The sequence below is a fragment of the Coregonus clupeaformis genome, chromosome 21 (assembly GCF_020615455.1).
Source record: "Coregonus clupeaformis isolate EN_2021a chromosome 21, ASM2061545v1, whole genome shotgun sequence".
Taxonomy (NCBI): Eukaryota; Metazoa; Chordata; class Actinopteri; order Salmoniformes; family Salmonidae; genus Coregonus; species Coregonus clupeaformis.
The window spans coordinates 42,622,528-42,694,616 of NC_059212.1; the positions used below are offsets into that span (position 1 = coordinate 42,622,528).

Below are 72,089 nucleotides of genomic sequence, written 5' to 3' on the forward strand. Positions count from 1 at the left end.
TAAGGACAGTGGATCTTACAGTACATGGATCATGTCCATGATCATGTCCGGTTGGTCAGTCAGCAAAATTCATTAAAGTTGGAAATGAAAATCAGTTTATTGTTGGATTGTGATTTGTCAACAATTATGTTTTTTTGGGGAGATCCGTTTAAAGTCACAAAGATGATAGAGGTTGCACTAGGAGAGGTGGAGTGATCAGTTTAAAGTCACAAAGATGGTAGAGGAGGCATTAGGAGAGGTGGAGTGATCAGTTTAAAGTCATGGTAGAGGAGGCATTAGGAGAGGTGGAGTGATCAGTTTAAAGTCATGGTAGAGGAGGCATTAGGAGAGGTGGAGTGATCAGTTTAAAGTCATGGTAGAGGAGGCATTAGGAGAGGTGGAGTGATCAGTTTAAAGTCATGGTAGAGGAGGCATTAGGAGAGGTGGAGTGATCAGTTTAAAGTCATGGTAGAGGAGGCATTAGGAGAGGTGGAGTGATCAGTTTAAAGTCATGGTAGAGGAGGCATTAGGAGAGGTGGAGTGACCAGTTTAAAGTCATGGTAGAGGAGGCATTAGGAGAGGTGGAGTGATCAGTTTAAAGTCATGGTAGAGGGAGGCATTAGGAGAGGTGGAGTGATCAGTTTAAAGTCATGGTAGAGGAGGCATTAGGAGAGGTGGAGTGATCAGTTTAAAGTCATGGTAGAGGAGGCATTAGGAGAGGTGGAGTGATCAGTTTAAAGTCATGGTAGAGGAGGCATTAGGAGAGGTGGAGTGACCAGTTTAAAGTCATGGTAGAGGAGGCATTAGGAGAGGTGGAGTGATCAGTTTAAAGTCATGGTAGAGGAGGCATTAGGAGAGGTGGAGTGATCAGTTTAAAGTCATGGTAGAGGAGGCATTAGGAGAGGTGGAGTGATCAGTTTAAAGTCATGGTAGAGGAGGCATTAGGAGAGGTGGAGTGATCAGTTTAAAGTCATGGTAGAGGAGGCATTAGGAGAGGTGGAGTGATCAGTTTAAAGTCACAAAGATGGTAGAGGAGGCATTAGGAGAGGTGGAGTGATCAGTTTAAAGTCATGGTAGAGGAGGCATTAGGAGAGGTGGAGTGATCAGTTTAAAGTCATGGTAGAGGAGGCATTAGGAGAGGTGGAGTGATCAGTTTAAAGTCATGGTAGAGGAGGCATTAGGAGAGGTGGAGTGACCAGTTTAAAGTCATGGTAGAGGAGACATTAGGAGAGGTGGAGTGTTTCCTGCGTGTCAGAGAACAGAAGTTAACGCTGGAATGACCACGTGAATCAGTGTCATATGAAGTGGAGAGCCTGGATTTTCAGAGCAGAGCACTGGTGAATGGTGTAATCTCTGGCGTCCCATTGGATATTGGGGCTAGATCAATAGGTTGAAGCATTCCAGGAGTGGTGGATATCGATATTACTGATGTTTGAGGAAGAGTTCCCGACACATGTAAAGTTGGGGTATATAAGATACGCTGTTAGAGCATCCATGTACGACAGAGGAGGCTGGTGGGAGGAGCTATAGGAGGACGGGATCATAGTAATGGTTGAAATGGAATAAATGGAACAGAGTCAAACGTGGTTTCCACATGGTTGATGTGTTTGGTACCGTAATACGATGTAGTCCGCCGTAAAACCCCACAGAAGAAGAAGACTTCCTATCGAATGGTTCCCAAAACTCCCATGAAGCTATGCTTAAATATGCAGAACGTATTCCCACAGATAGAACAACGAGACAGATATTTCACCAGATGTATAAATGTGAAGCATCCGCTTGGCGTTTCCACTCACTACCAAACATGGTGATGAGAGGAAGCCCAGTGGGAGAAGATGGAACGACCAAACATGGTGATGAGAGGAAGCCCAGTGGGAGAAGATTAAGCGAGATGGCAAGCTTCCCAAGCTTCCCATGTGGTGTCGTCACTCCAGCTCCATCACGTAATCTAGGCTTGCTAACTCAGCTGAGGTAATGTTAGCTACCTAACAAGTTAGGCAAAGTGACGTGGTGGAGCTATCAAAACAAGTGACAAGTTAGGAATTACAAAAGCAGCAAGTCACAGACATATTTTGGGGGACTTTTTTGTTTGTTAACTATTATTGTTTGAAAATGTCTCTGTGTGTGAGACATACTATCAGGTTTAAGTGATCCACTGGCCTGCTATTGAACTCAACCTGAGAATCTTTTATTTACCAAATTTAACCATTGTTATTTATCTACTACATTTTTTTTCTGTCCAAACAAGAACACAGACCCTGGCCGGCAAAGACCCCTCCACAGCTGACAGATAGGAGTTCATCTTGGACTTCACAAGAACATTAATCAAAGCAGATATACCTCTTGAGAAGGGGCCTAAGCTCTATCTACAATATGAGCAGGACATCAAAGATGCTGTAGAGGGAAAGAACATTTATGTCATCCTTGATGAGATGACTGATGCCTTTGGAAGATGTGCTCTCTCCATCCTACTCCAGCCAGTGGATGAGCGACCTGTTGTAGCAGACCTGGTTTTCTTGGATAAAGGAAACTTCACCACTGTGCCCCAAGCTGTCATTTCCTGTCTCAACAACAATGGGGTTGACTTTAACAATGTGTGGGCTTTTGTAAGTGACTCAGCCAGCTACATGAAGAAGGCTTTCACCAGCATCTTGAAGGGCCTCTTCCCCAACTCCGGACACGTCACCTGCTCTGCCCATCTCCTGAGACTGCTAATGGAGGTGTTTGAGGACGTGAACAGGCTGTGTGCTCTGGTGAAGAAGGGGTTCTGTCAGGCACCCCCAGGGTTGTCTGGAGCGGAGATCATTCGTGCTGGGAAATGGCAATTCTTCTGTGATGCCTGTGTAAGCTGAGCTGACCAGGTGGGGCTCATGATACGCGCTGTGGAGTACCTGGCATAGTACATGGATCTGCTCACCGACATCACTACCACCTTACCAGAAATGGCAAAGTGTGTCCAGGATGAGGGAACACAAGGCCCAGCTGAAAGCCCAGGCAGTGTTCATTGTGGAGCATAGTGTGGAGATAGAGACTAACCTGACAAAGCTGGAGGAGACCTCTGTGCCAACAGCCCACAACATCGCCAGCAAGCTGGAGGACCTGCAAATGCAGTTTGAGTATGGCAGAACAGCTGGGGCTGACGACTGCTGAGGCAGCCTCTAGAGGAAGAAGCTCCATCAAACTGCAGACTGTGCTAGAGAAGCACCCCTGCCTTCACCTGTTCAAGTCACTAACTGTTCTAGATCCAGCCTAAGTGATTAAGGACTATGTCCATGCCATCCCTGCTCTGAGCCAGGTGTCTGCAGAGGAGTGGCACAGATACATTGACATCGACAAGTTAGACGCTATGCAAGTGAGTTCAGTGGACTGGTGGACAGCTAGACAGGACAGGATGTCAGCTAGACAGGACAGGATGTCAGCTAGACAGGACAGGATGTCAGCTAGACAGGACAGGATGTCAGCTAGACAGGACAGGATGTCAGCTAGACAGGACAGGATGTCAGCTAGACAGGACAGGATGTCAGCTAGACAGGACAGGATGTCAGCTAGGCAGGACAGGATGTCAGCTAGACAGGACAGGATGTCAGCTAGGCAGGACAGGATGTCAGCTAGACAGGACAGGATGTCAGCTAGACAGGACAGGATGTCAGCTAGACAGGACAGGATGTCAGCTAGACAGGACAGGATGTCAGCTAGACAGGACAGGATGTCAGTTCATATTGTGACGATTCCTCAGTGGATGTAGAGAGACTTTTCTCACATTATCAGATGCTACTTAGTCAGCGTAGAAGGAGCCTCACAGAGAGAAATGTTAAAAAGTATAATAGCATTGAGCACTAAAAAGCCTGTCAGTCACACACCCCCCAAACTCTACCGCTCTTTCTGTGTTTTGGTTTGAAGCAATTTGATAATAGTTAATGAATAGTTATATGGGGAAAGGAACGAAGAGACAGAATTGTTAATCTAATCTGTTTGGTGTTTATGTATTTATAGATGGATTCATCAGTGTATTATTAGTATTTATCTGCCTTTGCACTTTGTTGATGACGCTCTATTTATTTATCTATCATATTTTTCCAGAAGGAAACGTTAAAGATAAAAGGATTATATAAAGGTAGAGGTAATTTTTGACAGAGCTTTAGTAGAAGGATAACTGTAGATTCTAATACACTAAATTAAGCATTTATTTACATTAAAACCCGATGTTATTAAATAATTTTACTACACTAAAGGCAAAAAAATGCATTCCGCAGATTTTCAGCAGAAATCGCTGCAGAAAATAGAAAAAAATCCCTGCAGATTCCGTTTGGGTTTGATTATCACTTGTGAATGATTCCCATCTTAAGGCAAGAAACAGCATGCTTTTTTTTGCGACTTTTTCAAATCATAGTCCACACCTCATGAAGCCGAGCCCATAGGCCTATATGTTTTGATAAGGTTTGTATCACAACTAAAGTGGCCAAATAACTTCTTAAAACGAAGCACATTCATCTGCTTTACAACGGGTGTAGAGCCTAACTGGCATACATACGCAGTGTGTGAGTTTTAAGTTTGGGGAAGATAATTTACACCATTAAAATGCACCTTTATAATAAAAGCATTACAAGAATAATCGCATTTGTGGACACTTTTGATAATGGTGTTTTGCTGCTAATGGAACATTCCGCTTATACAGTGGGGGAAAAAGTATTTAGTCAGCCACCAATTGTGCAAGTTCTCCCACTTAAAAAGATGAGAGAGGCCTGTAATTTTCATCATAGGTACTATGATGTATTGTATTTTGGATTTATCGCATCCCACAAATCAAATCAAATCAAATTGTATTTGTCACATGCGTAAAATACAACAGGTGTAGACCTTACTGTGAAATGCTTACTTACAAGCCCTTAACCACAATGCAGTTCAAGAAATAGAGTTTAAAACATTTTGACTAAATAAACTAAAGTAAAAAGTAACACAATAAAATAACAATAATGAGGCTATATACAGGTGGTACCTAAAACCCTCACAAACTTTTACAGATGCACAATTGAGAGCATCCTGTCGGGCTGTATCACTGCCTGGGACGGCAACTGCACCGCCTGCGGAACGCATTACCGGGGGCAAACTACCCGCCCTCCAAGACACATACAGCACCCGATGTCACAGGAAGGCCAAAAAGATAATCAAGGACATCAACCACCCGAGCCACTGCCTGTTCAACCCCGCTATCATCCAGAAGGCGAGGTCGGTACAGGTGCATCAAAGCTGGGACAGAGAGAATGAAAAACAGCTTCTATCTCAAGGCCATCAGACTGTTAAATAGCCATCACTAGCACATTAGAGGCCGCTGCTGCCTATTGAAATCACTGGCCACTTTAAGAAATGGAATACTAGTCACTTTAATAATGTTTCCATATCTTGCACTACTCATCTCATATGTATATACTGCATTCTATTCTATAATATTCTACTGTATCTTAGTCCATGCCGCAGGTAGCTTAGTGGTTAAGAGCGTTGTGCCAGTAACCGAAAGGTCGCTGGTTCTAATCCCCGAGCCGACTAGGTGAAAAATCTGTCGATGTGCCCTTGAGCAAGGCACTTAACCCTAATTGCTCCCCGGGCGCCGAAGACGTGGATGTCGATTAAGGCAGCCCCCCGCACCTCTCTGATTCAGAGGGGTTGGGTTAAATGCGGAAGACACATTTCAGTTGAATGCATTCAGTTGTACAACTGACTAGATATCTCCCTTTCCCTTTCCCTATGTATATATTCTTAAATCCCATTCCTTACTTAGATTTGTGTGTATTGGGTATATGTTGTGAAATTGTTAGATATTACTTGTTAGATATTACTGCACTGTCAGAGCTAGAAGCACAAGCATTTTGCTACACCTGCAATAACATCGGCTAAACACATGTATGTGACAAATACAATTTGATTTGATTTGATTTGATTAGAGTTTTCCCAAACTGTGGAAACCTTTTCAGTTGATTTGATTTGATATAGGTCCTGGATGGCAGGAATCTTGGCCCCAGTGAGCGCATCAGCTAGACTTGGGCTCACCTGGACTCCTTCCCTTAGGGTTAGATATATATATCTTCCTGCCATCTGTTCCTCTGTTTGATCCCCGTGTCTGCATTGATGTTGTTTCGTTTCCCCAGACGCTGTCCGTGTTTTGGTCCTGTCTGTTTTTTCCATTAACCTCTACGGGATCGGTGTCCCGTATACGGGACGGTTGAGCTAACGTGCGCTAATGTGATTAGCATGACTGTTGTAAGTAACAGTAAACTTTCCAGGACATAGACATGTCTTATATGGGCAGAAAGCTTACATTCTTGTTAATCTAACTGCACTGTCCAATTTACAGTAGCTATTACAGTGAAAAAATACCATGCTATTGTTTGAGGAGAGTGCACAACAACAGAAAACGTATCACGGCAACTGGTTTGATGCGTTCACCTCTGAAGGTAAATAATGTACTTACATTCAGTAATCTTGCTCTGATTTGTCATCCTAAGGGTCCCAGAGATCAAATGTAGCATAGTTTTGTTTGATAAAATCCATTTTTATATTCAAATGTAGGAACTGGGTTCTACAGTTTGACCCCCTGCTGTCTCTGGCTCCACACCCACCCCGCCCAGCCATCTAGATGTGTGAAAGTTAGTGTATAAGCTAATGATCCATCATGTATGACATTCCTGGGAGTGTGTAAACTTACATTTTGTATTACCATATCATTTTTGTATGTTCTCTATAGTTATGTACTTGAAAATATGTAAATTTACCAATTCGGCACATTTGGGCAGACTTGATACAAAATAGTCCAGTATTGCAATGCTTCACTGGATCAATCTGAAACTTTGCACACCCACTGCTGCCATCTGGTCCTCTGTAGCTCAATTGGTAGAGCATGGCGCTTGTAATGCCAGGGTAGTGGGTTCGATCCCCGGGACCACCCATACGTAAAAATGTATGCACACATGACTGTAAGTCTCTTTGGATAAAAGCGTCTGCTAAATGGCATATTATTATTATTATTTATCTAGTGGCCAAAATCTAAATTGCGCCTAAACTGCAATATTATATTGTGGCCTTTCTCTTGCATTTCAAAGATGATGGAACAGAAAAATAAATAGAAAACGCATGTTTTTATGTTTGTATTATCTTTTACCAGATCTAATGTGTTATATTCTCCTACATTAATTTCACATTTCCACAAACTTCAAAGTGTTTCCTTTCAAATGGTATCAAGAATATGCATATCCTTGCTTCAGGTCCTGAGCTACAGGCAGTTAGATTTGGGTATGTCATTTTAGGCGAAAAGTGAAAAAAAGGGTCTGATCCTTAAAGAGGTTTGTGTTATTAGCTTTATACTTTGAAAATAGAAACGTGAAAATATTCTGGCGATGAGCATGCGCATCTTCAATATGTATCCATTGTTCCTCTTTAGTGCATTTAACTATATGTCCCAAGTAAAAGCCTTGGGTGGCAAGCTGATGCAATTCCATGTCCGGAAGGTTAAAGCCCCCCTCAGACTGAGGACCATGTAAAACCTTCCTTTTTATTCTATGAGTTTTATTCTCCCATTAAGACTGAGTATACTTTTTAAAAGAATGTCTTCGGTGGGGTAATTAGTATGACTGAGAATAAATATACAAACTTTGGGAGCCATGCCATTCTGAAGAGGTTTATTCTACCTGTAAGATGTATGGGAAGATTGTTCCATTTAATTAGATCTGCTTTCATATTGTTGAGTAATGGAATAAAGTTATCTCAGTCTGAATAAAGTTATCTTTATATATTCGTTGTCCGTTGTCACTTATTAAGCGTCCTAAGTATGTAATGTTTGTTGTGGTGGATGTGGCAATGCATGGGGTTGGGGTGGATGTGGCAATGCATGGGGTTGGGGTGGATGTGGCAATGCATGGGGTTGTGGTGGATGTGGCAATGCATGGGGTTGTGGTGGATGTGGCAATGCATGGGGTTGTGGTGGATGTGGCAATGCATGGGGTTGTGGTGGATGTGGCAATGCATGGGGTTGTGGTGGATGTGGCAATGCATGGGGTTGTGGTGGATGTGGCAATGCATGGGGTTGGGGTGGATGTGGCAATGCATGGGGTTGTGGTGGATGTGGCAATGCATGGGGTTGGGGTGGATGTGGCAATGCATGGGGTTGTGGTGGATGTGGCAATGCATGGGGTTGTGGTGGATGTGGCAATGCATGGGGTTGTGGTGGATGTGGCAATGCATGGGGTTGTGGTGGATGTGGCAATGCATGGGGTTGTGGTGGATGTGGCAATGCATCATGTATGACATTCCGGGGAGTGTGTAAACTTACATTTTGTATTACCATATCAGCTCTAGCTCCTAAGTGGCGCAGTGGTTCGAATCGCAGTGCTAACTGTGCCACTAGAGATCCTGGTTTGAATCCAGGCTCTGTTGCAGCCGGCCGCGACCTGGAGACTCATGAGTGGCGCACAATTGTCCAGGGTAGGGGAGGGAATGGCTGGCAGGGATGTAGCTCAGTTGATAGAGCATGGCATTTGCAACGCCAGGGTTGTGGGTTTGATTCCCACGGGGGGCCAGTATAAAAAATATATGTATTCACTAACTGTAAGTTGCTCTGGATAAGAGCGTCTGGTAAAATGACTAAAATAAAAAAATATATGTATCATTTTTGTATGTTCTCTATACCTATGTACTTGCAAATGTTTCAATTGACCAATTCGGCACATTTGGGCAGACTTGATACAAAATAGTCCAGTACTGCAATGCTTCACTGGATCAATCTGAAACTTTACACTCACACTGCTGCCATCTAGTGGCTGAACTCTAAATTGTGCCTAAACTGCAATATTATATTGTGGCCTTTCTCTTGCATTTCAAAGATCATGATTATTTATTTTTTTAAGCATGTTTTTTGGTTTGTATTATCTTTCACCAGATCTAATGTGTTATATTCTCCTACATTAATTTCACATTTCCACAAACTTCAACGTTTTTCCTTTCAAATAGTATCAAGAATATGCATTTTCTTGCTTCACATCCTGAGCTACAGGCAGTTAGATTTGGGTATGTCATTTTAGGCGAACATTTTAAAAAAGGGTCTGATCCTTAAGAGGTAAAATGTTCACTCCCTGTAATTGCTTCCTAATTGCTTCCTGTCTCCCAGCATCTGTCCTCACAGTATCTTAAATAATCATCCTCCTCACCTCGACCCCCCCTTGATCCCCCCCTTTTATCTCTGACTCTACTGACAGCTACGTTATTGAGGAAAAATGTACTTTCTATGCCTGTGATATGTGGTTGTCCCACTTAACTATCTTAAGATGAATGCATTAACTGTAAGTCGCTAAATGACTAAAAAGTCAATGTTATTGCACACACACACTTCACAGAAATATGTTCCCTAGAACGTGCCAATAGGATCTTGTTAGCTCGTGCTTGGCTCTGCCCACCTCCTTGCTTGGCTCTGCCCACCTCCTTGCTTGGCTCTGCCCACCTCCTTGCTTGGCTCCGCCCACCTCCTTGCTTGTTCTGCCCACTATAACTCATTTGCTCCCATTTGAAACGACGGACTATCTTGGTTTAGTTATACAAATATTTTGTATTCCTCTTATCTGTAAATTTTTTGGCTATATCGTAAATATTCATGGAAACCAAAATGTGCTTTTTGTTCTTCATTTAAGGTTAGGCATAAGGTTAGCAGTGTGGTTAAGGTTCGTTTTTATTTATTTTTTATTTCACCTTTATTTAACCAGGTAAGCCAGTTGAGAACAAGTTCTCATTTACAACTGTGACCTGGCCAAGATAAAGCAAAGCAGTGCGATAAAAACAACAACACAGAGTTACATATGGGGTAAAACAAAACATAAAGTCAATAACACAATAGAAAATCTATATACAGTGTGTGCAAATGTAGTACGTTATGGAGGTAAGGCAATAAATAGGCCATAGTGCAAAATAATTACAATTTATTATTAACACTGGAGTGATAGATGTGCAAAAGATGATGTGCAAATAGAGATACTGGGGTGCAAATGAGCTAAATAAATAACAATATAGGGATGAGGTAGTTGGGTGGGCTAATTTCAGATGGGCTGTGTACAGGTGCAGTGATCGGTAAGCTGCTCTGACAACTGATGCTTAAAGTTAGTGAGGGAGATAAGAGTCTCCAGCTTCAGAGATTTTTGCAATTCGTTCATGTCAAAAATGTTATAAATTGATTTGCATTTTAATGAGGGAAATAATTATTTGACCCCCTCTCAATCAGAAAGATTTCTGGCTCCCAGGTGTCTTTTATACAGGTAACGAGCTGAGATTAGGAACACACTCTTAAAGGGAGTGCTCCTAATCTCAGTTTGTTACCTGTATAAAAGACACCTGTCCACAGAAGCAATCAATCAATCAGATTCCAAACTCTCCACCATGGCCAAGACCAAAGAGCTCTCCAAGGATGTCAGGGACAAGATTGTAGACCTACACAAGGCTGGAATGGGCTACAAGACCATCGCCAAGCAGCTTGGTGAGAAGGTGACAACAGTTGGTGCGATTATTCGCAAATGGAAGAAACACAAAATAACTGTCAATCTCCCTCGGCCTGGGGCTCCATGCAAGATCTCACCTCGTGGAGTTGCAATGATCATGAGAACGGTGAGGAATCAGCCCAGAACTACACGGGAGGATCTTGTCAATGATCTCAAGGCAGCTGGGACCATAGTCACCAAGAAAACAATTGGTAACACACTACGCCGTGAAGGACTGAAATCCTGCAGCACCCGCAAGGTCCCCCTGCTCAAAAAAGCATATATACATGCTCGTCTGAAGTTTGCCAATGAACATCTGAATGATTCAGATGAGAACTGGGTGAAAGTGTTGTGGTCAGATGAGACCAAAATGGAGCTCTTTGGCACAACTCAACTCGCCGTGTTTGGAGGAGGAGGAATGCTGCCTATGACCCCAAGAACACCATCCCCACCGTTAAACATGGAGGTGGAAACATTATGCTTTGGTAGTGTTTTTCTGCTAAGGGGACAGGACAACTTCACCGCATCAAAGGGACGATGGACGGGGCAATGTACCGTCAAATTTTGGGTGAGAACCTCCTTCCCTCAGCCAGGGCATTGAAAATGGGTCGTGGATGGGTATTCCAGCATGACAATAACCCAAAACACACGGCAAAGGCAACAAAGGAGTGGCTCAAGAAGAAGCACATCAAGGTCCTGGAGTGGCCTAGCCAGTCTCCAGACCTTAATCCCATAGAAAATCTGTGGAGGGAGCTGAAGGTTCGAGTTGCCAGATGTCAGCATCGAAACCTTAATGACTTGGAGAAGATCTGCAAAGAGGAGTGGGACAAAATCCCTCCTGAGATGTGTGCAAACCTGGTGGCCAACTACAAGAAACGTCTGACCTCTGTGATTGCCAAAAAGGGTTTTGCCACCAAGTACTAAGTCATGTTTTGCAGAGGGGTCAAGTACTTATTTCCCTCATTAAAATGAAAATCAATTTATAACATTTCTGACATGCGTTTTTCTGGATTTCTTTGTTGTTATTCTGTCTCTCACTGTTCAAATAAACCTACCATTAAAATTATAGACTGATCATGTCTTTGTCAGTGGGCAAACGTACAAAATCAGCGGGGGATCAAATACTTTTTTCCCTCACTGTACTACTCCACATTGAACCACAGAGGCATAAGCTACAGACAATGAACACAATTGCATTTTATCAATGGAAATTTGAAATAAAATAAAATAAAATAAAAATGTATTTGTCACATACACGTGTTTAGCAGATGTTATTGCAGGTGTAGCGAAATGCTTGTGCTTCTAGCTCTGATAGTGCAGTAATATCTAACAAGTAATGTCACGGTTTCGGCCGAGGCTGCCTCTCTCCCTTGTTCGGGCAGGCTTCGGCTTTCGTTGTCTCCGGAATACTAGCTGCCACCGTTGTATGTTTCATGTTCGTTTGCTTTTGTCTGTTTGTTGTCACACCTGTTCTCGTTTAGCCTATTAGTGTTCTATAAGTTTCTCGTTGTGTTTGTCTCGTGTTGTGTGGTATTGATTTTGTCAGTCGTGTATTTCGCTCGGTTGAGCTTCCCTCCACTGCGCTGGAGTAATTACGCACCTGTTTTGTGCGCTGTTGTTTTGTTTCGCCTTCGTGCGTATTTCGCCTTCGGGCAAGAGTTGTCCGATTGCCGTGTTTGGCATTACTAAAGTCTGTTGGACTATCCGTCTGTGTCCTGCGTTTGATTCCACCACTGCACCCACCTACAGCACGCGTTGACAAGTAATATCTAACAATTTCACAACATATACCTAAAAACACACAAAACTAGTAAGGAATGGGATTTAAGAATATATATATATATATACATATAAATGGACAAGCAATGACAGAGCGGCATGGACTAAGATATACCCCACATACCCCACATGTGGTCCTCTGTAGCTCAGCTGGTAGAGCACGGCGCTTGTAACGCCAAGGTAGTGGGTTCGATCCCCGGGACCACCCATACACAAAAAAATGTATGCACGCATGACTGTAAGTCGCTTTGGATAAAAGCGTCTGCTAAATGGCATATTATTATTATTATATAGTAGAATATTATAGAATACAGTATATACATATGAGATGAGTAGTGCAAGATATGGAAACATTATTAAAGTGACTAGTGTTCCATTTCTTAAAGTGGCCAGTGATTTCAATAGGCAGCAGCGGCCTCTAATGTGCTAGTGATGGCTATTTAACAGTCTGATGGCCTTGAGATAGAAGCTGTTTTTCATTCTCTCGGTCCCAGCTTTGATGCACCTGTACTGACCTCTCCTTCTGGATGATAGTGGGGTGAGCAGGAAGTGGCTCGGGTGGTTGATGTCCTTGTTGTCTTTTTGGCCTTCCTGTGCACACAATGTAGCTGGTTCGCCCCGTCCTGTCCCTGGGTCCACCACCCTCCACCACCCTGATGTCCTTGATGATCTTTTTGGCCTTCCTGTGACATCGGGTGTCTTGGAGGGCGGGTAGTTTGCCCCCGGTAATGCGTTCGGTAATGCCAAGAGTGTGCAAAGCTGCCATCAAGGCAAAGGGAGGCTATTTGAAGAATTTCAAATGTAAAATGTATTTTGATTTGTTTAACACTTTTTTGGTTACTACATGATTCCATATGTGTTATTTCATAGTTTGGGTGTCTTCACTACTTTTCTACAATGTAAAAAATAGTAAAAATAAAGAAAAACCCTTGAATGAGTAGGTGTGTCCAAACCTTTGACTGTTAGTGTATTATCAAGCATTTCACACATGTTATCCAGATACTGACTGTTAGTACTTGGTGGTCTATAGCAGCTTCCCACCAGAATGGGCTTTAGGTGAGGCAGATGAACCTGTAGCCATATTACTTCAACAGTATTTAACATGAGATCCTCTCTAAGCTTTACAGGGATGTGGTTCTGAATATAAACAGCAACACCGCCCCCATTGGCATTTCTGTATTTTCTGTAAATGTTATAACCTTGTATTGCTTCCACTGTATCATCAAAGGTATCATCTAAGTGAGTTTCAGAGATTGTCAGAATATGAATGTCATCTGTTACTAGCAAGTTATTGATTTCATGAACCTTGTTTCTTAAGCTACATATGTTAACGTGGGCTATTTTATTTCTGAGATGCTTGATAATGTTTCTTGCTTTACTGGGAAGCTCAGCAGAGGTAAACATACTCTGGTTATTTTTATTAGTGCAGGGTGAGCTGCACATAGTGGACTTCCTACTAGGGCACACCACCTCAGTGCTAACAGTATTACTCTGGTTCATAGGCATATGATTACTGCATACAATATCTGTGGGATCAGCAGAGGCATTCGGGGCAGTAAGAGGGACATAAATTAGGTTACTTACATTGTGTCTTCCAACGCCCCTAGGATAATGTACATTTGCTGAAGCGTTATGACAACTCAGCGACACAGTGGTAGGGATTAAATGAGCTGGACTTAGGTAATTGATAAGTCATTGTCTCAACGCAGCCTTATAATGCTGTGAAAGGATCCAGGTACCTAAATTATTTGAGTGGATCCCATCCTCTTTATAATACAAGCTTAGTTTCCAGAAGATATCAAAATTGTCAATAAATGTTACACCCACAGAGCTGCAATAGTCTCGTAGCCAGTTATGGAGGGCTAAAAGTCTGCTGAACCGTTCAATGCCACGCTTTAGGGAGGGCAGAGGGCCAGATATTATGGGGTGTTTGTTGGTGTCAAGTAGAGACCCAATCAGTTCTTTGAAATCCATCTTCAGCTGTTCTGCCTTTCATAATGTCATTTGACCCCACATGAACCTTGACAGTATCAGCCCCCGGTGACTGACTCACAGCCTCGGGAAGCAACCTGGTGATATCCTGAACTTTTGCCCCAGGAAAACACAAAGTCTTTGCCCCAGGCACAGATATATGCCTCACCATCGAACTCCTTATCACATTCGCCGGAATGATCCAGCCTCTGCCGTGTCTCGAAGCAGATTGCGAAGCCAGAGCCATAGAACTCATCTGAGAAGAGGGCTGCTGAGACACCGGCCACAGCCGCCAAAGGGACAGAGCTCTGATCCAGAGAGCATTGCCAAAGGGACAGAGCTCTGATCCAGAGAGCAATGCCAAAGGGACAGAGCTCTGATCCAGAGAGCAATGCCAAAGGGACAGAGCTCTGATCCAGAGAGCAATGCCAAAGGGACAGAGCTCTGATCCAGAGAGCATTGCCAAAGGGACAGAGCTCTGATCCAGAGAGCATTGCCAAAGGGACAGAGCTCTGATCCAGAGAGCAATACCAAAGGGACAGAGCTCTGATCCAGAGAGCATTGCCAAAGGGACAGAGCTCTGATCCAGAGAGCATTGCCAAAGGGACAGAGCTCTGATCCAGAGAGCATTGCCAAAGGGACAGAGCTCTGATCCAGAGAGCAATGCCAAAGGGACAGAGCTCTGATCCAGAGAGCATTGCCAAAGGGACAGAGCTCTGATCCAGAGAGCAATGCCAAAGGGACAGAGCTCTGATCCAGAGAGCATTGCCAAAGGGACAGAGCTCTGATCCAGAGAGCAATGCCAAAGGGACAGAGCTCTGATCCAGAGAGCATTGCCAAAGGGACAGAGCTCTGATCCAGAGAGCATTGCCAAAGGGACAGAGCTCTGATCCAGAGAGCAATGCCAAAGGGACAGAGCTCTGATCCAGAGAGCATTGCCAAAGGGACAGAGCTCTGATCCAGAGAGCAATGCCAAAGGGACAGAGCTCTGATCCAGAGAGCATTGCCAAAGGGACAGAGCTCTGATCCAGAGAGCATTGCCAAAGGGACAGAGCTCTGATCCAGAGAGCATTGCCAAAGGGACAGAGCTCTGATCCAGAGAGCAATGCTTTGGCAATGTAAGCATACAGTATGCCAATGCCAATAAAGCCCTTTGAATTGAGAGCTGATATTTACCACCCAATGCAGCTGAAGTAACGCAGCTAGCTAACTATTTTCTTGCTTATTGTGTAGTGGAAGATCAAACATACCTGTATGCCTATGGATGTGTAGCTAGCAATGTAGCTGATCTGTGTGTGGACCCTAAAAGTTTGGTTTAAATATTAGTTCAGAACAGTGGTTTTAATTGCTTCCACCAGTTAATCATTTAATCCCCAAGAATTTGCAGAAAATGACTGTTACACACATGAATGCTACATGTCAATATTATAATGTTGATATTAGCTAGCTAGCTATGAACCTAGCTACGAACCTAAGCTAGCATAGCTGGTTGTATTGACTTCAAGACAGTCTGAATGGCATCGATGAAGCCTATGGACTGAGTAGAATATAACATAACTTTATTGTTCCAAGGATGGAAGTCGTATCTACATGTAGTTATTACCAAGCATATACTCTACTATGGTAAATAAAGGTGATCTCAGGTATGAATGTCTGTGAGACATTATTTATCAGTTATATCCAATACCAGAAGTATCCAATACCAGAAGGATCCAATACCAGGAGTATCCAATACCAGAAGGATCAAAGTCCAGTCTGTGAATGGTGCTGTGTCTGCATGTATGCATTACAATTATACACTTCAACTGTGTTTACCAATCCTGGTCCTGGGACATCAATGGTTACACATTGTAACTCTGCAATAGACTACAACACGATTGAACTAAAAGGCTGATTTGTAATTAATATACAGTGCATTCGGAAAGTATTCAGATCCCTTGATTTTTTCCACATTTTGTTAAGTTACAGCCTTTTTCTAAAATTGATTAAATTGTTTTTTCCCCTCATCAATCTACACACAATACCCCATAATGACAAAGCAAAACCAAATGTATTAAAAGTAAAAAACTGAAATATCACATTTACATAAGTATTCAGACCCTTTACTCAGTACTTTGTTGAAGCACCTTTGGCAGCGATTACATATCAGGTGTCAGGTGATAGACGGCCCAGAAGGGCAGGGTCAGGGTGAAGAGGAGGTCACAGGTCAGCAGGTTGAGAATGAACAGGTTGGTGACCCTCCTCAGGTCCTCATAATGACACAGAGCACACAGCAACAGGCAGTTACCTAGACGACACAGAGCACACAGCAACAGGCAGTTACCTAGACGACACAGAGCACACAGCAACAGGCAGTTACCTAGACGACACAGAGCACACAGCAACAGGCAGTTACCTAGACGACACAGAGCACACAGCAACAGGCAGTTACCTAGACGACACAGAGCACACAGCAACAGGCAGTTACCTAGACGACACAGAGCACACAGCAACAGGCAGTTACCTAGACGACACAGAGCACACAGCAACAGGCAGTTACCTAGACGACACAGAGCACACAGCAACAGGCAGTTACCTAGACGACACAGAGCACACAGCAACAGGCAGTTACCTAGACGACACAGAGCACACAGCAACAGGCAGTTACCTAGACGACACAGAGCACACAGCAACAGGCAATTACCTAGACGACACACCAAGGAAGTTGTGAAGAGGGCACGACAACACCTTTTCTCCCTCAGGAGACTGAAAAGATTTGGCATTGGTCCCAGATCCTCAAAAAGTTCTACAGCTGCACCATCGAGAGCTTCCAGAACGGTTGCATCACCACCTGGTTTGGCAACTGCTCAGCATCCGCCCGTAAGGCGCTACAGAGGGTAGTGCGTACAGCTCAGTACATCACTGGGGCCGAGCTCCCTGCCATCCAGGACCTCTATACCAGGCGGTGTCAGAGGAAGGCCCAAAAAACTGTCAAACACTCCAGTTACCCAAGTCATAGACTGTTCTCTCTGCTACCGCACAGCAAGCGGTACCGGCAAGCGGTTCCAGGCAGAGGTGGGACAAAGTCATTGTTATGCAAGTCACAAGTAAGTCTCAAGTCTTTGCCCTCGAGTCCCGAGTCAAGTCGAGTCAAAGATGAGGCAAGTCCCAAGTCGAGTCAAAAGTCAAAGCCATCAAGTCTCAAGTCGAGTCCAAAGTCCTACATTTTAGTTTCGAGTCATTTCAAGTCCTCTTAGCAAGCCTTTGCAAGTCATTACAAGTCCTCGTAGCAAGTCTTCTCGAGTCATAAGGCGCAAGTCCAAGTCAAGTCACGAGTCATTGATGTTAAAGTCCAAGTCGAGTTGCAAGTCTTTGTACATTTTGTCGAGTCGAGTCTGAAGTCATCAAATTCATGACTCGAGTCTGACTCGAGTCCAAGTCACATGACTCGAGTCCACACCTCTGGTTCCAGGTAACATGAAGTAAAGAATACTACAATATCTAGTATGAAAATGAATGGTTCCAGGTAACATGAAGTAAAGAAAACTACAATATCTAGTATGAAAGTGAATGGTTCCAGGTAACATGAAGTAAAGAATACTACAATATTTAGTATGAAAGTGAATGGTTTCAGGTAACATGAAGTAAAGAATACTACAATATCTAGTATGAAAGTGAATGGTTCCAGGTAACATTAAGTAAATAATACTACAATATCTAGTATGAAAGTGAATGGTTCCAGGTAACATGAAGTAAAGAATACTACAATATCTAGTATGAAAGTGAATGGTTCCAGGTAACATGAAGTAAAGAATACTACAATATCTAGTATGAAAGTGAATGGTTCCAGGTAACATGAAGTAAAGAATACTACAATATCTAGTATGAAAGTGAATGGTTCCAGGTAACATGAAGTAAAGAATACTACAATATCTAGTATGAAAGTGAATGGTTCCAGGTAACATGAAGTAAAGAATACTACAATATCTAGTATGAAAGTGAATGGTTCCAGGTAACATGAAGTAAAGAATACTACAATATCTAGTATGAAAGTGATGTCTAGTACAGTGACTCCTCCCCACTGGACTGTGATGTCAGCTGTTGTTGTTGTTGATGTTGTTGATGTTGTTTACAGTGTTGTTGTTTAAAGTGAGAACTCCTCCCCACTGGACTGTGATGTCAGTCTGCTGCTCCTGTACAGAACACTGCTGTTGTTGTTGTTATTGACAACGGTAACACCATGACAACAACCCTTCAACATTCTCTTCAGGTGGTTCCGGAACTTGACCCCAACGAACACGTAGAACAGAGGGTTGAGACAGCAGTAGGAGAACGCCAGCAGCCTGGTCACATAGAAGGAGTACTCTAACATGTTGCTGGCACCACACTCGACCCCTAGTGGTTTAGATGACTCAGCACTGCCAGCACCGCCTCCATCTTGTCCCTTATACACCAGCGTCCTGAGGAAGATGACAACGTTGTACGGCGCCCAGCCCACAAAGAACACCAGGACCAGGCCCAAGACCAGCCTGGCGGTCCTCTGGCTCCTCCTGTCTCCTCCACTCCTCTGGCGCCTAACCCTAACCCTAACCCTGGGCCTCAGGAGTCGGACTAGAATCTGACTGTAACAGACACACACCACTAGTAATGTCACTATGAAGAGGATGTTCTGCTGGTAGACCCCCCACAGCCTCCAGCCGACGTCTGCAACCTCACAGTACCGCTGGCCACCACTAGGGGCTTTAGAGTCACTAGGCCCATCAGGGTTGTTAGGGTCCACAGGATCAGTGATGATTAACTTGGTAAAGATGAGAGCTGGCGTAGCAGCTAACACACTGACGGTCCAGACAACCAATGAGACCACAGCGCTCCAGGTGCCCTGAGAGTGGGAGGGGCCTGACACCAGGTGAGATAGGGGGCGGAGCACGGCCAGGTAACGATGCAGTGTCATCAGGATGAGAAAGATGCCACTGCTGTAGTAGCCAGCATAGAACAGGAAGCTGACCGCCTTACAGGTGAGGTCACTGTAGCTCCAACCAATCAGGTGATAAGAGACCCAGAAGGGAAGGCCGCAGGTGAACACCAGGTCAGACAATGCCAGGTTCATCATGAACGCATTCGTCAGTGACCGAAGACACTCGTACCTGGGAGAGAAGCAGAGACACACAGCACTGTTTGAAACACAACACACAACACTGTTTTAAACACAACACTGTTTTAAACACAACACTGTTTTAAACACAACACTGTTGTTTTAAACACAACACATCAATGTTGTTTTAAACACAACACAACACTGTTTTAAACACAACACTGTTTTAAACACAACGCAACACTGTTTTAAACACAACACTGTTTTAAACACAACGCAACACTGTTTTAAACAACACACAACACTGTCGCTAGCTAACCAAGGTGCACGAACACAGGAACATACAACAACTCTTAGAGGACAATGGAAGTTGACTTCAAAACCCTGATGAAGACTACAGTAATAGTCCTACCCTGAAACCCTGATGAAGACTACAATAATAGTCCTACCCTGAAACCCTGATGAAGACTACAGTAATAGTCCTACCCTGAAACCCTGATGAAGACTACAGTAATAGTCCTACCCTGAAACCCTGATGAAGACTACAGTAATAGTCCTACCCTGAAACCCCGATGAAGACTACAGTAATAGTCCTACCCTGAAACCCTGATGAAGACTACAGTAATAGTCCTACCCTGAAACCCGGATGCAGACTACAGTAATAGTCCTACACTGAAACCCTGATGAAGACACGAAAGTAATAGTCCTACCCTGAAACCCTGATAAAGACTACAGTAATAGTCCTACCCTGAAACCCTGATGAAGACTACAGTAATAGTCCTACACTGAAACCCGGATGAAGACTACAGTAATAGTCCTACACTGAAACATTGATGAAGACTACAGTAATAGTCCTACCCTGAAACCCTGATGAAGACTACAGTAATAGTCCTACCCTGAAACCCTGATGAAGACACGAAAGTAATAGTCCTACCCTGAAACCCTGATGAAGACTACAGTAATAGTCCTACCCTGAAACCCTGATGAAGACTACAGTAATAGGCCTACCCTGAAACCCTGATGAAGACTACAGTAATAGTCCTACCCTGAAACCCTGATGAAGACTACAGTAATAGTCCTACCCTGAAACCCTGATGAAGACTACAGTAATAGTCCTACCCTGAAACCCTGATGAAGACTACAGTAATAGTCCTACCCTGAAACCCTGATGAAGACTACAGTAATAGTCCTACCCTGAAACCCTAATGAAGACTACAGTAATAGTCCTACCCTGAAACCCTGATGAAGACTACAGTAATAGTCCTACCCTCCTTGGACTGTCACTAGTTACCTCGCTCTCTCTGAACAAGATGCATGAATAGAGCAGCAAGCCAAGTTAAAATGAGGAAAATATTCATGATCTATTTCTCATCGTCAGACTGTCCTACCTGGCCAGAACCACCAACACCAGCAGGTTACCCACAAGGCTTAGCGCAATGACCACGGAGAGGACCATGGGTGTGACGAGGGCTCCGAACCTGACCACATCTGTCTTGGAACAGACTTCATCATCGTACTCATCGTCCCATTTGGTGGTTCCATTGCCGTAGTTGGGGGTAGTGGGTCTCATTCCTTCCTCTACAGTGTTAAACAGGTACACTGTAGGAAACAGCTGAGATTGAAGAAGTGTTAATGAGTGAGATTCCTATAAGGGAAAATAGGTTCAACTATACCCAGTAACAATGATAGCATGAAGAAAATACTAATAAATATACCATTTGATTTTACATACAATGGTATCAGTTCCTGTTTGACTAGCTCCTCCAGAGGGTCAGACTCAGTCAATCTGGGCTCCTCCAGAGGTTCATATCTTTGATAAGGTGTTACAAGCTGAAGTAAACAGTAAGCATGTTAAAATATACTGAACAAAAATAGAAACGCAACATGCAACAATTAAAAAGATTTGACTGAGTTACAGTTCATATCAGGGGCGCAACTTTCACTGGGGACGGGGGGGGTCATGTCCCCCCCCACATTCTGAAATCAAATTTTTGTCCCCCCCAGTTTTATCATTGGAATGTGATACAAAAAGTTGGCAATGGTGTGCTTTAGGACCATGCGGACGCCTCCAAGCGGTCGGGTAGGCTGTTTGGAGTGTTAAGCCGGCTGGATTTAGGACCACGCGGACACCACAGAGCGGGCTGACAGGATGTGTGAACACAAAGCTTCTGGAAGGCTGGCTGGACCAGCATGGGAGAGTTCAGCATAGTTCAGTGTGTATGTGTTGCACTCTTTCACCAAGTTTTAAAAGCAAGCAGAGCATTAACTGGCTACTCTTTAGTTGACTGATGTAGCTGGCAAGGTAACTGCTGTTGAACTTAACAGAAAAAAACTAGTGTTTATTTGCAGTGCTGAGCTAGTAGTGTAACTGACATGTACAGTCACGCTAATGTTTTATCCCCTCTCGACTGAGGTGAATGAATAAGCTACGCTAGCTAGTAGCTACCACAGCTCTAGCCTCTAGTTATCTGTCAGATAGCGATATGAGGTGGATATTATTACAATCTAACAGCTCTGGTTTGTATGGAAATAATTTCTAGCCTTTGTTTTGTCCCGTTTCAGAAGTAAATTAACTTGGCTAGCTTTCACCAGTTGATGTACCGTTAGAGAGCTCGCAAAAAAGTTGGCTAATGTTAGCTATTCTTTTTGCCTCAATCACACTAGACCTAAATCAAATGATGAAACCATCGGCCAAATGATTGAAGATTGATATTCTGACGTTTTTTCTGTGCAATGTGAGTTTTATTAGTCAGTATGGCAATGTAACGGTATTGATCTGTCAGTTTCCCTAGCTAATTCCCTACTTTTCACACTGACACAGTAATAAACATCTCTAACGTTACAGGCTTCACTGTCATGGTGCACAGTAGAGGTCTGCGCGGGACCCATTTCTTCACTCCGCCCGCACCAGCTGTCTTTCTGTCCGACTCCCACCTGCTACCTCAAGAACTGGTCCAAACCCAACCGCTACCTCAAGAACTGGTCCAAACCCAACCGCTACCTCAGGAACTGGTCCAAACCCAACCGCTACCTCAGGAACTGGTCCAAACCCAACCGCTACCTCAGGAACTGGTCCAAACCCAACCGCTACCTCAGGAACTGGTCCAAACCCAACCCCAGTCCCGCAATGTTATTTCAGGCCTATGTGACGCAGCTCACTGCCAGACATGGTCGCGGCAACTTTGCGCACTATAGGCAATATCAAATATGCAAAAATTACTTACGAAATAAGTTAAATTACTAGAGATTCTCACATGGCCCTTCCATTGTATTACTGGGCTATATCAGCCAATATGCTAGATGTAGTTTGAAGAGAGCAGAGTTGGAGAGACTTGCACTTTCTCTTGAGCTATTTTTATAGCCTACCTTTTAGGAGTGGGAAGATTTTCAGATGGAGAAATATAATAATAATAATATGCCATTTAGCAGATGCTTTATCCAAAGAGACTTACAGTCATGTGTGCATAAATTTTTACGTATGGGTGGTCCCGGGGATCGAACCCACTACCCTGGCGTTACAAGCACCATGCTCTACCAAATGAGCTACAGAGGACCACTGAATTTGTGTGATCAATATTTAGCAGGCAGAGACAAATAATAAATGGGTAATCAATACTTATTGAAAATGAAAAGGTGCAAAGCTCGCTCACCATAGCTGCCTAACCTATGCTCACCATAGCTGCCTAACCTATGCTCACCATAGTAGACTAACCTATGCTCACCATAGTAACCTAACCTATGCTCACCATAATAGACTAACCTATGCTCACCATAGTAACCTAACCTATGCTCACCATAGTAACCTAACATGTGCTCACCATAGTAGACTAACCTATGCTCACCATAGTAGACTAACCTATGCTCACCATAGCTGCCTAACCAATACTCACCATAGTAGCCTAACATATGCTCACCATAGTAGACTAACCTATGCTCACCATAGTAGACTAACCTATGCTCACCATAGTAGACTAACCTATGCTCACCATAGTAACCTAACCTATGCTCACCATAGTAACCTAACCTATGCTCACCATAATAGAGTAACCTATGCTCACCATAGTAACCTAACCTATGCTCACCATAGTAACCTAACCTGTGCTCACCATAGTAGACTAACCTATGCTCACCATAGCTGCCTAACCAATACTCACCATAGTAGCCTAACATATGCTCACCATAGTAGACTAACCTATGCTCACCATAGTAGACTAACCTATGCTCACCATAGTAGCCTAACCTATGCTCACCATAGTAACCTAACCTATGCTCACCATAGTAGACTAACCTATGCTCACCATAGTAACCTAACCTATGCTCACCATAGTAGACTAACCTATGCTCACCATAGTAACTTAACATGAGCTCACCATAATAACCTAACCTATGCTCACCATAGTAACCTAACCTATGCTCACCTTAGTAACCTAACCTATGCTCACCATAGTAACCTAACTTATGCTCACCATAGTAACCTAACCTATGCTCACCTTAGGAACCTAACCTATGCTCACCATAGTAACATAACTTATGCTCACCATAGTAACCTAACCTATGATCACCATAGTAACCTAACCTATGCTCACCATAGTAACCTAACCTATGCTCACCATAGTAACCTAACCTATGCTCACCATAGTAACCTAACCTATGCTCACCATAGTAACCTAACCTATGCTCACCATAGTAGACTAACCTATGCTCACCATACTAACCTAACCTATGCTCACCATAGTAGACTAACCTATGCTCACCATAGTAGACTAATCTATGCTCACCATAGTAACCTAACCTATGCTCACCATAGTAGACTAACCTATGCTCACCATAGTAACCTAACCTATGCTCACCATAGTAGACTAACCTATGCTCATCATAGTAACCTAACCTATGCTCACCTTAGTAACCTAACCTATGATCACCATAGTAACCTGACCTATGCTCAACATAGTAACCTGACCTATGCTCACCATAGTAGCCTAACCTATGCTCACCATAGTAATCTAACCTATGCTCACCTTAGTAACCTAACCTATGCTCACCATAGTAACCTAACCTATGCTCACCAGAGTAACCTAACCTGTGCTCACCATAGTAGACTAACCTATGCTCACCATAGTAACCTAACCTATGCTCACCATAGTAGACTAACCTATGCTCATCATAGTAACCTAACCTATGCTCACCTTAGTAACCTAACCTATGATCACCATAGTAACCTGACCTATGCTCAACATAGTAACCTGACCTATGCTCACCATAGTAGCCTAACCTATGCTCACCATAGTAATCTAACCTATGCTCACCTTAGTAACCTAACCTATGCTCACCATAGTAACCTAACCTATGCTCACCATAGTAACCTAACCTGTGCTCACCATAGTAACCTAACCTATGATCACCATAGTAACCTAACCTATGATCACCATAGTAACCTAACCTATGTTCACCATAGAAACCTAAACTATGTTCACCATAGTAACCTAACCTATGCTCACCATAGTAACCTAACCTATGCTGACCATAGTAACCTAACCTATGCTCACCATAGTAACCTAACCTATGATCACCATAGTAACCTAACCTATGCTCACCATTGTAACCTAACCTATGCTCACCATAGTAACCTAACCTATGCTCAACAAAGTAACCTAACCTATGCTCACCATAGTAACCTAACCTATGCTCACCATAGTAACCTAACCTATGCTCACCATAGTAACCTAACCTATGCTCACCATAATAGACTAACCTATGCTCACCATAGTAGACTAATCAATGCTCACCATAGTAACCTAACCTATGCTGACCATAGTAACCTAACCTATGCTCACCATAGTAGCCTAACCTATGCTCACCATAGCAGCCTAACCTATGCTCACCATAGTAGACTAACCTATGCTCACCATAGTACACTAACCTATGCTCACCATAGTAGCCTAACCTATGCTCACCTTAGTAACCTAACCTATGCTCATCATAGTAATCTAACCTATGCTCACCATCGTAGACTAACTTATGCTCACCATAGTAACCTAACCTATGCTCACCATAGTAACTTAACATAAGCTCACCATAGTAACCTAACCTATGCTCATCATAGTAACCTAACCTATGCTCACCTTAGTAACCTAACCTATGATCACCATAGTAACCTGACATATGCTCAACATAGTAACCTGACCTATGCTCACCATAGTAGCCTAACCTATGCTCACCATAGTAACCTAACCTATGCTCACCATAGTAACCTAACTTATGCTCACCATAGTAACCTAACCTATGCTCACCTTAGTAACCTAACCTATGCTCACCATAGTAACATAACTTATGCTCACCATAGTAACCTAACCTATGATCACCATAGTAACCTAACCTATGCTCACCATAGTATCCTAACCTATGCTCACCATAGTAACCTAACCTATAATCACCATAGTAACCTAACCTATGCTCACCATAGTAGACTAACCTATGCTCACCATAGTAACCTAACCTATGCTCACCATAGTATACTAACCTATGCTCACCATAGTAGACTAACCTATGCTCACCATAGTAACCTAACCTATGCTCACCATAGTAGACTAACCTATGCTCACCATAGTAACCTAACCTATGCTCACCATAGTAGACTAACCTATGCTCATCATAGTAACCTAACCTATGCTCACCTTTGTAACCTAACCTATGATCACCATAGTAACCTGACCTATGCTCAACATATTAACCTAACCTATGCTCACCATAGTAGCCTAACCTATGCTCACCATAGTAACCTAACCTATGCTCACCTTAGTAACCTAACCTATGCTCACCATAGTAACCTAACCTATGCTCACCATAGTAACCTAACCTGTGCTCACCATAGTAACCTAACCTATTCTCACCATAGTAACCTAACCTATGATCACCATAGTAACCTAACCTATGTTCAGCATAGAAACCAAAACTATGTTCACCATAGTAACCTAACCTATGTTCACCATAGAAACCTAAACTATGTTCACCATAGTAACCTAACCTATGCTCACCATAGTAACCTAACCTATGCTCACCATAGTAACCTAACCTATGCTCACCATAGTAACCTAACCTATGCTCACCATAGTAACCCAACCTATGCTCACCATTGTAACCTAACCTATGCTCACCATAGTAACCTAACCTATGCTCAACAAAGTAACCTAACCTATGCTCACCATAGTAACCTAACCTATGCTCACCATAGTAACCTAACCTATGCTCACCATTGTAACCTAACCTATGCTCACCATAGTAACCTAACCTATGCTCAACAAAGTAACCTAACCTATGCTCACCATAGTAACCTAACCTATGCTCACCATAGTAACCTAACCTATGCTCACCATAGTAACCTAACCTATGCTCACCATAATAGACTAACCTATGCTCACCATAGTAGACTAATCAATGCTCACCATAGTAACCTAACCTATGCTCACCATAGTAACCTAACCTATGCTCACCAACGTAGCCTAACCTATGCTCACCATAGCAGCCTAACCTATGCTCACCATAGTAGACTAACCTATGCTCACCATAGTACACATAGCCCGTCTGGTGTTCAACCTTCCCAAGTTCTCTCACGTCACCCCCCTCCTCCGCACACTCCACTGGCTTCCAGTTGAAGCTCGCATCCGTTACAAGACCATGGTGCTTGCCTATGGAGCAGTGAGGGGAACGGCACCTCTGTACCTTCGGGCTCTGATCAGTCCCTACACCCAAACGAGGGCATTGCGTTCATCCACCTCTGGCCTGCTGGCTCCCCTTCCTCTGCGGAAGCATAGTTCCCGCTCAGCCCAGTCAAAACTGTTCGCTGCTCTGGCACCCCAATGGTGGAACAAGCTCCCTCACGACGCCAGGACAGCGGAGTCACTCACCACCTTCCGGAGACATTTGAAACCCCACCTCTTTAAGGAATACCTGGGATAGGATAAAGTAATCCTTCTACCCCCCCCAAAATTGTAAAGTGGTTATCCCACTGGCTATACGGTGAATGCACCAATTTGTGAGTCGCTCTGGCTAAGAGCGTCTGCTAAATGACGTTAATGTGCCCTTGAGCAAGGCACTTAACCCTAATTGCTCCTGTAAGTCGCTCTGGATAAGAGCGTCTGCTAAATGACTAAAATGTAAATGTAAATGTACTAACCTATGCTCACCATAGTAGCCTAACCTATGCTCACCATAGTAGACCAACCTATGCTCACCATAGTAGGCTAACCTATGCTCACCATAGTAGCCTAACCTATGCTCACCATAGTAGACCAACCTATGCTCACCATAGTAGACCAACCTATGCTCACCATAGTAACCTAACCTATGCTCATCATAGTAACCTAACCTATGCTCACCATAGTAGACTAACTTATGCTCACCATAGTAACCTAACCTATGCTCACAATAGTAACTTAACATAAGCTCACCATAGTAACCCAACCTATGCTCACCATAGTTACCTAACCTATGCTCACCATAGTAACCTAACCTATGCTCACCATAGTAACCTAATCTATGCTCACCATAGTAACTTAACCTATGCTCACCATAATAACCTAACCTATGCTCAACATAGTAACCTAACCTATGCTCACCATAGTAACCTAACCTATGCTCACCATAGTAACCTAACCTATGCTCACCTTAGTAACCTAACCTATGCTCACCATAGTAACCTAACGAATGCTCACCATAGTAACCTAACCTATGCTCACCATAGTAACCTAACTTATGCTCACCATAGTAACCTAACCTATGCTCACCTTAGTAACCTAACCTATGCTCACCATAGTAACCTAACTTATGCTCACCATAGTATTCTAACCTATGCTCACCTTAGTAACCTAACCTATGCTCACCATAGTAACCTAACTCATGCTCACCATAGTAACCTAACCATTGATCACCATAGTAACCTGACCTATGCTCAACATAGTTACCTGACCTATGCTCACCATAGTAACCTAGCCTATGCTCACCATAGTAACCTAACCTGTGCTCACCATAGTAACCTAACCTATGCTCACCATAGTAACCTAACCTATGCTCACCATAGTAACCTAACTTATGCTCACCATAGTAACCTAACTTATGATCACCATAGTAACCTAACTTATGCTCACCATAGTAGCCTAATTTATGCTCACCATAGTAACCTAACCTATGATCACCATAGTAACCTGACCTATGCTCAACATAGTAACCTGACCAAGGCTCACCATAGTAGCCTAACCTATGCACACCATAGTAACCTAACCTATGCTCACCATAGTAACCTAACCTGTGCTCACCATAGCAACCTATTCCTATTCTCACCATAGTAGCCTCACCTATGATCACCATAGTAACCTAACCTATGCTCACCATAGTAACCTAACTTATGCTCACTATAGTAACCTAACCTATGCTCACCATAGTAACCTAACCTATGATCACCATAGTAACCTAACCTATGCTCACCATAGTAACCTAACCTGTGCTCACCATAGTAACCTAACCTATGCTCACCATAGTAGACTAACCTATGCTCATCATAGTAACCTAACCTATGCTCACCTTAGTAACCTAACCTATGATCACCATAGTAACCTGACCTATGCTCAACATAGTAACCTGACCTATGCTCACCATAGTAGCCTAACCTATGCTCACCATAGTAATCTAACCTATGCTCACCTTAGTAACCTAACCTATGTTCACCATAGAAACCTAAACTATGTTCACCATAGTAACCTAACCTATGCTCACCATAGTAACCTAACCTATGCTGACCATAGTAACCTAACCTATGCTCACCATAGTAACCTAACCTATGATCACCATAGTAACCTAACCTATGCTCACCATTGTAACCTAACCTATGCTCACCATAGTAACCTAACCTATGCTCAACAAAGTAACCTAACCTATGCTCACCATAGTAACCTAACCTATGTTCAGCATAGAAACCAAAACTATGTTCACCATAGTAACCTAACCTATGTTCACCATAGAAACCTAAACTATGTTCACCATAGTAACCTAACCTATGCTCACCATAGTAACCTAACCTATGCTCACCATAGTAACCTAACCTATGCTCACCATAGTAACCTAACCTATGCTCACCATAGTAACCTAACCTATGCTCACCATTGTAACCTAACCTATGCTCACCATAGTAACCTAACCTATGCTCAACAAAGTAACCTAACCTATGCTCACCATAGTAACCTAACCTATGCTCACCATAGTAACCTAACCTATGCTCACCATAGTAACCTAACCTATGCTCACCATAATAGACTAACCTATGCTCACCATAGTAGACTAATCAATGCTCACCATAGTAACCTAACCTATGCTCACCATAGTAACCTAACCTATGCTCACCAACGTAGCCTAACCTATGCTCACCATAGTACACATAGCCCGTCTGGTGTTCAACCTTCCCAAGTTCTCTCACGTCACCCCCCTCCTCCGCACACTCCACTGGCTTCCAGTTGAAGCTCGCATCTGCTACAAGACCATGGTGCTTGCCTATGGAGCAGTGAGGGGTACGGCACCTCTGTACCTTCGGGCTCTGATCAGTCCCTACACCCAAACGAGGGCATTGCGTTCATCCACCTCTGGCCTGCTGGCTCCCCTTCCTCTGCGGAAGCATAGTTCCCGCTCAGCCCAGTCAAAACTGTTCGCTGCTCTGGCACCCCAATGGTGGAACAAGCTCCCTCACGACGCCAGGACAGCGGAGTCACTCACCACCTTCCGGAGACATTTGAAACCCCACCTCTTTAAGGAATACCTGGGATAGGATAAAGTAATCCTTCTACCCCCCCCTAACCTATGCTCACCATAGTAACCTAACCTATGCTCACCATAGTAACCTAACCTATGCTCACTATAGTAACCTAACCTATGCTCACCATAGTAACCTAACCTATGCTCTCCATAGTAACCTAACCTATGCTCACCATAGTAACCTAACCTATGCTCACCATAGTAACCTAACCTATACTCACCATAGTAACCTAACCTATGGTCACCATAGTAACCTAACCTATGATCACCATAGTAACCTAACCTGTTTGTGCATTGTGCCTTTTCCTTTTCAGTCATGATTACATGTTGTGATTGCACGTTGGTTGAGCGTCCTCCACTTCTTTCCATTATCAATATTTATTTACAGACACTGTAGTAAACTATAGCCTAAATATATAAGAGTTAATTTCATATTTAAGTTAACTGCCAGGTGACGTGATTCTCTGCCCATGTAGGCAGCCTACTCTATCTCAATGATATCACACATACTAGGCGCACTTGAACTCTCACGCCCAACTAGGAGAGGTAGGCTACTGAAGTTGAAGCTGCGTATTCTGAGAGTGTGAATAATGTCTAAGCAGGATCAGATGGTGACAGGGGTCCCTGCAGGGTCAGGCAGCCAGGGAAGACCAGTCAGGGTCAGGCAGCCAGGGAAGACCAGTCAGGGTCAGGCAGCCAGGGAAGACCAGTCAGGGTCAGGCAGCCAGGGAAGACCAGTCAGGGTCAGGCAGCCAGGGAAGACCAGTCAGGGTCAGGCAGCCAGGGAAGACCAGTCAGGGTCAGGCAGCCAGGGAAGACCAGTCAGGGTCAGGTAGCCAGGGAAGACCAGTCAGGGTCAGGTAGCCAGGGAAGACCAGTCAGGGTCAGGCAGCCAGGGAAGACCAGTCAGGGTCAGGCAGCCAGGGAAGACCAGTCTGGGTCAGGCAGCCAGGGAAGACCAGTCTACGGAGCTCAGGTGAATTTTGCAGTATATTAACAATATCAGTGAATGATACAAAGTTCCATCTTGAATTGATGGGGACACCTACAGTAGCTACAGGACAGCAGCTTAAAGCTACAGTCTGGGATCTGGGAATAATGGTAATTTCAATCATTGAACCATTGATTCTATTCTTGGATAATATAATGTGTAAATGTACACCAAGGTCATTCTTTGTCATGCCTCATCTTAGGAGGATCAGGTGGTGACGGGGGTCTCAGCAGGGTCAGGCAGCCAGGGAAGACCAGTCTGGGACGGAGGCGAGGTCAACACTTTATTCTCTCTGTGCAGCAAACAAAGGACAAGCCAGATGCTATTTTAAGGCAGTCTGACAAACCTCCAAAGTTGAAAGTTGACTGTATACTGGGCAACTTTCATAAGGACTGGATGCCTTATATGGAACACAGTAGGATTAAAGGAGTCTGTATTGAAAACATGTCCACGTCAGCTTATTTAGCTGCTGGGCTGCTCAGTCCTGGCCCTGGGGTCTGCCGTCCTCTGGGTTGTCACTCTGGCCTTGGCCTAACACACCCGAAACCAATAATGAATGAGTGGGGTGTGTTGGGGCGCTGCAGGGTGGTGGACCCCAGGGACAGGACGGGGTGACCCAGCTATATTGTGTGCACAGGAAGGCCAAAAACACAACAAGGACATCAACCACCCGAGCCACTTCCTGCTCACCCCACTATCATCCAGAAGGAGAGGTCAGTACAGGTGCATCAAAGCTGGGACCGAGAGAATGAAAAATAGCTTCTATCTCAAGGCCATCAGACTGTTAAATAGCCATCGCTTGGTGGCTTCCACCCGGTTACGTAACCCTGCAGCTTAGAGGCTGCTGCCTCTATATACATAGACTTGGAACCACTGGCCACTTTAATAACGGAACATTAGTCACTCTAATAGTTTTGACATATTTTTTGCTTTACTCATCTCATATGTAAACTCTGAAAAAAAGAAACGCCCCTTTTTCAGGACGCTGTCTTTCAAAGATAATTAGTTAAATTCCAAATAACTTCACAGATCTTCATTGTAAAGGGTTTAAACACTGTTTCCCATGCTTGTTCAATGAACCATAAACAATTAATGAACATGCACCTGTGGAACGGTCGGTAAGACACTAACAGCTTACAGACGGTAGGCAATTAAGGTCACAGTTATGAAAACTTAGGACACTAAAGAGGCCTTTCTACTGACTCTGAAAAACACCAAAAGAAAGATGCCCAGGGTCCCTGCTCATCTGCGTGAACGTGCCTTAGGCATGCTGCAAGGAGGCATGAGGACTGCAGATGTGGCCAGGGCAATAAATTGCAATGTCCGTACTGTGAGACGCCTAAGACAGCGCTACAGGGAGACAGGACTGACAGCTGATTGTCCTCGCAGTGGTAGACCACGTGTAACAACACCTGCACAGGATCGGTACATCCGAACATCACACCTGCGGGACAGGTACAGGATGGCAACAACAACTGCCTGAGTTACACCAGGAACGCACAATCCCTCCATCAGTGCTCAGACTGTCCGCAATAGGCTGAGAGAGGCTGGACTGAGGGCTTGTAGGCCTGTTGTAAGGCAGGTCCTCACCAGACATCACCGGCAACAACGTCGCCTATGGGCACAAACCCACCGTCGCTGGACCAGACAGGACTGGCAAAAAGTGCTCTTCACTGACGAGTCGCAGTTTTGTCTCACCAGGGTTGATGGTCGGATTCGCGTTTATCATCGAAGGAATGAACGTTACACCGAGGCCTGTACTCTGGAGTGGGATCGATTTGGAGGTGGAGGGTCCGTCATGGTCTGGGGCGGTGTGTCACAGCATCATCGGACTGAGCTTGTTGTCATTGCAGGCAATCTCAACGCTGTGCGTTACAGGGAAGACATCCTCCTCCCTCATTTTTTTGCTGACGTTTCTTTTTTTGCGTTTATATACTGTATTCTATTGTACTGTATCTTAGTCTATGCCACTCTGACATTGCTCATCCTAATATTTTATTCATTCCTTAATTCTATTATTTTACTTATAGGTTGTGTGTATTGTTGTGAATTGTATATATAGTAACCTGACCTATGCTCAACGTAGTAACCTGACCTATGCTATACTGCACTGTTGGAGCTAGAAACACAAGCATTTCGCTACACCCACAATAACATCTAATAAGTGCCTTGCTTAAGGGCAGGTCAACAGATTTTTCACCTAGTCGGCTCGGGGATTAGAACCAGCAACCTTTCGGTTACTGGCACAACACTCTTACCCACTAAACTACCTGCCACCCTCAATCCAATTGAGAATCTGTGGTATGACTTAAAGATTGCTGTACACCAGCGGAACCCATCCAATTTGAAGGAGCTGGAGCAGTTTTGCGTTGAAGAATAGGAAAAAAAATCCCAGTGGCTAGATGTGCCAAGCTTATAGAGACATACCCCAAGAGACTTGCAGCTGTAATTGTTGCAAAATGTGGCTCTGCAAAGTATTGACTTTGGGGGGGTGAATAGTTATGCACACTGAAGTTTTCAGTTTTTTTTTTCTTGTTTGTTTCACAAGAAAAAACATTTTGCATCTTCAAAGTGGTAGGCATGTTGTGTAAATCAAATGATACAAACCCTCAAAAAATCCATTTTAATTCCAGGTTGTAAGGCAACAAAATAGGAAAAATGCCAAGGGGGGTGAATACTTTCGCAAGCCGCTGTAGAGGATGTCTTAATAAAGACATTGTTAGGCTATTGGTTAAAGGTGCAACACAATATTTATTATTGAATTACATTTGATCTAGTTCAATCTTTTTAACCACTTAAACATATTTAATAATGATCTCTTATCTAGTTTGACATATTTGCTTACTTTTTGTTCTAAATAGAGACGGTATATTGGATTGTGTAAAAATGCAGGAAAAATTCTGGGGGAGTGGCGCTCCTGGTTCATATAAGGAAATCAGTCAATTGAAATAAATAAATGAGGCCCTAATCTATGGATTTCACATGACTGGGAATACAGATATGCATCTGTTGGTCACAGATACATTTGAAAAAGGTAGGGGCGTGGATCAGAAAACCAGTCAGTATCTGGTGTGACCATTTGCCTCATGCAGCATGACACATCTCCTTCACATAGAGTTGATCAGGCTGTTGATTGTGGCCTGTGGAATGTTGTTCCACTCCTCTTCAATGGCTGTGCAAAGTGGCTGGATATTGGTGGGAACTGGAACACGCTGTCGTACACATCGATCCAGAGCATCCCAAACATGCTCAATGGATGACATGTCTGGTGAGTATGCAGGCCATGGAAGAACTGGGACATTTTCAGCTTCCAGGAATTGTGTACAGATCCTTGCGACATGGAGCCGTGCATTATCATGCTGGAACATGAGGTGATGGCGGCGGATGAATGGCACGACATTGGGCCTCAGGATCTCATCACAGTATCTCTGTGCATTAAAATTGCCATCGATAAAATGCAATTGTGTTCATTGTCCGTAGCTTATGCCTGCCCATACCATAACCCCACCATTACATTTTAGCAGACGCTCTTATCCAGAGCGACTTACAGTTAGTGAGTGCATACATTTTCCATACTGGCCCCCCATGGGAATCGAACCCACAACCCTGGCGTTGTAAGCGCCATGCTCTACCAACTGAGCTACAGGGGCACTCTGTTCACAACGTCGACCTCAGCAAACACCTCGCCCACACAACGCCATACACGTGGCCTGCAGTTGTGAGGCCGGTTGGACGCACTGCCAAATTCTCTAAAACGACGTTGGAGGCGGCTTATGGTAAATAAATGAACATTCAATTCTCCGGCAACAGCTCCGGTGGACATTCCTGCAGTCAGCATGCCAATTGCACGCTCCCTCAAAACTTGAGACATCCGTGGAATTGTGCACATTTTAGTGGCATTTTATTGTTCCCAGCACAAGGTGTACGTGTGTAATGATCATGCTGTTTAATCAGCTTCTTGATATGCCACACCTGTCAGGTGGATGGATTATCTTGGCAAAGGAGAAATGCTCACTAACAGGGATGTAAACAAATTTGTGCACAAAATTAGAGTGAAATAAGCTTTTTGTGCATATGGAAAAGTTCTGGATCTTTTATTTCACCTTATGAAACATGGGACCAAGACTTTACATGTCGCATTTATATTTTTGTTCAGTGTATATTAGATATAAAATGTATATCCCTGTAGAGGATGTCTTAATAAAGACATTAGGCTATTGGTTAAAGGTGCAACACAATATTTATTATTGAATTACATTTGATCTAGTTCAGTCTTTTTAACCACTTAAACATATTTAATAATGATCTCTTATCTAGTTTGACATATTTGCTTACTTTTTGTTCTAAATAGAGACGGTATATTGGATTGTGTAAAAATGCAGGAAAAATTCTGGGGGAGTGGCACTCCTGGTTCATATAAGGAAATCAGTCAAAGTACCAACACTTTACATGTCGCGTTTATATTTTTGTTCAGTGTATATTAGATATAACATGTATATCCCTCCTCCTACCTCCATGTTGACTCCTTCAGCATCCATCTCCCTGTAGAGGTGTGTAATCCCAGCAGGACAGGTGGTGCTAGTTAGGATCCTGCTCTGACTGGAACACACAGACCCTGGAACACACAGACCCTGGAACACACAGACCCTGGAGCACACAGACCCTGGAACACACAGACCCTGGAACACACAGACCCTGGAACACACAGACCCTGGAACACACAGACCCTGGAGCACACAGACCCTGGTTGTTGCTAAATGACTACAGGTGAGGAGGACTGATCTGGTTCAGAGGCTGACTGTCTCAGATGCCTGCTCTGAGTGACTGGGACACCAGACTCTATGGGATCTAGCTAGACAAATGGCACCCTATTCCCTATATGGTGCACTACTTTATATAGAGCACTATGGGGGCTCTGGTCAAAAGGCATTTGGGACGTACCTATAGTATGAAAGTTGCACCTGAAATCCAACTGCAGGGATCTGTTCCGCATAGAAACAGGAAAGACACTGGACATGATGCGTCACTGTTCCCTTTAATAATAATAAGCCATTTAGCAGACGCTTTTATCCAAAGCAACTTACAGTCATGTGTGCATACATTTTTACGTATGGGTGGTCCCAGGGATTGAACCCACTACCCTGGCATTACAAGCGCCATGCTCTACCAGTTGAGCTACAGAGGACAAGGAAAAGTGCACCACTTTTACCAGGGCCGTATGTAAAGAGAATAGGGTACCACACATCGTGTGGAGGTTGGAGCTGAAATCCAACCACAATACATGCAGGTATCAGTTCCTCTCAGACAGAATGGTACCAGGAGGAATTGGTAAAGGTCACCAGACCACAAAGACAACAAGGTCTCTAATATCACTGGCTGTTGTTTTTAACTCTTTCCATAAAGATATTGTAGCAAAATGAAGGCCTTTTTAGAGTTCTAGAGTTGTAGAGGACTTTTTTTCACCTTTATTTAACCAGGTAAGCCAGTTGAGAACAAGTTCTCATTTCCAACTGCGACCTGGCCAAGATAAAGCAAAGCAGTGCGATAAAAACAACAACACAGAGTTACATATGGGGTAAAACAAAACATAAAGTCAATAACACAATAGAAAATCTATATACAGTGTGTGCAAATGTAGTAAGTTATGGAGGTAAGGCAATAAATAGGCCATAGTGCAAAATAGTTACAATTTCGTATTAAAACTGGAGTGATAGATGTGCAAAAGATGATGTGCAAATAGAGATACTGGGGTGCAAAAGAGCAAAATAAATAACAATATAGGGATGAGGTAGTTGGGCGGGCTAATTTCAGATGGGCTGTGTACAGGTGCAGTGATCGGTAAGGTGCTCTGACAACTGATGCTTAAAGTTAGTGAGGGAGATAAGAGTCTCCAGCTTCAGAGATTTTTGCAGTTCGTTCCAGTCATTGGCAGCAGAGAACTGGAAGGAATGGCGGCCAAAGGAGGTGTTGGCTTTGGGGATGACCAGTGAGATATACCTGCTGGAGCGCATACTACCGGTGGGTGTTGCTATGGTGACCAGTGAGCTAAGATAAGGCAGGGATTTGCCTAGCAGTGATTTATAGATGGCCTGGAGCCAGTGGGTTTGGCGACTAATATGTAGTGAGGGCCAGCCAACGAGAGCGTACAGGTCACAGTGGTGGGTAGTATATGGGGCTTTGGTGACAAAACGGATGGCACTGTGATAGACTACATCCAATTTGCTGAGTAGAGTGTTGGAGGATATTTTCTAAATGACATCGCCGAAGTCAAGGATCGGTAGGATAGTCAGTTTTACGAGGGCATGTTTGGCAGCATGAGTGAAGGAGGCTTTGTTGCGAAATAGGAAGCCGATCTAGATTACACTTTGGATTGGAGATGCTTAATGTGAGTCTGGAAGGAGAGTTTACAGTCTAACCAGACACCTAGGTATTTGTAGTTGTCCACATACTCTAGGTCAGACCCGTCGAGAGTAGTGATTCTAGTCGAGTGGGAGGGTGCAAGCAGCGTTCGGTTGAAGAGCATGCATTTAGTTTTACTAGTGTTTAAGAGCAGTTGGAGGCTACGGAAGGAGTGTTGTATGGCGTTGAAGCTCGTTTGGAGGTTTGTTAACACAGTGTCCAATGAAGGGCCAGATGTATACAAAATGGTGTCGTCCGTATAGAGGTGGATCTGAGAGTCACTCGGGTTCTGCCTCTCTTCTTTTTCTCATGATCTTTGTTGACATTATAGCTGCTTCACAGCACTGGTTTATTGAAAGTCTGGCTGTGGATGCCAGTGAATGCTCTATCGTAGTTCTTTAAGATCTCACTTTAATACTATTGATCATAACATCTTTGTTGACCGGCTGGAGAGGTGGGTGGGAATCTCTGCCGTTGCCCTCGACTGGTTCAGGTCATATATTTTCACTATGGTGTCGATCCTTTTTCCCTGTATATGCGTCCCCCTGGTGATCCACAATCATAATATTCAGTTTCACTGCTATGCTATGCTATGCTATGCTATGCTATGCTACGCTACGCTACGCTATGCTACACGCAGCCCTATTTACCGATCAGACCCAATGGCCAAGCTAGCATAGCTACCTTTCACAAGTGTCTTGCTGACATCAAATGTTGGATGTCTGACCATTTTCTCCAGCTCAATTATAAAAGATCAGAGGTATTTGGCACCCACCTTGCTAGAACTCAGATAGTGGATAACCTTGTGTCACAACATCCTCCTCTTGTGCGTCTGACTCCGTCCAACATCACCCGCTACACCTTGGTCATTTGTCCACCAATGTAAAGCCTACGGCCAGAAACCTTGGTGTCTTCTTTGACCCTTGACCTAAACCTCGAGCTGCATGTAAAGAAGGTTGTCCAATCCTGCTTTTATCATCTAAGAAATATAGCTAAAGTCAAGTCTTTTATCTCAGTCACTGATCTGGAGAAACGTAAACATGCTTTAATTTCCTCACGTCTAGATTACTGTAACTCTTTGTATACATGTCTCAGTCAGAAAACATTCCATCTACAGTTAGTTCAAAATGCTGCAGCTCTGCTTTTAACAGGCAACAGGAAATGGAATCATATAACACCTAATTTAGCTTCTCTACACTGGCCACCAGTCACTTTTAGAATAGATTTGAAAATGTTATTAATCAAGTTTATGGCTTGGTTTAGCCCCATCCTATATCTCTGTTCTTGTATCTCCCAGGATGCAGCGGGAGATCCTCTGGCAGGGCACTATTGACCATTCCAGAGTCTAGGTTGAAAAAGAAAGGAGGCTGGGTATTTTCCATTAGGGCCCCTAGACTTTGAAATGGTCTGCCAGAGGAGATCAGGCTCCCTTTATATCCCTGCAGAAGACGATTTTAATGTATGATTTTAATGTATGATTTTAATGTATGATTTTAATGTATGATTTTAATTAGCATCTTTTTTTTCCATTTCTCCTTCCTCTTGTTTTTGTGTCTTTGTTAGTTCTTTTATTGTATTATTTGATGTGAAGCACTTTGTTACTTGCGTTGAAAAGCACTATACAAATACAGTTATTCTCAATATTCTATGATAATGATACTATTCATTATTACATTATTATGTCTTCCTTTAGTCGCGTTTGTTTTTTCTCTCCTTCAAATGTTTTGATCAACTTTTTAATTTGAATCCTCCACTATCTGATGTTATCGGTCTGTCCAGAGAGGAAGAGGTGAAGCCGGAGGGTTTATTCCACCCAAAATCTGTCCACGAATAAAAGCCCACAAAGTGAGGAATTTTTTGTGTGGAGGTCAATGAGAGAATGTCGAAAAATGTGTATTGCTAATTTGCTAAGTGAGGCTTATCTGATCTAATATAAGTTGTGTAATGGTTAGGTTGGTACGAATGTACTGATAAACACTGAGTGTACAAAACATTAGGAACACCTGCTCTTTCCATGACATAGACTGACCAAGTGAATCCAGGTGAAAGCTAGGATCCCTTATTGATGTCACCTGTTAAATCCACTTCAATCAGTGTAGATGGAGGGGAGGAGACAGGTTAAAGAAGGATTTTTAAGCCTTGAGACAAGTTTTTTGTGTATCAAGAATGATCCACCACCCTAAGGACATCCAGCCGACTTGACACAACTGTGGGAAGCGTTGGAGTCAACATGGGGCAGTATCCCTGTGGGAAGCGTTGGAGTCAACATGGGGCAGCATCCCTGTGGGAAGCGTTGGAGTCAACATGGGGCAGTATCCCTGTGGGAAGCGTTGGAGTCAACATGGGCCAGTATCCCTGTGGGAAGCGTTGGAGTCAACATGGGCCAGCATCCCTGTGGGAAGTGTTGGAGTCAACATGGGGCAGCATCCCTGTGGGAAGTGTTGGAGTCAACATGGGGCAGTATCCCTGTGGGAAGCGTTGGAGTCAACATGGGGCAGTATCCCTGTGGGAAGCGTTGGAGTCAACATGGGCCAGCATCCCTGTGGGAAGTGTTGGAGTCAACATGGGGCAGTATCCCTGTGGGAAGCGTTGGAGTCAACATGGGCCAGTATCCCTGTGGGAAGCGTTGGAGTCAACATGGGGCAGTATCCCTGTGGGAAGCGTTGGAGTCAACATGGGGCAGTATCCCTGTGGGAAGCGTTGGAGTCAACATGGGCCAGCATCCCTGTGGGAAGCGTTGGAGTCAACATGGGCCAGCATCCCTGTGGGAAGCGTTGGAGTCAACATGGGCCAGCATCCCTTTGGGAAGCGTTGGAGTCAACATGGGGCAGTATCCCTGTGGGAAGCGTTGGAGTCAACATAGGCCAGCATCCCTGTGGGAAGCGTTGGAGTCAACATGGGGCAGCATCCCTGTGGAGCACTTTCGACATCTTGTGGAGTCCAAACCCCGACAAATGAAGGCTGTTCTGTGGGCAAAAGTGGGTGCAACTCAATATTAGGAAGGTGGACGCACGTGGCATTTCGGCAACTTTGAAAATGTTTTCTTTATATAAGAGTGTGCCCACTACAAGAGTAGAAATCCTTTATGGATGGTGTTAAGAGATAGATGGGAGGTATTGAATAGAGTTGAAGGATGGGACTAATAACAAATAACAACAAATAATAACAAAGATAGCTAATAATGTAAGCATACTGTGTCCATAATAGCCCATCCCAGCCTTGTGCAGGTCTACAATTGTATCCCTGATGTCCTTACACAGCTCTCTGGTCTTGGCCATTGTGGAGAGGTTGGAGTCTCTTTGATTGAGTGTGTGGACAGGTGTCTTTTATACAGGTAACGAGTTCAAACAGGTGCAGTTAATACAGGTAATGAGTGGAGAACAGGAGGGCTTCTTAAAGAAAAACTAACAGGTCTGTGAGAGACGGAATTCTTACCGGTTGGTAAGTGATCAAATACTTATGTCATGCAATAAAATGCAACTTAATTACTTAAAAATCATACAATGTGATTTTCTGGATTTTTGTTTTAGATTCCGTCTCTCACAGTGGAAGTGTACCTATGATAAAGATTACAGACCTCTACATGCTTTGTAAGTAGGAAAACCTGCAAAATCGGCAGTGTATCAAATACTTGTTCTCCCCACTGTATATATATATATATATATATATATATATATATATATATATACATACAGTTGAAGTCAGAAGTTTACATACACCTTAGCCAAATACATTTAAACTCTGTTTTTCACAATTCCTGACATATAATCCTAGTAAAAATTCCCTGTCTTAGGTCAGTTAGGATCACCACTTTATTTTAAGAATGTGAAAATGTCAGAATAATAGTAGAGAGAATGATTTATTTCAGCTTTTATTTCTTTCATCACATTCCCAGTGGGTCAGAAGTTTACATACAATCAATTAGTATTTGGTAGCTACTATTACAATTACTACAAACCTACTACTGTCCCTTAGCAACACCTTCTGTCCACCAAAACCTACTATCAATCAATTTTCAATCAATTTTATTTTATATAGCCCTTCTTACATCAGCTAATATCTCGAAGTGCTGTACAGAAACCCAGCCTAAAACCCCAAACAGCTAGTAATGCAGGTGTAGAAGCACGGTGGCTAGGAAAAACTCCCTAGAAAGGCGAAAGCCTAGGAAGAAACCTAGAGAGGAACCAGGCTATGAGGGGTGGCCAGTCCTCTTCTGGCTGTGCCGGGTGGAGATTATAACAGAACCATGCCAAGATGTTCAAAAATGTTCATAAGTGACAAGCATGGTCAAATAATAATCAGGAATAAATCTCAGTTGGCTTTTCATAGCCGATCATTAAGAGTTGAAAACAGCAGGTCTGGGACAGGTAGGGGTTCCATAACCGCAGGCAGAACAGTTGAAACTGGAATAGCAGCAAGGCCAGGCGGACTGGGGACAGCAAGGAGTCACCACGGCCGGTAGTCCCGACGTATGGTCCTAGGGCTCAGGTCTCTCAGTTGGCTTTTCATAGCCGATCATTAAAGAGTTGAAAACAGCAGGTCTGGGACAGGTAGGGGTTTCGTAGCCGCAGGCAGAACAGTTGAAACTGGAATAGCAGCAAGGCCAGGCGGACTGGGGACAGCAAGGTGTCATCATGCCCGGTAGTCCTGACGTATGGTCCTAGGGCTCAGGTTCTCAGAGAGAAAGAGAGAACGAGAGAATTAGAGAGAGCATACTTAAATTCACACAGGACACTGGATAAGACAGGAGAAGTACTCCAGGTATAACCAACTAACCCCAGCCCCCCGACACATAAACTACTGCAGCATAAATACTGGAGGCTGAGACAGGAGCGGTCCGGAGACACTGTGGCCCCATCCGAAGAAACCCCCGGACAGGGCCAAACAGGAAGGATATAACCCCACCCACTCCGCCAAAGCACAGCCCCCGCACCACTAGAGGGATATCCCCAACCACCAACTTACAATCCTGAGACAAGGCCGAGTATAGCCCACAGAGGTCTCCACCACAGCACAAACCAAGGGGGGGCGCCAACCCAGACAGGAAGATCACGTCAGTAACTCAACCCACTCAAGTGACGCACCCCTCCCAGGGACGGCATGAAAGAGCACCAGCAAGCCAGTGACTCAGCCCCTGCAACAGGGTTAGAGGCAGAGAACCCCAGTGGAGAGGGGAACCGGCCCGGCAGAGACAGCAAGGGCTGTTCGTTGCTCCAGCCTTTCCGTTCACCTTCACACTCCTGGGCCAGACTACACTCAATCATATGACCTACTGAAGAGATAAGTCTTCAGTAAAGACTTAAAGGTTGAGACCGAGTCTGCGTCTCTCACATGGGTAGGCAGACTGTTCCATAAAAATGGAGATCTATAGGAGAAAGCCCTGCCTCCCGCTGTTTGCTTAGAAATTCTAGGGACAATTAGGAGGCCTGCGTCTTGTGACCGTAGCATACGTATTGGTATGTACGGCAGGACCAACTCGGAAAGATAGGTAGGAGCAAGCCCATGTAACGCTTTATAGGTTAACAGTAAAACCTTGAAATCAGCCCTTGCCTTAACAGGAAGCCAGTGTAGGGAAGCTAGCACTGGAGTAATATGATCAAATTTCTTGGTTCTAGTCAGGATTCTAGCAGCCGTATTTAGCACTAACTGAAGTTTATTTAGTGCTTTATCCGGTAGCCGGAAAATAGAGCATTGCAGTAGTCTAACCTAGAAGTAACAAATGCATGGATTAATTTTTCTGCATCATTTTTGGACAGAAAATTTCTGATTTTTGCAATGTTACGTAGATGGAAAAAAGCTGTCCTTGAAACAGTCTTGATATGTTCGTCAAAAGAGAGATCAGGGTCAAGAGTAACACCGAGGTCCTTCACAGTTTTATTTGAGACGACTTTACAACCATCTAGATGAATTGTCAGATTTAACAGAAGATCTCTTTGTTTCTTGGGACCTAGAACAAGCATCTCTGTTTTGTCCGAGTTTAAAAGTAAAAAGTTTTCAGCCATCCACTTCCTTATGTCTGAAACACAGGCTTCTAGCGAGGGCAATTTTGGGGCTTCACCATGTTTCATTGAAATGTACAGCTGTGTGTCATCCGCATAGCAGTGAAAGTTAACATTATGTTTTTCGAATAACATCCCCAAGAGGTAAAATATATAGTGAAAACAATAGTGGTCCTAAAACGGAACCTTGAGGAACACCGAAATGTACAGTTGATTTGTCGGAGGACAGACCATTCACAGAGACAAACTGATATCTTTCCGACAGGTAGGATCTAAACCAGGCCAGAACTTGTCCGTGTAGACCAATTTGGGTTTCCAGTCTCTCCAAAAGAATGTGGTGATCGATGGTGTCAAAGGCAGCACTAAGGTCTAGTAGCACGAGGACAGATGCAGAGCCTCGGTCTGACGCCATTAAAAGGTCATTTACCACCTTCACAAGTGCAGTCTCAGTGCTATGATGGGGTCTAAAACCAGACTGAAGCATTTCGTATACATTGTTTGTCTTCAGAAAGGCAGTGAGTTGCTGCGCAACAGCTTTTTCTAAAATTTCTGAGAGGAATGGAAGATTCGATATAGGCCGATAGTTTTTTATATTTTCCGGGTCAAGGTTTGGCTTTTTCAAGAGAGGCTTTATCACTGCCACTTTTAGTGAGTTTGGTACACATCCGGTGGATAGAGAGCTGTTTATTATGTTCAACATAGGAGGGCCAAGCACAGGAAGCAGCTCCTTCAGCAGTTTAGTAGGAATAGGATCCAGTATGCAGCTTGAAGGTTTAGAGGCCATGATTATTTTCATCATTGTGTCAAGAGATATAGTACTAAAACACTTAAGTGTCTCTCCCGATCCCAGGCCCTCGCAGAGCTGTGCAGATCCAGGACAGCTAAGCCCTGGAGGAATACGCAGATTCAAAGAGGAGTCCGTAATTTGCTTTCTAATGGTCATGATCTTTTCCTCAAAGAAGTTCATGAATTTATCACTGCTGAAGTGAAAGCCATCCTCTCTTGGGGAATGCTGCTTTTTAGTTAGCTTTGCAACAGTATCAAAAATAAATTTTGGATTGTTCTTATTTTCCTCAATTAAGTTGGAAAAGTAGGATGATCGAGCAGCAGTGAGGGCTCTTCGGTACTGCACGGTACTGTCTTTCCAAGCTAGTCGGAAGACTTCCAGTTTGGTGTGGCGCCATTTCCGTTCCAATTTCCTGGAAGCTTGCTTCAAAGCTCGGGTATTTTCTGTATACCAGGGAGCTAGTTTCTTATGACAAATGTTTTTCGTTTTTAGGGGTGCAACTGCATCTAGGGTATTGCGCAAGGTTAAATTGAGTTCCTCAGTTAAGTGGTTAACTGATTTTTGTCCTCTGACGTCCTTGGGTAGGCAGAAGGAGTCTGGAAGGGCATCAATGAATTTTTGTGTTGTTTGAGAATTTATAGCACGACTTTTGATGCTCCTTGGTTGGGGTCTGAGCAGATTATTTGTTGCGATTGCAAATGTAATAAAATGGTGGTCCGATAGTCCAGGATTTTGTGGAAAAACATTAAGATCTACAACATTTATTCCATGGGACAAAACTAGGTCCAGAGTATGACTGTGGCAGTGAGTAGGTCCAGAGACATGTTGGACAAAACCCACTGAGTCGATAATGGCTCCGAAAGACTTTTGGAGTGGGTCTGTGGACTTCTCCATGTGAATATTAAAATCACCAAAAATTAGAATATGATCTGCTATGACTACAAGGTCTGATAGGAATTCAGGAAACTCAGAGAGGAACGCTGTATATGGCCCAGGAGGCCTGTAAACAGTAGCTATAAAAAGTGATTGAGTAGGCTGCATAGATTTCATGACTAGAAGCTCAAAAGATGAAAACGCCATTTTTTTTTTGTAAATTGAAATTTGCTATCGTAAATGTTAGCAACACCTCCGCCTTTGCGGGATGCACGGGGAATATGGTCACTAGTGTAACCAGGAGGTGAGGCCTCATTTAACACAGCAAATTCATCAGGCTTAAGCCATGTTTCAGTCAGGCCAATCACATCGAGATTATGATCAGTGATTAGTTCATTGACTATGACTGCCTTTGAAGTGAGGGATCTAACATTAAGTAACCCTATTTTGAGATGTGAGGTATCACGATCTCTTTCAATAATGGCAGGAATGGAGGAGGTCTTTATCCTAATAAGATTGCTAGGGTGAACACCGCCATGTTTAGTTTTGCCCAACCTAGGTCGAGGCACAGACACAGTCTCAATGGGTATGGCTGAGCTGACTACACTGACTGTGCTATTGGCAGACTCCACTAAGCTGGCAGGTTGGCTAACAGCCTGCTGCCTGGCCTGCACCCTATTTCACTGTGGGGCTAGAGGAGTTAGAGCCCTATCTATGTTGGTAGATAAGAGGAGAGCACCCCTCCAGCTAGGATGGAGTCCGTCACTCCTCAGCAGGTCAGGCTTGGTCCTGTTTGTGGGTGAGTCCCAGAAAGAGGGCCAATTATCCACAAATGTTATCTTTTGGGAGGGGCAGAAAACAGTTTTCAACCAGCGATTAAGTGCTGAGACTCTGCTGTAGAGCTCGTCACTTCCCCTAACTGGGAGGGGGCCAGAGACAATTACTCGATGCCGACACATCTTTCTAGCTGATTTACAAGCTGAAGCTATGTTGCACTTGGTGACCTCTGACTGTTTCATCCTAACATCGTTGGTGCCGACGTGGATAACAATATCTCTATACTCTCTACACTCGCCAGTTTTAGCTTTAGCCAGCACCATCTTTAGATTAGCCTTAACGTCGGTAGCCCTGTACTACTGTCCCTTAGCAACACCTTCTGTCCACCAAAACCTACTACTGTCCCTTAGCAACACCTTCTGTCCACCAAAACCTACTACTGTCCCTTAGCAACACCTTCTGTCCACCAAAACCTACTATTGTACCTTAGCAACACCTTCTGTCCACCAAAACCTACTACTGTCCCTTAGCAACACCTTCTGTCCACCAAAACCTACTACTGTGTCTCTTAGCAACGCTTCCCTTCCTTCTTTTTTTCTACGTTTAACAAAGTGTTGAATCTTCTCTCATGTATGTCGTGATGCGTACCCAATACTGCCTAATCAAATCAAATCAAATCAAATCAAATTTTATTGGTCACATGCGCCGAATACAACAGGTGCAGACATTACAGTGAAATGCTTACTTACAGCCCTTAACCAACAGTGCATTTATTTTAAACAAAAAAGTAAGAATAAAACAACAACAAAAAAGTGTTGAGAAAAAAAGAGCAGAAGTAAAAATAAAGTGACAGTAGGGAGGCTATATATACAATAGAATAAAGTGACAGTAGGGAGGCTATATATACAGGGGGGTACCGTTGCATAGTCAATGTGCGGGGGCACCGGCTAGTTGAGGTAGTTGAGGTAATATGTACATGTGGGTAGAGTTAAAGTGACTATGCATAAATACTTAACAGAGTAGCAGCAGCGTAAAAAGTATGGGGTGGGGGGCAGTGCAAATAGTCCGGGTAGCCATGATTAGCTGTTCAGGAGTCTTATGGCTTGGGGGTAGAAGCTGTTGAGAAGTCTTTTGGACCTAGACTTGGCACTCCGGTACCGCTTGCCGTGCGGTAGCAGAGAGAACAGTCTATGACTAGGGTGACTGGAGTCTTTGACAATTTTGAGGGCCTTCCTCTGACACCGCCTGGTATAGAGGTCCTGGATGGCAGGGAGCTTTGCCCCTGTGATGTACTGGGCCGTACGCACTACCCTCTGTAGTGCCTTGCGGTCAGAGGCCAAGCAGTTGCCATACCAGGCGGTGATGCAACCAGTCAGGATGCTCTCGATGGTGCAGCTGTAGAATTTTTTTGAGGATCTGAGGACCCATGCCAAATCTTTTTAGTCTCCTGAGGGGGAATAGGCTTTGTCGTGCCCTCTTCACGACTGTCTTGGTGTGTTTGGACCATGATAGTTCGTTGGTGATGTGGACACCAAGGAACTTGAAGCTCTCAACCTGTTCCACTACAGCCCCGTCGATGAGAATGGGGGCGTGCTCAGTCCTCTTTTTTTTCCTGCAGTCCACAATCATCTCCTTTGTCTTGGTCACGTTGAGGGAGAGGTTGTTGTCCTGGCACCACACGGCCAGATCTCTGACCTCCTCCCTATAGGCTGTCTCATCGTTGTCGGTGATCAGGCCTACCACTGTTGTGTCGTCGGCAAACTTAATGATGGTGTTGGAGTCGTGCCTGGCCATGCAGTCATGGGTGAACAGAGAGTACAGGAGGGGACTGAGCACGCACCCCTGAGGGGCCCCCGTGTTGAGGATCAGTGTGGCAGATGTGTTGTTACCTACCCTTACCACCTGGGGCGGCCCGTCAGGAAGTCCAGGATCCAGTTGCAGAGGGAGGTGTTTAGTCCCAGGATCCTTAGCTTAGTGATGAGCTTTGAGGGCACTATGGTGTTGAATGCTGAGCTGTAGTCAATGAATAGCATTCTCACGTAGGTGTTCCTCTTGTCCAGGTGGGAAAGGGCAGTGTGGAGTGCGATAGAGATTGCATCATCTGTGGATCTGTTGGGGCGGTATGCAAATTGGAGTGGGTCTAGGGTTTCTGGGATTATGCTGTTGATGTGAGCCATGACCAGTCTTTCAAAGCACTTCATGGCTACAGACGTCAGTGCCACGGGTCGGTAGTCATTTAGGCAGGTTATCTTAGAGTTCTTGGGCACGGGGACTATGGTGGTCTGCTTGAAACATGTTGGTATTACAGACTCAGTCAGGGACATGTTGAAAATGTCAGTGAAGACACTTGCCAGTTGGTCAGCACATGCTCGGAGTACACGTCCTGGTAATCCGTCTGGCCCTGCGGCCTTGTGAATGTTGACCTGCTTAAAAGTCTTACTCACATCGGCTACGGAGAGCGTGATCACATAGTCGTCCGGAACAGCTGGTGCTCTCATGCATGCTTCAGTGTTGCTTGCCTCGAAGCGAGCATAGAAGTGGTTTAGCTCGTCTGGTAGGCTTGTGTCACTGGGCAGCTCGCGGCTGTGCTTCCCTTTGTAGTCTGTAATAGTTTTCAAGCCCTGCCACATCCGACGAGCGTCAGAGCCAGTGTAGTATGATTCAATCTTAGACCTGTATTGACTCTTTGCCTGTTTGATGGTTCGTCGGAGGTCATAGCGGGATTTCTTATAAGCGTCCGGGTTAGAGTCCCGTTCCTTGAAAGCGGCAGCTCTACCCTTTAGCTCAGTGCGGATGTTTCCTGTAATCCATGGCTTCTGGTTGGGGTATGTACGTACGGTCACTGTGGGGACGACATCATCGATGCACTTATTGATGAAGCCAGTGTGGTGTACTCCTCAATGCTGTCTGAAGAATCCCGGAACATGTTCCAGTCTGTGCTAGCAAAACAGTCCTGTAGCTTAGCATCTGCTAGAAGTATGTCTAAGTTTTAAGTGAACTTTCAAATCATCTATAAATGATTTACCCACATGTATAACTGCGATGTATACCTTACTTTAAAGTGACAGACCTATGAACATTTATAACTGAGTTATCAACATTTATAACTGCTAAAATTATACCTTATTTTTAAGTGACAATCCACTGACCATTAACAAATGAGTTACTAACATTTATCTGTTGAAAAAATACCATAAAAGAAAGTGGAAACCTTCTGGCCATTTATTAATGATAGAGGAATTATGATTATGACTAAAATTGTTAACCCCAATACTGATGATGACTGTGTGAACTGTGTTAGGGTTATCATTATGAACCCACTAACAGAGGGGGGGGAGTTAGAAACTGCTGACAAAACATTCCAGGATAAAGGGGACAGAGAAACTGGTTAAAGGCCTTCTAAAGGTGGGTGGAGCAAAGTGCCTTTGTGTGAAGGGGTATAAAAGCTGTATATGTGTTTTTTGGCGGCAGAGCTCTCCATGATTAAACATACAGATCATTCTTGTTGGTTGCGGACCTTTGTTTAATTCATGATTAAACCAGAGCCTTACACCCTCTGGGAATTATTCAGAGCATTAAGTTTGATTAATTAGAGAAAATAATTCTCGTGACAATTAATGAGTTGCAAACATTTATAACAGCATATAATCTCCTCAAACATAAACATTTATAACAGCATATAATCTCCTCAAACATAAACATTTATAACAGCATATAATCTCCTCAAACATAAACATTTATAACAGCATATAATCTCCTCAAACATAAACATTTATAACAGCATATAATCTCCTCAAACATAAACATTTATAACAGCATATAATCTCCTCAAACATAAACATTTATAACAGCATATAATCTCCTCAAACATAAACATTTATAACAGCATATAATCTCCTCAAACATAAACATTTATAACAGCATATAATCTCCTCAAACATAAGCATTTATAACAGCATATAATCTCCTCAAACATAAACATTTATAACAGCATATAATCTCCTCAAACATAAACATTTATAACAGCATATAATCTCCTCAAACATAAGCATTTATAACAGCATATAATCTCCTCAAACATAAACATTTATAACAGCATATAATCTCCTCAAACATAAACATTTATAACAGCATATAATCTCCTCAAACATAAACATTTATAACAGCATATAATCTCCTCAAACATCCCATTCTGCAGTCTGAGACTTTATGGGAATGTGTGGGAAAGAAGAGGAATTTATGACAATTTAGCATAGACACTGGCTACTATCATCATTAGACACTAGCTACTATCATCATTAGACACTAGCTACTATCATCATCATCATGATTTATGCCATTTAGGCTTAGCTAGTTATGTTATCCACTGCTAGCTAATAATACTAGCTAGCTAGTGTTTAACATTACGTGCTAACGCTAATAGCTAGCTACCACGGATTAAATGGGTTAGCTAGTTATCACAATTTTTGTTAAGACACTAGCTAGTTAGCTAGCTAGCTAGTAAATTAGTCTTACAATAGGCTCTATGCACGCATCACTTCCGCATTGGCGTAAGGATGCTTGGGCTTTTCCGGTTACCGGAAAAAAACATTAGACAGCGACAGTAGACCGTTATGATGGCAGAGATGAAGTTTACAAGGTGTTTGCTGGAGTTGCCTAAAGTATCTGCTAATGATATACGGAGGGTCGTCCGGACATCCAGTACGACACCACGTAGCAAACTGGATAAAGGCTTCAAATTTTAAGTTTCTTATTTTCTTTGCAACTTTGAAGGTAATATGCTAACGCTAGCTAGCCTGAGCTAGAAGCCTTGCTTTGGTGTTTTAAGTCATGACTCCGTCCTGCTTCAGGTTAATCATGCTTTAAATAAAGTTTAATCATGTGTATATACCTCTCACTTCATGTGTTTGTACTTTTATGGAAGTATCAGGTAAAAACAGGGCTCCAAATGAGATCTCTGTGAGAGCCCACTGCTACCGCTCAATGAAGCAACCAAAGCCACCACACCAGCTGAGAGTAGGACTCGATTAAGTGACACGTTCAAAGTTCTGTTGAACTTGTTCAAGGTTCCGTTCAACACATGTTTTACTTGTTTAATGTTACCACAGCTTTGATTGCCATTGCTGAGAGAACACTTTAGAACTTTAGTGGTTTTCACGATAGCTGAACAGTGGTAGCCTAATACAGACCAGGGTAGCTGACTGGGAATTGCCATGCTTTGTTGTTGGGTCTGTTGTAAACAAATTGGAGTTTGGTTTGAAATGTAAACAATAATAAGATTACTACTTTTTCCTGACTTGATGACTGCAATGACAGTAACATATTCCACGCTATTCTTCAAACTGCTGATGTTCTACTGAAATCTTAATCTGACAAAGTGTGGGCTAGTCGTGCATCCGGACGCACCTTGTCTGGGTGCATCGCCTGATGGGCTGGTATATGACCCACTTGAGCCACCATCATTTGGTCTAGTTGAAATGAAATGGCCAAATGTAGCCAGCTACATAGACTGCAAGTTCCTGAGATTTGACCATGGCCTACACAAATTGAAGGAAAGCCATTGTTATTATTGGCAAGTCCAGGGACAGTTACTCATCACAGGCATGGAATGGTGTGATTTTGTTGTCTGTGCCACGATGACATTTCCGTGCATTTCCGCATTTGCTGAGGCAGCACTGTATTAAGCTCCCTGAAAGAGAGATGTGATTTGTTTTTCTTTAACACATACATGTCAAAATACCTCTCTATGAAAAGTAACTGAACAGACACATGAATTATTGTATTGTATTGTATTTTGTCAACTGTCTTATTTACAACATTGTAATATTAAAGGGGCGCTATGCAGTTCTGGTCATTTCTTCACATTTCTATATGTTAAGTGTCCAAACACAACATTAAATTGCAAGCATGTTAGCATCCTTATTGACAGTTGCACAACATCTTAGAACATTTGGCACTAAGGTCAGAAACTGGACCACGCACACGTCAGTCCTTTTGCTTACTGCTCTTCTCAGTATTTTAAAATACAATGAATGAGCTAGTAGACAGCCTAGATCTAGATAGATACTTTACTCATCCCGAGGGAAATTCAAGGTTTCCAGTAGCTTACAACAACACACATCACACATGCAACATTTAAACAGATAATAATACTAGTCATTGTTGACAGCTCAAATACAGAGGCCTATATATTAAACACATTGAACATTTTAATTTACCTTGTGAAAACCTTATGTCATCATCAGATCCAGCAAACCGCTCCAAGCAGAACCTGCTGCTGATAGTTCTCTCCTCAATTTGATTTCGGAGCCTTGCTATCTCTACACTAAGTTCTTCATTGTGGTCAAGGTACATATCCAGCGCAGCAGGTTCAGTACTGTTGCAGTAGTCATGGTCAGGAGGACAGTCCAATTCCACAGATGGATCATTCATGGTTTCTGTGTTGGGACGCTCGGTCCTTTCCCAAACTCCGGCCCGTGGGGCTGGAAGACTGAAATTGTTCCATTGAAACAGCACTGGAACAGCTCCCTTCTTCAGACGTCTGCGCCCAGCTGGAGTCGGAGGCTCTATCACATCTTCACTTAGAAAGTGTCGGCTGCAGACTCGTGTGTTTGTTGTAAGAAAGTTGACTCGTCGAATGTTAATCACCCACCGTTTATGTAATTCACTGTCTTTGGGAAAAGTAAAAAAAACTAACAGAAGAATTGCATCCGGCAGACAGCAGTGATGGCTGGAAGAGCTGTCATCCCGTTTTTGAAATGACACTTTCGTACGTTTACACGTCATCGTGTTACAAGTATTACAAGTAAAAACATTAACATAAACATTAAGATCAACAACAACTACGACGAGAATGTGGGGCTATGACAGTCAATTGCAAATTAGTCTGACATAATTAGTCTTATCTCACCACCACTAATGAGAATGGTTGCTCACGGTGTATCATACAATGTGACCATGTGGAAGAGGGAGACACATTCATAACTAGAGTGCAGAGGCCTGCCCGCCGTCCGAGGGAGACGTATTCATAGCTAGAGTGCAGAGGCCTGCCCGCCGTCCGAGGGAGACGTATTCATAACTAGAGTGCAGAGGCCTGCCCGCCGTCCGAGGGAGACGTATTCATAGCTAGAGTGCAGAGGCCTGCCCGCCGTCCGAGGGAGACGTATTCATAGCTAGAGTGCAGAGGCCTGCCCGCCGTCCGAGGGAGACGTATTCATAGCTAGAGTCCAGAGGCCTGCCCGCCGTCCGAGGGAGACGTATTCATAGCTAGAGTCCAGAGGCCTGCCCGCCGTCCGAGGGAGACACATTCATAACTAGAGTGCAGAGGCCTGCCCGCCGTCCGAGGGAGACGTATTCATAGCTAGAGTCCAGAGGCCTGCCCGCCGTCCGAGGGAGACACATTCATAACTAGAGTGCAGAGGCCTGCCCGCCGTCCGAGGGAGACGTATTCATAGCTAGAGTGCAGAGGCCTGCCCGCCGTCCGAGGGAGACGTATTCATAGCTAGAGTCCAGAGGCCTGCCCGCCGTCCGAGGGAGACGTATTCATAGCTAGAGTGCAGAGGCCTGCCCGCCGTCCGAGGGAGACGTATTCATAGCTAGAGTCGAGAGACCTGCCCGCCGTCCGAGGGAGACGTATTCATAGCTAGAGTGCAGAGGCCTGCCCGCCGTCCGAGGGAGACTGAGGGAGACCAGAGGCCTGCCGGGGCCGGGGGGGCCGGGGGGCCGGGGGGCCGGGGGGCCGTGGGGGCCGGGGGGCCGGGTGGGCCGGGGGGGCCGGGGGGCCGGGGGGTCCGGGGGGCCGTGGGGGCCGTGGGGGCCGTGGGGGCCGTGGGGGCCGTGGGGGCCAGGGGCCGGGGGCCATGGGGGCCGGGGGCCGTGGGGCGGGGGGCCGTGGGGGGCCAGGTGCCGGGGGCCGTGGGGGGGCCGGGGGGCCGGGGGGCCGTGGGGGCCGGGGGCCGGGGGCCGTGGGGGCCGTGGGGGCCGTGGGGGCCAGGGGCCGGGGGGCCGGGGGGCCGTGGGGGCGGGGGCCGGGGGCCGTGGGGGGCCAGGGGGGCCGGGGGCCGTGGGGGCCAGGGGGCCGGGGGGCCGGGGGCCGTGGGGGCCGGGGGCCGGGGGCCGTGGGGGCCGTGGGGGCCGTGGGGGCCAGGGGCCGGGGGCCGTGGGGGCCGGGGGCCGTGGGGGCCGGGGGCGTGGGGGCCCCCAGGGGCCTGGGGGCCGGGGGGCCGTGGGGGCCGGGGGGCCAGGGGGGCCGGGGGCCGGGTGGGCCGGGGGGGCCGGGGGGGCCGGGGGGCACAGGATGTTTTTACTAAACAACACTAAACTGTACTCCCGTCTCCTGCCTGATGATATTCTCCACAACACAAATATTACAGTGGCGACCAAGCTTCTTAAACGGACATTACTTGAAGGGAAGAATGAAACTCAATATAATGATGTAAATCTTCCGTTTTCTTCACGCCAGTAGAAGCACTGCTAACAGGCACAGTGTTCAGGAGCTGCCAAGTCGCAAGCCAATTGGAGTCCACAATAGCGACACTGCCCTCTGGTGGTTAAAGTAATAACTGTCATTGAACCTATTAAAAATAGGCGATCTCAGTGGAGAAATATTGTAGAAAAATAAGGGCATTAGATGCAATTTCATAAAATTACGGAATACAAGGAATGTGGAAACTGCACAAATAACTGTGAAAATGGCAACGATTGGTTGAGTACCAGAGTTTGAGGCTACGAAAATAGGAATTTGATTCCTATTTAGAGCGTTTTGAGGTTGGCTGGCTGCAAAGGAAATCAAAGATGAGAAGAAAGCAGAAGTATTTTTCAGTGTTTTGGTCTCAGTGTTTTGGTCTCAGTGTTTTGATCTCAGTGTTTTGGTCTCAGTGTTTTGGTCTCAGTGTTTTGGTCTCAGTGTTTTGGTCTCAGTGTTTTGGTCTCAGTGTTTTGGTCTCAGTGTTTTGGTCTCAGTGTTTTGGTCTCAGTGTTTTGGTCTCAGTGTTTTGGTCTCAGTGTTTTGGTCTCAGTGTTTTGGTCTCAGTGTTTTGGTCTCAGTGTGTTTTGGTCTCAGTGTGTTTTGGTCTCAGTGTTTTGGTCTCAGTGTTTTGCGTCCAACTGAGTATGGATTGCTGAAAGGTCTCATTGGAGTTGACCTATGCAGAACTGACTGAAACTCTCTCAAGGGATTTCAAGTCTAAGCCAATTCTCATTGATGAACGCTTCAGATTCTACCAACGTCACCAGAGTCCAGGGAAAACCGTGGCTGACTACATCCTTGCTTTGAAAAGACTGGCAAGTACAGTGGGGAAAAAAGTATTTAGTCAGCCACCAATTGTGCAAGTTCTCCCACTTAAAAAGATGAGAGAGGCCTGTAATTTTCATCATAGGTACACGTCAACTATGACAGACAAAATGAGAAAAAAAATCCAGAAAATCACATTGTAGGATTTTTAATGAATTTATTTGCAAATTATGGTGGAAAATAAGTCTATCTATAGGGCAGCAGCCTCTAAGCTGCAGGGTTACGTAACCGGGTGGAAGCCACCAAGCGATGGCTATTTAACAGTCTGATGGCCTTGAGATAGAAGCTATTTTTCATTCTCTCGGTCCCAGCTTTGATGCACCTGTACTGACCTCTCCTTCTGGATGATAGTGGGGTGAACAGGCAGTGGCTCGGGTAGCTTATTCTCAAATAGATTTATAGAATTGACGAAAGGGAGGAGGGGTCACGAGAAATTACAGTGGAGTGTTTTTCGAGTTAAAGAAGCAATTGTGTCAGGCGCCAGCATTGGGGTTGCCAAACCTAAAATTACCTTGTACATTTTAGGCAAAAACAATTAATAAGTGGAGGGAGGACAGTGGCCTCCCTGTGAACAGAAGTTATCAATTTTGTCTATAAATTGAAACCTTTTGTTCACCTGGTAAAGTACGGTTAGATGGAAAGAGAGAGGTAGAGTACAGCAGAGATAGTAGAGGAAAACAAGAAGGGAATAGAAAAGTACTGGGTGATGGTGATTGGGCTTGTGAGTTAAAGGAAACAGATGTAGATTAATTGGAAAGTAAAATGGTTTAATATTTAGCAAAGTGAAAGCTAACGAAATGTTTGTTTTCTCTTTTAGGAGAGGATGTCCCTATCTCTCTCTTTAAAATGTTTCCCGATTGGGAGAACTGTTAGTGAAATCCTGCAGTTTTATAAAGTATAAAAGGTACCCGATCCGGCCGTGAAGGGAGCTCCCAAATAAGGTCTGGCCAAATCCCCGCCTTATCTTAGCTCATTGGTCACCATAGCAACACCCACCCGTAGTCTGCGCTCCAGCAGGTATATCTCACTGGTCATCCCCAAAGCCAACACCTCCTTTGGCCGCCATTCCTTCCAGTTCTCTGCTGCCAATGACTGAAACGAACTGCAAAAATCTCTGAAGCTGGAGACACTTATCTCCCTCACTAACTTTAAGCATCAGTTGTCAGAGCACCTTACCGATCACTGCACCTGTACACAGCCCATCTGAAATTAGCCCACCCAACTACCTCATCCCTATATTGTTATTTATTTTGCTCTTTTGCGCCCCAGTATCTCTATTTGCACATAATCTCTTGCACATCTAGCATTCCAGTGTTAATACTAATTGTAATTATTCTGCACTATAGCCTATTTATTGCCTTACCTCCATAACTTACTACATGTGCATACACTGTATATATATTTTCTGTTGTATTTATTTTTTTGACTTTATGTTTTTTTACCCCATATGTAACTCTGTGTTATTTTTATCGCACTGCTTTGCTTTATCTTGGCCAGGTCGCAGTTGTAAATGAGAACTTGTTCTCAACTGGCTTACCTGGTTAAATAAAGGTTAAATAAAATAAAATAAATAAATAAAACATGCACACACAACCCACCGGTTATGAATATTTGTTAGTGGTAATACCGTGTGTGATTTATTGTGTGGTTGTAAACGGGTAAGCAAAATGATGGAAATGTTTGAAATGGTTTTAAATGGTTTGGGAAGTACAGGGAAAGAAAAGGGAAACAAAATACTTAGTAGTGCTGACTGGCCTCTGACCTCTGTTCTGACTTCCTGGTGAGGCCTGATCACTCTCACTAGAAATACTGGAGACATTGGGTGAGATTTAAATGGGCTATGTAAACACTAATAATTAGGAAGAGGTTTATAATTTAGCAATAGTCCCATGTGTGATTCGGAACACGAGAAGGAGCGAGAGAGAGCGCTGCCCCTGAATGAGGGACACCTGTCTCTAGTCTATTTTACCATTACCTTATGGGATACAATTATTTCCTTATGGAGTTCAGAAATTCTAATTTGATTTGTTATTCTAATTCATTTATATTTAATTGTTTTTGTATTTTTTATTACCGGTCCCCTGGGGCCTTTTGGTAAATATGCAAATTGTTTTCTTCACATGCCTGCCTGTAAAAGGAAAAAATATATGCTAGTAATGTTTGACAGTTACTCCAAATGGATTGAAGTTTTCCCCACCTCGAGTGATATGTGTATTGCTGTTCTTGTTTTGGTTGTACTTGTTTTTGTCTTTGTTTCGATACAATTCTCACCAGATTGGGTCTGCTGTATGGTTGGGATGTCTCCCTAAGGGTTAGCTCTCTAACTCCCTGACCCTGTAACAGATTGGGTCTGCTGTATGGTTGGGATGTCTCCCTAAGGGTTAGCTCTCTAACTCCCTGACCCTGTAACAGATTGGGTCTGCTGTATGGTTGGGATGTCTCCCTAAGGGTTAGCTCTCTAACTCCCTGACCCTGTAACAGATTGGGTCTGCTGTATGGTTGGGATGTCTCCCTAAGGGTTAGCTCTCTAACTCCCTGACCCTGTAACAGATTGGGTCTGCTGTATGGTTGGGATGTCTCCCTAAGGGTTAGCTCTCTAACTCCCTGACCCTGTAACAGATTGGGTCTGCTGTATGGTTGGGATGTCTCCCTAAGGGTTAGCTCTCTAACTCCCTGACCCTGTAACAGATTGGGTCTGCTGTATGGTTGGGATTTCTCCCTAAGGGTTAGCTCTCTAACTCCCTGACCCTGTAACAGATTGGGTCTGCTGTATGGTTGGGATGTCTCCCTAAGGGTTAGCTCTCTAACTCCCTGACCCTGTAACAGATTGGGTCTGCTGTATGGTTGGGATGTCTCCCTAAGGGTTAGCTCTCTAACTCCCTGACCCTGTAACAGATTGGGTCTGCTGTATGGTTGGGATGTCTCCCTAAGGGTTAGCTCTCTAACTCCCTGACCCTGTAACAGATTGGGTCTGCTGTATGGTTGGGATGTCTCCCTAATGGTTAGCTCTCTAACTCCCTGACCCTGTAACAGATTGGGTCTGCTGTATGGTTGGGATGTCTCCCTAAGGGTTAGCTCTCTAACTCCCTGACCCTGTAACAGATTGGGTCTGCTGTATGGTTGGGATGTCTCCCTAAGGGTTAGCTCTCTAACTCCCTGACCCTGTAACAGATTGGGTCTGCTGTATGGTTGGGATGTCTCCCTAAGGGTTAGCTCTCTAACTCCCTGACCCTGTAACAGATTGGGTCTGCTGTATGGTTGGGATGTCTCCCTAAGGGTTAGCTCTCTAACTCCCTGACCCTGTAACAGATTGGGTCTGCTGTATGGTTGGGATGTCTCCCTAATGGTTAGCTCTCTAACTCCCTGACCCTGTAACAGATTGGGTCTGCTGTATGGTTGGGATGTCTCCCTAAGGGTTAGCTCTCTAACTCCCTGACCCTGTAACAGATTGGGTCTGCTGTATGGTTGGGATATCTCCCTAATGGTTAGCTCTCTAACTCCCTGACCCTGTAACAGATTGGGTCTGCTGTATGGTTGGGATGTCTCCCTAAGGGTTAGCACTCTAACTCCCTGACCCTGTAACAGATTGGGTCTGCTGTATGGTTGGGATGTCTCCCTAAGGGTTAGCTCTCTAACTCCCTGACCCTGTAACAGATTGGGTCTGCTGTATGGTCAGGATGTCTCCCTAAGGGTTAGCTCTCTAACTCCCTGACCCTGTAACAGATTGGGTCTGCTGTATGGTTGGGATGTCTCCCTAAGGGTTAGCTCTCTAACTCCCTGACCCTGTAACAGATTGGGTCTGCTGTATGGTTGGGATGTCTCCCTAAGGGTTAGCTCTCTAACTCCCTGACCCTGTAACAGATTGGGTCTGCTGTATGGTTGGGATGTCTCCCTAAGGGTTAGCTCTCTAACTCCCCTGACCCTGTAACAGATTGGGTCTGCTGTATGGTTGGGATGTCTCCCTAAGGGTTAGCTCTCTAACTCCCTGACCCTGTAACAGATTGGGTCTGCTGTATGGTCAGGATGTCTCCCTAATGGTTAGCTCTCTAACTCCCTGACCCTGTAACAGATTGGGTCTGCTGTATGGTTGGGATGTCTCCCTAAGGGTTAGCTCTCTAACTCCCTGACCCTGTAACAGATTGGGTCTGCTGTATGGTTGGGATGTCTCCCTAAGGGTTAGCTCTCTAACTCCCTGACCCTGTAACAGATTGGGTCTGCTGTATGGTTGGGATGTCTCCCTAAGGGTTAGCTCTCTAACTCCCTGACCCTGTAACAGATTGGGTCTGCTGTATGGTTGGGATGTCTCCCTAAGGGTTAGCTCTCTAACTCCCTGACCCTGTAACAGATTGGGTCTGCTGTATGGTTGGGATGTCTCCCTAAGGGTTAGCTCTCTAACTCCCTGACCCTGTAACAGATTGGGTCTGCTGTATGGTTGGGATGTCTCCCTAAGGGTTAGCTCTCTAACTCCCTGACCCTGTAACAGATTGGGTCTGCTGTATGGTTGGGATGTCTCCCTAATGGTTAGCTCTCTAACTCCCTGACCCTGTAACAGATTGGGTCTGCTGTATGGTTGGGATGTCTCCCTAAGGGTTAGCTCTCTAACTCCCTGACCCTGTAACAGATTGGGTCTGCTGTATGGTTGGGATGTCTCCCTAAGGGTTAGCTCTCTAACTCCCTGACCCTGTAACAGATTGGGTCTGCTGTATGGTTGGGATGTCTCCCTAAGGGTTAGCTCTCTAACTCCCTGACCCTGTAACAGATTGGGTCTGCTGTATGGTTGGGATGTCTCCCTAAGGGTTAGCTCTCTAACTCCCTGACCCTGTAACAGATTGGGTCTGCTGTATGGTTGGGGATGTCTCCCTAAGGGTTAGCTCTCTAACTCCCTGACCCTGTAACAGATTGGGTCTGCTGTATGGTTGGGATGTCTCCCTAAGGGTTAGCTCTCTAACTCCCTGACCCTGTAACAGATTGGGTCTGCTGTATGGTTGGGATGTCTCCCTAAGGGTTAGCTCTCTAACTCCCTGACCCTGTAACAGATTGGGTCTGCTGTATGGTTGGGATGTCTCCCTAAGGGTTAGCTCTCTAACTCCCTGACCCTGTAACAGATTGGGTCTGCTGTATGGTTGGGATGTCTCCCTAAGGGTTAGCTCTCTAACTCCCTGACCCTGTAACAGATTGGGTCTGCTGTATGGTCGGGATGTCTCCCTAAGGGTTAGCTCTCTAACTCCCTGACCCTGTAACAGATTGGGTCTGCTGTATGGTCAGGATGTCTCCCTAAGGGTTAGCTCTCTAACTCCCTGACCCTGTAACAGATTGGGTCTGCTGTATGGTTGGGATGTCTCCCTAAGGGTTAGCTCTCTAACTCCCTGACCCTGTAACAGATTGGGTCTGCTGTATGGTCGGGATGTCTCCCTAAGGGTTAGCTCTCTAACTCCCTGACCCTGTAACAGATTGGGTCTGCTGTATGGTCGGGATGTCTCCCTAAGGGTTAGCTCTCTAACTCCCTGACCCTGTAACAGATTGGGTCTGCTGTATGGTTGGGATGTCTCCCTAAGGGTTAGCTCTCTAACTCCCTGACCCTGTAACAGATTGCGTCTGCTGTATGGTTGGGATGTCTCCCTAAGGGTTAGCTCTCTAACTCCCTGACCCTGTAACAGATTGGGTCTGCTGTATGGTTGGGATGTCTCCCTAAGGGTTAGCTCTCTAACTCCCTGACCCTGTAACAGATTGGGTCTGCTGTATGGTTGGGATGTCTCCCTAAGGGTTAGCTCTCTAACTCCCTGACCCTGTAACAGATTGGGTCTGCTGTATGGTTGGGATGTCTCCCTAAGGGTTAGCTCTCTAACTCCCTGACCCTGTAACAGATTGGGTCTGCTGTATGGTTGGGATGTCTCCCTAAGGGTTAGCTCTCTAACTCCCTGACCCTGTAACAGATTGGGTCTGCTGTATGGTTGGGATGTCTCCCTAAGGGTTAGCTCTCTAACTCCCTGACCCTGTAACAGATTGGGTCTGCTGTATGGTTGGGATGTCTCCCTAAGGGTTAACTCTCTAACTCCCTGACCCTGTAACAGATTGGATCTGCTGTATGGTTGGGATGTCTCCCTAAGGGTTAGCTCTCTAACTCCCTGACCCTGTAACAGATTGGGTCTGCTGTATGGTTGGGATGACTCCCTAAGGGTTAGCTCTCTAACTCCCTGACCCTGTAACAGATTGGGTCTGCTGTATGGTTGGGATGTCTCCCCTAAGGGTTAGCTCTCTAACTCCCTGACCCTGTAACAGATTGGGTCTGCTGTATGGTTGGGATGTCTCCCTAAGGGTTAGCTCTCTAACTCCCTGACCCTGTAACAGATTGGGTCTGCTGTATGGTTGGGATGTCTCCCTAATGGTTAGCTCTCTAACTCCCTGACCCTGTAACAGATTGGGTCTGCTGTATGGTTGGGATGTCTCCCTAAGGGTTAGCTCTCTAACTCCCTGACCCTGTAACAGATTGGGTCTGCTGTATGGTTGGGATGTCTCCCTAAGGGTTAGCTCTCTAACTCCCTGACCCTGTAACAGATTGGGTCTGCTGTATGGTCAGGATGTCTCCCTAAGGGTTAGCTCTCTAACTCCCTGACCCTGTAACAGATTGGGTCTGCTGTATGGTTGGGATGTCTCCCTAAGGGTTAGCTCTCTAACTCCCTGACCCTGTAACAGATTGGGTCTGCTGTATGGTTGGGATGTCTCCCTAAGGGTTAGCTCTCTAACTCCCTGACCCTGTAACAGATTGGGTCTGCTGTATGGTTGGGATGTCTCCCTAAGGGTTAGCTCTCTAACTCCCTGACCCTGTAACAGATTGGGTCTGCTGTATGGTTGGGATGTCTCCCTAAGGGTTAGCTCTCTAACTCCCTGACCCTGTAACAGATTGGGTCTGCTGTATGGTTGGGATGTCTCCCTAATGGTTAGCTCTCTAACTCCCTGACCCTGTAACAGATTGGGTCTGCTGTATGGTTGGGATGTCTCCCTAAGGGTTAGCTCTCTAACTCCCTGACCCTGTAACAGATTGGGTCTGCTGTATGGTTGGGATGTCTCCCTAAGGGTTAGCTCTCTAACTCCCTGACCCTGTAACAGATTGGGTCTGCTGTATGGTTGGGATGTCTCCCTAAGGGTTAGCTCTCTAACTCCCTGACCCTGTAACAGATTGGGTCTGCTGTATGGTTGGGATGTCTCCCTAAGGGTTAGCTCTCTAACTCCCTGACCCTGTAACAGATTGGGTCTGCTGTATGGTTGGGGTGTCTCCCTAAGGGTTAGCTCTCTAACTCCCTGACCCTGTAACAGATTGGGTCTGCTGTATGGTTGGGATGTCTCCCTAAGGGTTAGCTCTCTAACTCCCTGACCCTGTAACAGATTGGGTCTGCTGTATGGTTGGGATGTCTCCCTAAGGGTTAGCTCTCTAACTCCCTGACCCTGTAACAGATTGGGTCTGCTGTATGGTTGGGATGTCTCCCTAAGGGTTAGCTCTCTAACTCCCTGACCCTGTAACAGATTGGGTCTGCTGTATGGTTGGGATGTCTCCCCTAATGGTTAGCTCTCTAACTCCCTGACCCTGTAACAGATTGGGTCTGCTGTATGGTTGGGATGTCTCCCTAAGGGTTAGCTCTCTAACTCCCTGACCCTGTAACAGATTGGGTCTGCTGTATGGTTGGGATGTCTCCCTAATGGTTAGCTCTCTAACTCCCTGACCCTGTAACAGATTGGGTCTGCTGTATGGTTGGGATGTCTCCCTAATGGTTAGCTCTCTAACTCCCTGACCCTGTAACAGATTGGGTCTGCTGTATGGTTGGGGTGTCTCCCTAAGGGTTAGCTCTCTAACTCCCTGACCTGGTAACTCTGCGGTGAGGTCGCCAGTATGATAAGGGAGTATAAGCAAATTAGAAAAATGGTTTCAACAAGTGTGTTGTTATTCTTTTTGACATTTGTCTTAGAAATGTTTTTATTAAGAAAATTGGGAATGTAATCATTTGTCATACGGTGAATAGTTGGTCTGGATTTCCAGAATCAGAAATGTCTTAAACTGTTGTTTTGGTCTGTCCTCTCTCAAGGTTATGGCGAAGGTGACCACAGATGGTGTCTAGATGCATTAGTTATAATTTTTACAATAATGTTTATTATAACTTGTGTTAAGAAATTGTGCAGCAAAGCCGTTGACACTATTGCCGTGCCATTACTGACCCCTGAAGGAGATACCTCAGAGCCCTATTTACCTGATTTATTTCCTATGTCTGATTACATGTCTGATGAAGACGGTGATAATCCAGAACACCAAGGTAAAAACATTTAGTTAATGGTGCAGTGTGTCCATAACACCAAGGTGTAAACATTGAGTTAATGGTTCAGCAGGTCCATAACACCAAGGTGTAAACATTGAGTTAATGGTGCATATAAACATTGAGTTAATGGTGCAGCATGTCCATAACACCAAAGTATAAACATTGAGTTAATCGTGCATATAAACATTGAGTTAATGGTGCAGCGTGTCCAGAACACCAAGGTGTAAACATTGAGTTAATGGTGCAGCGTGTCCATAACACCAAGGTGTAAACATTGAGTTAATGGTGCAGTGTGTCCATAACACCAAGGTGTAAACATTGAGTTAATGGTGCAGCGTGTCCATAACACCAAGGTGTAAACATTGAGTTAATGGTGCAGTGTGTCCATAACACCAAGGTGTAAACATTGAGTTAATGGTGCAGCGTGTCCAGAACACCAAGGTGTAAACATTGAGTTAATGGTGCAGTGTGTCCATAACACCAAGGTGTAAACATTGAGTTAATGGTGCAGCGTGTCCATAACACCAAGGTATAGACATTGAGTTAATGGTGCAGCGTGTCCAGAACACCAAGGTATAAACATTGAGTTAATGGTGCAGCGTGTCCAGAACACCAAGGTGTAAACATTGAGTTAATGGTGCAGTGTGTCCATAACACCAAGGTATAAACATTGAGTTAATGGTGCAGTGTGTCCATAACACCAAGGTGTAAACATTGAGTTAATGGTGCAGTATGTCCATAACACCAAGGTATAAACATTGAGTTAATGGTGCAGCGTGTCCATAACACCAAGGTGTAAACATTGAGTTAATGGTGCAGCGTGTCCATAACACCAAGGTGTAAACATTGAGTTAATGGTGCAGCGTGTCCATAACACCAAGGTGTAAACATTGAGTTAATGGTGCAGCGTGTCCAGAACACCAAGGTGTAAACATTGAGTTAATGGTGCAGCGTGTCCAGAACACCAAGGTGTAAACATTGAGTTAATGGTGCAGCGTGTCCAGAACACCAAGGTGTAAACATTGAGTTAATGGTGCAGTGTGTCCATAACACCAAGGTGTAAACATTGAGTTAATGGTGCAGCGTGTCCATAACACCAAGGTATAGACATTGAGTTAATGGTGCAGCGTGTCCAGAACACCAAGGTATAAACATTGAGTTAATGGTGCAGTATGTCCATAACACCAAGGTGTAAACATTGAGTTAATGGTGCAGCGTGTCCAGAACACCAAGGTGTAAACATTGAGTTAATGGTGCAGCGTGTCCATAACACCAAGGTATAAACATTGAGTTAATGGTGCAGCGTGTCCAGAACACCAAGGTGTAAACATTGAGTTAATGGTGCAGCGTGTCCATAACACCAAGGTATAAACATTGAGTTAATGGTGCAGCGTGTCCATAACACCAAGGTGTAAACATTGAGTTAATGGGGCAGCGTGTCCAGAACACCAAGGTGTAAACATTGAGTTAATGGTGCAGCGTGTCCATAACACCAAGGTGTAAACATTGAGTTAATGGTGCAGTGTGTCCATAACACCAAGGTGTAAACATTGAGTTAATGGTGCAGCGTGTCCAGAACACCAAGGTGTAAACATTGAGTTAATGGTGCAGCGTGTCCAGAACACCAAGGTGTAAACATTGAGTTAATGGTGCAGTGTGTCCATAACACCAAGGTGTAAACATTGAGTTAATGGTGCAGTATGTCCATAACACCAAGGTATAAACATTGAGTTAATGGTGCAGCGTGTCCATAACACCAAGGTGTAAACATTGAGTTAATGGTGCAGCGTGTCCATAACACCAAGGTGTAAACATTGAGTTAATGGTGCAGCGTGTCCAGAACACCAAGGTGTAAACATTGAGTTAATGGTGCAGCGTGTCCAGAACACCAAGGTGTAAACATTGAGTTAATGGTGCAGTGTGTCCATAACACCAAGGTGTAAACATTGAGTTAATGGTGCAGCGTGTCCATAACACCAAGGTATAGACATTGAGTTAATGGTGCAGCGTGTCCAGAACACCAAGGTATAAACATTGAGTTAATGGTGCAGCGTGTCCATAATACCAAGGTATAAACATTGAGTTAATGGTGCAGCGTGTCCATAACACCAAGGTGTAAACATTGAGTTAATGGTGCAGTATGTCCATAACACCAAGGTGTAAACATTGAGTTAATGGTGCAGCGTGTCCAGAACACCAAGGTGTAAACATTGAGTTAATGGTGCAGTGTGTCCATAACACCAAGGTATAAACATTGAGTTAATGGTGCAGCGTGTCCAGAACACCAAGGTGTAAACATTGAGTTAATGGTGCAGCGTGTCCATAACACCAAGGTATAAACATTGAGTTAATGGTGCAGCGTGTCCATAACACCAAGGTGTAAACATTGAGTTAATGGGGCAGCGTGTCCAGAACACCAAGGTGTAAACATTGAGTTAATGGGGCAGCGTGTACAGAACCTCAAGGTGTAAACATTGAGTTAATGGTGCAGCGTGTCCCTAACACCAAGGTATAAACATTGAGTTAATGGTGCAGCGTGTCCAGAACACCAAGGTGTAAACATTGAGTTAATGGTGCAGCGTGTCCATAACACCAAGGTGTAAACATTGAGTTAATGGTGCAGCGTGTCCAGAACACCAAGGTGTAAACATTGAGTTAATGGGGGCAGCGTGTCCATAACACCAAGGTGTAAACATTGAGTTAATGGTGCAGCGTGTCCATAACACCAAGGTGTAAACATTGAGTTAATGGTGCAGCGTGTCCAGAACACCAAGGTGTAAACATTGAGTTAATGGCGCAGCGTGTCCATAACACCAAGGTATAAACATTGAGTTAATGGTGCAGTGTGTCCAGAACACCAAGGTGTAAACATTGAGTTAATGGTGCAGTGTGTCCATAACACCAAGGTGTAAACATTGAGTTAATGGTTCAGCATGTCCAGAACACCAAGGTGTAAACATTGAGTTAATGGTGCAGCATGTCCATAACACCAAGGTGTAAACATTGAGTTAATGGTGCAGCGTGTCCATAACACCAAGGTGTAAACATTGAGTTAATGGTGCAGCATGTCCATAACACCAAGGTGTAAACATTGAGTTAATGGTGCAGCGTGTCCATAACACCAAGGTGTAAACATTGAGTTAATGGTGCAGCGTGTCCATAACACCAAGGTATAAACATTGAGTTAATGGTGCAGCGTGTCCATAACACCAAGGTGTAAACATTGAGTTAATGGTGCAGCGTGTCCATAACACCAAGGAGTAGACATTGAGTTAATGGTGCAGCGTGTCCAGAACACCAAGGTGTAGACATTGAGTTAATGGTTCAGCATGTCCAGAACACCAAGGTATAAACATTGAGTTAATGGTGCAGCGTGTCCAGAACACCAAGGTGTAAACATTGAGTTAATGGTGCAGCGTGTCCATAACACCAAGGTATAAACATTGAGTTAATGGTGCAGCGTGTCCAGAACACCAAGGTGTAAACATTGAGTTAATGGTGCAGCGTGTCCATAACACCAAGGTATAAACATTGAGTTAATGGTGCAGCGTGTCCATAACACCAAGGTGTAAACATTGAGTTAATGGGGCAGCGTGTCCAGAACACCAAGGTGTAAACATTGAGTTAATGGTGCAGCGTGTCCATAACACCAAGGTGTAAACATTGAGTTAATGGTGCAGTGTGTCCATAACACCAAGGTGTAAACATTGAGTTAATGGTGCAGCGTGTCCAGAACACCAAGGTGTAAACATTGAGTTAATGGTGCAGCGTGTCCAGAACACCAAGGTGTAAACATTGAGTTAATGGTGCAGTGTGTCCATAACACCAAGGTGTAAACATTGAGTTAATGGTGCAGTATGTCCATAACACCAAGGTATAAACATTGAGTTAATGGTGCAGCGTGTCCATAACACCAAGGTGTAAACATTGAGTTAATGGTGCAGCGTGTCCATAACACCAAGGTGTAAACATTGAGTTAATGGTGCAGCGTGTCCAGAACACCAAGGTGTAAACATTGAGTTAATGGTGCAGCGTGTCCAGAACACCAAGGTGTAAACATTGAGTTAATGGTGCAGTGTGTCCATAACACCAAGGTGTAAACATTGAGTTAATGGTGCAGCGTGTCCATAACACCAAGGTATAGACATTGAGTTAATGGTGCAGCGTGTCCAGAACACCAAGGTATAAACATTGAGTTAATGGTGCAGCGTGTCCATAATACCAAGGTATAAACATTGAGTTAATGGTGCAGCGTGTCCATAACACCAAGGTGTAAACATTGAGTTAATGGTGCAGTATGTCCATAACACCAAGGTGTAAACATTGAGTTAATGGTGCAGCGTGTCCAGAACACCAAGGTGTAAACATTGAGTTAATGGTGCAGTGTGTCCATAACACCAAGGTATAAACATTGAGTTAATGGTACAGCGTGACCAGAACACCAAGGTGTAAACATTGAGTTAATGGTGCAGCGTGTCCATAACACCAAGGTATAAACATTGAGTTAATGGTGCAGCGTGTCCATAACACCAAGGTGTAAACATTGAGTTAATGGGGCAGCGTGTCCAGAACACCAAGGTGTAAACATTGAGTTAATGGGGCAGCGTGTACAGAACCTCAAGGTGTAAACATTGAGTTAATGGTGCAGCGTGTCCCTAACACCAAGGTATAAACATTGAGTTAATGGTGCAGCGTGTCCAGAACACCAAGGTGTAAACATTGAGTTAATGGTGCAGCGTGTCCATAACACCAAGGTGTAAACATTGAGTTAATGGTGCAGCGTGTCCAGAACACCAAGGTGTAAACATTGAGTTAATGGGGCAGCGTGTCCATAACACCAAGGTGTAAACATTGAGTTAATGGTGCAGCGTGTCCATAACACCAAGGTGTAAACATTGAGTTAATGGTGCAGCGTGTCCAGAACACCAAGGTGTAAACATTGAGTTAATGGCGCAGCGTGTCCATAACACCAAGGTATAAACATTGAGTTAATGGTGCAGTGTGTCCAGAACACCAAGGTGTAAACATTGAGTTAATGGTGCAGTGTGTCCATAACACCAAGGTGTAAACATTGAGTTAATGGTTCAGCATGTCCAGAACACCAAGGTGTAAACATTGAGTTAATGGTGCAGCATGTCCATAACACCAAGGTGTAAACATTGAGTTAATGGTGCAGCGTGTCCATAACACCAAGGTGTAAACATTGAGTTAATGGTGCAGCATGTCCATAACACCAAGGTGTAAACATTGAGTTAATGGTGCAGCGTGTCCATAACACCAAGGTGTAAACATTGAGTTAATGGTGCAGCGTGTCCATAACACCAAGGTATAAACATTGAGTTAATGGTGCAGCGTGTCCATAACACCAAGGTGTAAACATTGAGTTAATGGTGCAGCGTGTCCATAACACCAAGGAGTAGACATTGAGTTAATGGTGCAGCGTGTCCAGAACACCAAGGTGTAGACATTGAGTTAATGGTTCAGCATGTCCAGAACACCAAGGTATAAACATTGAGTTAATGGTGCAGCGTGTCCAGAACACCAAGGTGTAAACATTGAGTTAATGGTGCAGCGTGTCCATAACACCAAGGTATAAACATTGAGTTAATGGTGCAGTATGTCCATAACACCAAGGTATAAACATTGGGTTAATGGTGCAGCGTGTCCAGAACACCAAGGTGTAAACATTGAGTTAATGGTGCAGCGTGTCCATAACACCAAGGTATAAACATTGAGTTAATGGTGCAGCGTGTCCATGACACCAAGGTGTAAACATTGAGTTAATGGTGCAGCGTGTCCATAACACCAAGGTGTAAACATTGAGTTAATGGTGCAGCGTGTCCATAACACCAAGGTGTAGACATTGAGTTAATGGTGCAGCGTGTCCAGAACACCAAGGAGTAAACATTGAGTTAATGGTGCAGCGTGTCCATAACACCAAGGAGTAAACATTGAGTTAATGGTGCAGCGTGTCCATAACACCAAGGTATAAACATTGAGTTAATGGTGCAGCGTGTCCAGAACACCAAGGTATAAACATTGAGTTAATGGTGCAGCGTGTCCATAACACCAAGGTATAAACATTGAGTTAATGGTGCAGTATGTCCATAACACCAAGTTATAAACATTGAGTTAATGGTGCAGCGTGTCCATAACACCAAGGTATAAACATTGAGTTAATGGTGCAGCGTGTCCAGAACACCAAGGTATAAACATTGAGTTAATGGTGCAGCGTAACACCAAGGTAAAAACATTGAGTTAATGGTGCAGCATGTCCATAACACCAAGGTATAAACATTGAGTTAATGGTGCAGCGTGTCCAGAACACCAAGGTATAAACATTGAGTTAATGGTGCAGCGTGTCCAGAACACCAAGGTGTAAACATTGAGTTAATGGTGCAGCGTGTCCATAACACCAAGGTATAAACATTGAGTTAATGGTGCAGCGTGTCCAGAACACCAAGGTATAAACATTGAGTTAATGGTGCAGCGTGTCCATAACACCAAGGTGTAAACATTGAGTTAATGGTGCAGCGTGTCCATAACACCAAGGAGTAGACATTGAGTTAATGGTGCAGCGTGTCCATAACACCAAGGTATAAACATTGAGTTAATGGTGCAGCGTGTCCATAACACCAAGGTGTAAACATTGAGTTAATGGTGCAGCGTGTCCATAACACCAAGGTATAAACATTGAGTTAATGGTGCAGCGTGTCCATAACACCAAGGTATAAACATTGAGTTAATGGTGCAGCGTGTCCATAACACCAAGGTATAAACATTGAGTTAATGGTGCAGTATGTCCATAACACCAAGGTATAAACATTGAGTTAATGGTGCAGCGTGTCCATAACACCAAGGTGTAAACATTGAGTTAATGGTGCAGCGTGTCCATAACACCAAGGTGTAAACATTGAGTTAATGGTGCAGCGTGTCCAGAACACCAAGGTATAAACATTGAGTTAATGGTGCAGCGTGTCCATAACACCAAGGTATAAACATTGAGTTAATGGTGCAGTATGTCCATAACACCAAGTTATAAACATTGAGTTAATGGTGCAGCGTGTCCATAACACCAAGGTATAAACATTGAGTTAATGGTGCAGCGTGTCCAGAACACCAAGGTATAAACATTGAGTTAATGGTGCAGCGTAACACCAAGGTAAAAACATTGAGTTAATGGTGCAGCATGTCCATAACACCAAGGTATAAACATTGAGTTAATGGTGCAGCGTGTCCAGAACACCAAGGTATAAACATTGAGTTAATGGTGCAGCGTGTCCAGAACACCAAGGTGTAAACATTGAGTTAATGGTGCAGCGTGTCCATAACACCAAGGTATAAACATTGAGTTAATGGTGCAGCGTGTCCAGAACACCAAGGTATAAACATTGAGTTAATGGTGCAGCGTGTCCATAACACCAAGGTGTAAACATTGAGTTAATGGTGCAGCGTGTCCATAACACCAAGGAGTAGACATTGAGTTAATGGTGCAGCGTGTCCATAACACCAAGGTATAAACATTGAGTTAATGGTGCAGCGTGTCCATAACACCAAGGTGTAAACATTGAGTTAATGGTGCAGCGTGTCCATAACACCAAGGTATAAACATTGAGTTAATGGTGCAGCGTGTCCATAACACCAAGGTATAAACATTGAGTTAATGGTGCAGCGTGTCCATAACACCAAGGTATAAACATTGAGTTAATGGTGCAGCGTGTCCAGAACACCAAGGTGTAAACATTGAGTTAATGGTGCAGTATGTCCATAACACCAAGGTATAAACATTGAGTTAATGGTGCAGCGTGTCCATAACACCAAGGTGTAAACATTGAGTTAATGGTGCAGCGTGTCCATAACACCAAGGTGTAAACATTGAGTTAATGGTGCAGCGTGTCCATAACACCAAGGTATAGACATTGAGTTAATGGTGCAGTATGTCCATAACACCAAGGTGTAAACATTGAGTTAATGGTGCAGCGTGTCCAGAACACCAAGGTATAAACATTGAGTTAATGGTGCAGCGTGTCCATAACACCAAGGAGTAGACATTGAGTTAATGGTGCAGCGTGTCCAGAACACCAAGGTGTAGACATTGAGTTAATGGTGCAGCGTATCCAGAACACCAAGGTGTAAACATTGAGTTAATGGTGCAGCGTGTCCATAACACCAAGGTATAAACATTGAGTTAATGGTGCAGTATGTCCATAACACCAAGGTATAAACATTGAGTTAATGGTGCAGCGTGTCCAGAACACCAAGGTGTAAACATTGAGTTAATGGTGCAGCGTGTCCATAACACCAAGGTATAAACATTGAGTTAATGGTGCAGCGTGTCCATAACACCAAGGTATAAACATTGAGTTAATGGTGCAGCGTGTCCATAACACCAAGGTGTAAACATTGAGTTAATGGTGCAGCGTGTCCATAACACCAAGGTATAAACATTGAGTTAATGGTGCAGCGTGTCCATAACACCAAGGTGTAAACATTGAGTTAATGGTGCAGCGTGTCCATAACACCAAGGTATAAACATTGAGTTAATGGTGCAGTATGTCCA

General features: G+C 44.4%; 1 protein-coding gene and 1 non-coding gene across 2 annotated transcripts; both read right to left on the minus strand.

Annotated features, from left to right (window-relative positions):
• Positions 1–17,960: 17,960 nt before the first annotated feature.
• Positions 17,961–35,726, minus strand: LOC121534697 (chemokine XC receptor 1-like). Its single transcript, XM_041841284.1, has 3 exons — positions 35,608–35,726; positions 20,697–20,920; positions 17,961–19,360 (listed from the first exon to the last, which is right to left on the minus strand). The coding sequence occupies exons 1-3, from the start codon at positions 35,632–35,634 to the stop codon at positions 18,361–18,363; spliced, it is 1,251 nt and encodes a 416-aa protein (XP_041697218.1). The 5' UTR covers positions 35,635–35,726; the 3' UTR covers positions 17,961–18,360.
• Positions 34,674–34,746, minus strand: trnav-uac. The gene has a single exon. It is a non-coding gene; the product is annotated as a tRNA-Val (tRNA).
• Positions 35,727–72,089: the final 36,363 nt, after the last annotated feature.

Coding starts and splice junctions, on each gene's coding strand:
- LOC121534697 (XM_041841284.1), bottom strand. CDS start 35,634: ATGGATGCTGAAGGAGTCAACATGGAG. Junction 20,921..35,607: donor CTGAAGGAGTCAACATGGAG/GTAGGAGGAGGG, acceptor CTTCAATCTCAG/CTGTTTCCTACAGTGTACCT. Junction 19,361..20,696: donor GTGTTGGTGGTTCTGGCCAG/GTAGGACAGTCT, acceptor CTTCTCTCCCAG/GTACGAGTGTCTTCGGTCAC.